This window comes from Primulina tabacum, chromosome 1 (genome assembly GCF_025594145.1).
Source record: "Primulina tabacum isolate GXHZ01 chromosome 1, ASM2559414v2, whole genome shotgun sequence".
In the NCBI taxonomy this organism is placed as follows: domain Eukaryota; kingdom Viridiplantae; phylum Streptophyta; class Magnoliopsida; order Lamiales; family Gesneriaceae; genus Primulina; species Primulina tabacum.
In genome coordinates this window covers 4,739,009-4,799,956 of record NC_134550.1, presented here as the reverse complement: position 1 = coordinate 4,799,956, position 60,948 = coordinate 4,739,009, and the positions used below count along the sequence as shown (strand labels likewise).

Here is a 60,948-nt window from a genome sequence, read left to right as displayed (position 1 = left end):
GGATATATGAGGGAGCAGTTAAGGGTGCTGCTGAAAACAATATAGTGAATAATCAACTGAACGCTCAAACCGGGTATTTATAGGAGAATACCTGGGTCCTTGGTGGGCCTGTCTTCCATTTGGGCTGGGGATGGGCCAAGGGTAGTGGGCTCATCCATGGGGTATCATCAGTCTCCCCCTCCCGAGTCGAACTGAATCGTAGGTTCAAAGTTCGATTAATTGGGTTGTCCTCGATTTATCAGCGACGAAGGCATACCGTGTTAGAGAAATTTACTTGGTTTATCGTCAACGAACTATGTTACCTGCGCGAAAATTACGGGGATCGACCTGCCCAGTCAGGTCGTGGGGGTTTGGGGGCAATGCCCCCAAAAGCTCTTCAGAAATAATCATTCGCAAGGGTGAGGACGTGCAAAAATTTGGAAACAAATCAAATCGTAATCTCCTCCTGAATGGTAAGATTTGGTCTCAACTCCCTTATATATAGAGGTCCTCCCCTACTTCAATTTCACTTCTCCCTAACATACTTTTCTCTTCAATTTCATTTACCAGCTCTCCCCAGCCCACGCCTCACCTGCGCGTTAACCCGAACACAGCTTCCCCCTCGCGTCGCACTAGCCCGCGTCGAGTCACGCCCACACGCCACCCCTGCCTGCCCACACATCGCCCTCGCCTGCCAGCGCCTGCACGTGCCAAGCGCGCCTCATCCCCGCGCTCGATCGCCCAGCCGCACACTCGCCCGGCACGCCTACAAGCGCCCAACGCTCGCCCAGCCGCGCAGACACAAGCGCCCAGCGCCCCTGCCTCACGCTCGCCCGAGCGCCCCGACAGCCACGCTCGCCCGAGCGCCTCGCCCCGCTGCGGGCACCCCCTGCCTCGAGCTCGCCCCGAGCCGCACGCTCGCCTTGCCCCGAGCTCGCCCCGCGCCGCACGCTCGCCCGGCGCGCCCACAAGCGCCCAGCGCTTGCCCAGCCGCGCAGACACAAGCGCCCAGCGCCCCTGCCGCACCCCTGCCTCACACTCGCCCGAGCGCCCCGATAGCCATGCTCGCCCGAGCGCCTCGGCCCGTTGCGCGCACCCCCTGTCCTGAGCTCGCCCCGAGCCGCACGCTCGCCCTGCCTCGAGCTCGCCCCGCGCCGCACGCTTGCCCTGCCACGCTTGCCCTGCCCCGAGCTCGCCCCTTCCGCGCACACACAAGCGCCCAGGGCCCCTGCCGCACGCTCGCCCGAGCGCCCCACAGCCACGCTCACCCAGCTGCGCGCACACCCCTGCCCCGAGCTCGCCCCAAGCCGCACGCTCGCCCTGCCCCGAGCTCGCCTACCACGCTCGCCCTGCCCCGAGCTCGCCTGCCACGCTCGCCCGACGCGCCCTCGCCCCGCACGAGCGTGCACCACACTTGTGCTTGTCACCAGTTCATCCTTGCGGCTTTTTGAGTATTCCTTCACATCTCTTCCGGGTCAGTTCTCTCTTTTTGCTGTTCGATTATCCATAACACTTATGTCTTCTTCCGATTCCGAGTTTAGTTACTCGAGTGGTTCCGAGAGGTCCAGCGGGTCTAGTGAATCTAGTGAGTCTAGCCAGAGTAGGATTTTCCTAGTTGATCCTGACTTTACCCTTGATTCCCATGAAGAGCAAGTCACCACTCATAGCCGTCCTGGTAAAGGAAGTTCGCCATGTGACCCAACAGATGAACATATCTGAAGTGGATAACTTATGGTACGGTCATTTGTCGTCTCATATCCCTCCTGGTAGCGAGTCAAAACTTAGGGCTTTGTGGCACATTCCTCCCTCCAATGAGATCATCATTCCTAGCCCAGAGGACCAGCCCTATTTAGCCCCTAAGGGCTGTTACACCTTCTTTCAGCACCACCTTGATGCCGGTCTCCGTTTTCTCTTGTGTGATTTCTTCCAAGAATTGAGTAAGTACTATCAGGTGCACCTAGGTCTGCTTACCCCCAATGCTCTCCGCTTGATAAGTTGTTTTGCTTTGCTATTCCGGGCCCTAAACCTCCCTTTGAATTGCACCACTTTCTCCTACTTCTTTGTCCTGTTCAGATCAAAAGAAGGACCATTTTATGTGACTTCTAGGTCTAGCCATAAGCTTTTCGAGGGGGCTCCCAGTCATGTTAAGGACTGGAAAAAATACTTCTTCATCCAGCCACCCGAAAAATTGACTTTGTTATATCTATTGGCACCCTACTTTCACCAAGCCTGAGTTTTCCAAGGGTTACAAGAAGGACAATGAGTATCTGAAGATAATGAGTGTACTAGGAGATCAATGCTTTAGCATTCCCCAACTACTATCTGAAGATCTCATGTGTCATGCCGGGTTAACTCCCGCAAAAATTAAGCTAAAAGAGGATGGCGGTAGATATTAGCATCTCTTCACCCTTTTTGTTTCTCTTTGGCTTATTGTATTCTTTGATAATATTCTCATTCGGTTCATTGTTTTTATTTGCAGGTGTTAGAATCATGAATGTCGCACTGCTTCGTGAGATTGCGAAAAAAAAAGTTGGGAGTTCATCATCTGCCCCACAGAAGTCAGTCGTTCCAGCAGTCACGACGGGCACAAGGGGAGATTGCAATGCTGCTGAGAAGAAGAAAACAGGTTCTGGCTCCACTACTGCGAAGAGGCCTGCTAGCTCCCCTACTGCTGCGAAGAAGAAGGCAGGCTCATCCTCCTCCGCCCCAAAGCGAGCCTCCTCTCCACCTCCTCCGCCTGGTAGGAAGAAGGCGTCCATTGATCCTAGCCCGTCAATCTCGCATTCTGATAAGCGCAAGATTTTTGAGATCTCAGTCGTGTCGGTCTCTTCTCCAGAAGGGTCAGGGTCGGATGAGGGGCCTCCCCCTGAATCGGGGGTACATCCTCTATACACATCAGATACGGCCATCGTGGGGCGGGGTCCTACTCGGCTAGCTCAGAAGATAATGTATCAGATTCCTTCCGACGCGGATGCAGCGTTCATGAATTCATTGGGGTGGTCAGACCTCACTCGCCGGACACGCAGCTCTTCTACTAGGCGAGGCCTTAGTAGGGAAATAAAAATTCAACACCCACATCCTCTAACTCCTCTGCTAGGTGATACATTAGCAGGAAAACAAAAATTCCACATCACCACCCTCTAACTCCTCTGCTAGGTGATACCTTAGCAGGAAAATAAAAATTCAACATCCCAACCCTCTAACTCCTCTGCGATGTGATACCTTAGCAGGAAAATAAAAATTCAACACTCTCACCCTCTAACTCCTCTGACAGGTGATACCTTAGCAGGAAAATAAAAATTCAACATCCACATCCTCTAACTCCTCTGCTAGGTAATACCTCAGCAGGAAAATAAAAATTCAACACTCCCACCCTCGAAATCCTCTGCTAGGTAATACCTTAGCAGGAAAATAGAAATTCAACACTTCCGCCCTCTAACTCCTCTGCTAGGTGATACCTTAGTAAGAAAATAAAAATTCAACACTCCCACCCTCTAACTCCTCTGCTAAGTGATACCTTAGCAGGAAAATAGAAATTCAACACTTCCGCCCTCTAACTCCTCTACTAGGTGATACCTTAGCAGGAAGATTTAATTTCTCTCGCTGCTCCTCTACTAGGCGATGCCTTAGTAAGAAAATAAAATTTCTCCGCGTCCCAACTCTGCTCCTCTACTAGGCGATGCCTTAGTAGGAAAATAAAATTTCTCCCCGCCCCCACTCTGCTCCTCTACGAGGCACAGCCTAAGTAGGAAAATAAAATTTTTTTCTCTTCTTCCAAACTCTGCTCCTCTACTAGGTGATGATTTAGTAGGAAAATAAAATTTCTCCCCACCCCCACTCTGCTCCTCTACTAGGCACAGCCTAAGTAGGAAAATAAAATTTCTCCCCGCCCCCACTCTGCTCCTCTACTAGACACAGCCTAAGTAGGAAAATAAAATTTTTTTCTCTTCTTCCAATACAACAACATTCATAAATTAAAAAGAACATAATTTTATTGAATTCCAAATGATTACATAGGAAAATTCGAAATGAAATACATCAGCAATCAAATCAAGGATAATATTTTCTAAGATGATAAGCGTTCTAGGGCCTCTTCAATGCCTTGCCTTGCGCATTCTCCAAATAATAGGCTCCAGAGCTCAGCCTTTCAATAACTTTGAAGGGACCCTCCCACTTTGGGTCCAATTTTCCTCTCTACTCTTTTTTCACCTTCCTCAGGACCAAGTCACCTACCTGGAAGTTTCTTTGAATGACCCTTCGATTGTAAGACTGTGCAATGCAATTTTTATAAGCTTCCATATGAATGCTGGCAGCCTCTCTTTTTTCTTCCAGAAGATCAAGGTCAGTGGCGCGTCTTGCATCGTTGTCCTCGTCGTAAAATATTATCCTTGCTGACTCCAGCCCAATCTCAGCCGGGAGCACTGCCTCATTACCGTAGACCAAACTGAAAGGAATTTCTTTGGTTCCTTACCTCGGAGTGGTTCGTTATGCCCATAAGACACTTGGTAGCTCATCCACCCAATTGCCCTTAGCTTTGCCAAGTCGAACCTTTAGACCCTGCACCAGTGTCCGATTAGTTACCTCTACCTGACCATTACTCTGTGGGTAAGCTACATAGGTAAAGACTTGTTGGATCTTCATCTCTTTACACCAAGCTTGGATCCTGGCCCCTTGGAACTGTCTCCCATTATCGGATATCAGTTTCCTAGGTACTCCGTATCTGTATACTATACTCTTCCACAAGAACTCCAGGACGTCATTCTCAGTGATTCTGGCTAGAGGCTCTGCTTCCACCTATTTTGAAAAATAGTCAACTGCTACCAATAGAAACTTCTTCTGAGCAGGAGCTATAGGAAAAGGCCCCACAATATCTATTCCCCACTGGTAAAAAAGGACAGGCAGCCGTTACAGCCTTCATTGCCGCGGCCGGTCGGTGATGTAACCGGGCATGGCGTTGACAACTATCACAAGACATGACTAACTCTTGAGCATCACGCAGCACGGAGGGCCAAGAATAACCGGCGAGCAGCACCTTCCTTGCCAACGCATAAGCCCCTAAATGATTTCCTTAACATCCCTCGTTAACTTCTCGGAGCACATAATCAGCCTCTTGATAACTCAAGCACCGAAGAAGCGGCCCTGCAAAAGACGTTCTATATAAAACTTCTCCGATCATCACATAACGCAAACACTGGGTCTTCAACTTACGAGCTTTGCGAGGGTTATCAGGAAGCTTTCCCTCTTTCAAGTAATCAACTATGCCAGTCCTCCAATCCTCCTCCTCCTGTTCAACTGCGGGTGAACTCGTGTGAGGTGTGAGTTCAACTTGAAATACCACATTTCTAGTCTTCCAACTTCCCATTGTTCCAGCCATTTTGGCTAGAGTGTCTGCCTTTTCATTTTATTTCCTGGGAATCTGTTCAAATGTAATCTCTGCGAATTTCTCTCTGACTCTGTCCACTTCTCGAGCATACTCAATAAGCTTCTCATCTTTCACATCATACATCCCCTTCATCTGTTGTGCTACCAACTTTGAGTCAGAAAAAATAAGTACCCGGGTAGCTCTCACATTTCTGGATGCTCGCAGTCCTGCCAACACAGCCTCATACTCTGCCTCATTGTTGGATGCTCGAAAATCCAATCTCACAGCCAACTTCACTTCCTCTCCAGCCGGTGAAATCAATACTACTCCCACCCCACTTCCATCCTTCGACGAGGAACCATCCACATACACCTTCCAAGGGTCTTCATTCTCCTGTGCATGGTCTCATCCAAAAAATCGGCTAAGGCTTGTGCTTTGATAGCTGTTCTAGGCTCATACTGGATGTCATACTCTCCCAGCTCAGTAGTCCATTTTACCAAACGGCCAGACATATCGGAATGAGTGAGGATTCTGCCCAATGGACTGTTAGTTAGCACCACAATTGGATGAGATAGGAAGTAGGGCCTCAAGCGCCTCGCTGTCATCACCAAAGCCAAAGCCAATTTTTCCAACCCTGAATACCTGATTTATGCCCCTTTGAGTGCATGCGAAACGTAGTAAACCGGCTACTGAACTGATCCTACTGACTTGACTAGGACCGAGCTCACAGCTCCTTCAGTGACAGATAAATATACCCACAAAGGCTCACCTGCTGCCGGTTTGGCCAGGACAGGAAGCTCAGCAAGATACTCCTTCAACTCGGTAAAATCCTTCTCGCAATCCGGACCCCATTCAAATTTTTTCGCCTTGCGCAAGGTCCGGAAGAATGGTAAACTTCTGAGAGCGGACCTCGAGATAAAACGTGCCAGAGCAGCAATCCTCCCTGTCAACTGTTGAACATCTTTGGGTCCCCGAGGAGAGACCATATCTTGGATAGCTTGGACTTTCTCGGGGTTGGCCTCGATCCCTCTTTCCGTCACCATATAACCCAAAAACTTTCCACTCCTCACCCCGAAGATACACTTCTGAGGATTCAACTTTAGCCCGTAGGATTTGAGGGTCGCAAAGGTTTCCACCAAATCAGGTACAAGCTGGGATGAGTCTTTTGATTTTACCATGATGTCGTCCACATACACTTCGACATTCCTTCCCATCTGCTCAGAAAATACCCTATCCATCAGTCTCTGATACGTGGCTCCGACATTTTTGAGTCCGAAGGGCATGACCACGTAGCATAAAGTTCCTTCAGAGATAATGAAACTCACTTTATTTTGGTCCTCCACGGCCAAAAGGATTTGGTGGTATCCCTGATAAGCATCCAACATACACAAATATTGATGTCCCGCTGTGGTGTCCACCAATTGATCTATCCGAGGCAGAGGATAACAATATTTAGGGCATGCTTTATTGAGGTCTCTGAAATCCACACACATCCTCCATTTCCCTGAACTTTTCGGAACAAGAACGACATTCGAGAGCCAAGTAGGAAACTGCACCTCTCGAATGTGCCCAGCATTGAGCAACTCCCTCACTTCTTTTTTTATAACTATATCTTTCTCAGGCCCGAAATGTCTCTTCTTCTGCTTTACGGGACGAGAATTCGGTAAGATGTTCAATCGGTGCTCTGCTACATCTGGGCTCGTCCCTGTGACCTCTTGGGCTGACCAAGCGAATCCGCTGAGATTAGCTTGTAAACAAATAATGAGTTCCTCCCTGACTTTTGGGTCAACGTCAGGGGCTATTCTGAGGGTCTTTTCATCGGGCCCCAATGTCACAATCTCCGGCTTTTCATCCATCACCTCATGAACCTCCCTCACTACAACGGGCAACCCGCTTCGCCCTCTTCTAATCATATTGACCTCCACACGAGCCCTCTTCTTTCACTATTCCTTCATAACATCGTCATGCAACTTTCTGGTCTCCACATAAGACTCCCACCTTCTTTCCCACAGCAAATTTCAACTTCTGATGATACGTGGAAGCTACGGCCCTGAAATCCTTTAAGACTGACCGCCCCAGGATTCCATTATACGATGAGGGGGTATCCACCACGGTAAATGTTATTATCTTTGTTACCCGCCGAGAGTCACGTCCCAAAGATAGGGGAAGAGTAATCTGACCCAGCGACGGAATGGCATGGCCCGCGAACCCATATAGAGGAGTGGAGACTGGATCAAACTCGAATCATTCTACCTTCATCTGATCCAACGTGCTCTTAAACAATATATTTACAGAGCTCCCATTATCAATGAAGATCCTTGCCACATCCTAATTGGCAATGGTGGCCGTCACCACCAAGGCATCGTTATGAGGAGCCACGATGCCTCGAAGGTCTTCCAGCCCGAAGCTGATGACAGGATCTTGGGGTAAGTCTGCACCCCTGGATATCTCAAAATTCTCCAACCTCCTTCCGTGCGCTTTCCGGGCTCGCCCAGAGTCTTCATCAGTAGCACCCCCTGGGATCATGTGAATCATTCCTCTCGTGTGGTGGTTATCTTCATCTGCTCTTCTCCTCGGTTCGACAGGTTCCCGAGGAGCATCCTGACCCCGCCCTTCTCTTCTCGACTCTCCGACCCTCTGTTTGATCCAAGGAGGACCTCGACCCCGCCTAGGAGACGGGCGAGGTTTTGGTCGATCCCCGGATGAGGATCTCTCTCATCTGTCCATCGGAGGCATCCTAACTCCGCCCTCCGCTCTCTGCGACTTCTCCCACCTTCCCTCTGGCTCCCTTACCTCCATCACTTTATCACGATTCCTATTGAGAGGAACATGTGACGAGAATTGTCCTCTACTTCTAGTTCTGTTGTCCTCTCTTTCCCCCGCACCCCTCTTCCTTCCCCCTTTCTCCACTCCATCAACTCTACTTCCTTCGGGCCGGTTCTCCATCCTTCTGTACCGTTGGACATCCTCCAAGTTTACATACTTCTCAGCTCGAGCCAACAGATCATCATAGTTCGACGGAGGCTTCTTGACCAGCGACTTAAAAAACTCCCCTCCTCTCAGGCCTTGGGTAAAGGCACTTATCATGATGTCCGAGGTAGCCGCTGGTATCTCCAGCGCTGCATTGTTAAAACGCTGGACAAATTCTCGCAAAGTCTCAGACTCTTGCTGTTTCATCACGAACATGCTCAAATAATTTTTCTGATGTCTCTTGCTACTGGCGAACCGGTGCAAGAAAGCGAATGAAAAGTCCTCAAAAGAACATATGTAGTTAGGCTGCAAGGTGTTAAACCACTGCTGGGCTGACCTCACCAACGTGCCCAAGAACACCCGGCATTTCACTCCATCTGTATACTGATGCAACAAAGCCGCATTCTCAAATCTCCCCAAATGCTCTTCAAGGTCGGAATGTCCATCATATTCTCCAACATTCGGTTGTCAGAAACTCGGGGGAAGTCCTTCTTCAAGAATGGCAAGCGAAAAAGGACTTCCTTTCTTGGGGGCCGGCGCTCTGCTTCCTACCTGCTCCCTCAACCTCCGTATCTCCTTCCACATCTCCCCCATCTCACTAATCTACCCACTTTGGAGGGGATGCGTCTCTTCAACCCTGCTCTGGTGGACTTCAACATTTTCCTCTCGCTCCTGGCGAGTGGCTGCTCTTCAACAAACGTAGATTCTTGGTTCCTCTTCATAGCCTCATCCACGGTCCGAGTGATAAACTGGCCCAACTGCTCCAGGGTCAAGTTCCCCACATTTTCATTAGGACGGGGTTGCTCGACCCTGTTCTCTTGACGAGATTGTTCTGTTCTCGCCTCCTGATGGGGTTGTTCCTGCCTTGCCTCAGCATGAGACTGTTCGGGCCCCCTCTGGGGACGCGATGATGCTGAGGTAGCTCTTCTACTCCCTCTCTTTCCTACCATCTCTATGTCTCAACTCAAATTTTCCCACAGACGGCACCAAGTGATACTCACGGGAAATTTAGGGTCCGATTCCAGCAAGTGTCACTAGTCCAGATGCAGGTTTGAAATTACCCTGAGCCTGAAATCACAAATAAGATCGTTAGGAGGGGGCCAGGAGGGTGTCCTGGCGTAACCCCTCCGACGCTCAAGTCAGAGACTGAGGATATATGGAGGAGCAGTTAAGGGTGCTGCTGAAAACAATATAATGAATAATCAACTGAACGCTCAAACCTGGTATTTATAGGAGAATACCTGGGTCCTTGGTGGGCATGTCTTCCATTTGGGCTGGAGATGGGCCAAGGGTAGTGGGCCCATCCATGAAGTATCAATATATATATTGAACATGTATTGAGTACATCAATGCAGTAGCCAATTTTCAATACATAAAAATATAATGTTAATAATAATTGTAATAATTTATTAAATCTATAAAAATCTTGGTTTAAGCATGAATTTACATGACAAAAAAACTCTTGTGAGACCGTCTCATGATTCAACTTCGTGAGACAAATTTCTGACCAAATCGATCTATGAAAAATATTATATTTCTACGTCCAAAATATTTTTTTACTGTACATTTCATTTTTTTGTTAGTTATGAGAAAGGTGTTTTAAATATAGTGCTCGTTCTTTGGAAATTATTATGAAATATTGAAAAATCTTGTATCATATATCTTCTAATTTTTAAGTAATTTCTTTTTGATAAATAACTTCTATTTTTAATTTTCATTGTATCATATATAACTTATTTTCAGAATCTAATTTTCTTAAAAATATTTATCAAATTACATAGTAAGTATGACTATTCATATGATGTTGTAAACAACCATGCAAATATTACATGTATATTTAATGATTAATTATTTGGAAAGTAAAATTTCGTCCCCCCTCCCCTGAAAAAATTCTCTATCTCCGTCCTTGCCAAGGGTAACATTTTTTAACTCAATATCAGCATAGCATCAGAAATATATGTAAAATATGTCTTCAATATAAGTAAACCATGGATTTTTGTTTGGGGTTTACATGTCATTATGTTGAATTTACTGGATGATCTAGCGTTATATGAAAGACAAATGTTGCAACGACACGAAAACCAAAATCCAATTACAGCTTTTTGTATGGTATTAATGGTGGAAAACGAGAGGTTATCACGAGATTAATGCATAGTTTGATACACATAATAAGATAAATATGTGATATATAATATAAGGATAAGTTAATGATAAGTAAGATGTAGAATATTATATTTAATATTTGGTATGATTTTAATAAGAGTTATTAAATTTACATATTAGATTGTAATGACAAAATTGATCTTGTCATAATAAATTTTATAATTTCAAAGTTGTTGCTTGAGTTCATATTTTGTATCCGTTCATTCGCCGATAGTGCTTGCATGATTTATTTATTTTTACCTAATTTTATATATTATATAATATGATAATTGAGCCATTGATTTTGTGAGTCAAGTCAAATATCAATTTTTAAGGTTAATCGAGTGATACTAATAATTTTATTGAGATTTATAAAAATTATTTATATAATTATCTCGAATTCATTTATATAATTATCATATTATATAATATATAAAAATAAATAAAAATATTTATTTGATTTTAATTTCTACCTACTAGCATAGATTTATAAAAATAATTTATAAAATGAGGGTAATTAAGTTATTTGTAGTGTATTTTATCATTAAATTAAAATAATCACACCTAATAGAATGGACATTTTATCCTTCTAAAAAATTATTTATCAAGAATAGCATGTGTTTTTTAAAAAGGTATCAAACATGGGATAAAGATGATTATTTATCAATCCTTCCTTTATCCCATGTACCAAACTATGCCTAAGTAGACAAATCATCAACCCAATGTTGTTTTTCATTACAGATATAGATCAGATCGACATTTCTCACTGTATCACAGAAGACTTATTCGATATCGGACTAACGATTAACTGGGTAGATTGCTGTTGCAACGACATCATCAACAACATGACCATCGGCACACCAATATCCTCCGAGCAACAACCATCATCGGCAGCAATGAAAACACTAGAATATTCGTATGTTCAGCAAGAATAAAAGTAACATTATATCGATCGAAAAAAACCCAGAAAGAGTGTAAGTGAGGTGACCAACTGGCATCATGAACTTGGGGGGGAGGACAGCATATGTCGTGTGATATTTTGGATTTCTTCCATCCTATGTTGTTTTAATATATTTATGTTGTTTTATATGAAAAATCAGATGCCGTTCATTGGAAGTCATTGAATCGGTCCTTAGATTAGGATCGAATCAACATGTATTAGGATTATTTGGCCAAGTTAGTGTAACATGATTGGTAGGTGTGAATAAGAAGTGCAAGTTTTTTTTTTTTTTTTTTTTTTTTAAAGACATGATTTTTAAAAGAAACGCTATTTATAAAATCAGATGTTCTATTTTTTAAAAATACTAAAAAGAATCATTATTGAACCAAATTTTTTTGAAAATATTTTAAAAATTATTTTTTTGATAATTTTTAATATTTATATGAGTTGTTGGGGGTGGATAATCAATCTTTTATTTTTTCTATTCAGATGTTCTATTTGTATTTTTGATATTTTATATTCTTTTTGTTATTTTGATTTTTTATTTTTATTAATTTCAATATTAGTTTGCTATATTTTTTATTACAAAATATGATCCTACCGTGTGTAATAATAATATCACATTAATTTATGGAGTGAGTCTCATCGGAGACCGTCTCACGGATCGTAATCTGTGAGACGGGTCAACCTTACTCATATTCACAATAAAAAATAATACTCTTAGCATAAAAATCAATAATTTTTCATGGATGATCCAAATAAGATATCTGTCTCACAAATACGATCCGTAAAACCGTCTCAAACAACATTTTATCTAATTTATGTCAGTCATTGGTCACGATTTTCTTGATTTTTGATATTTTATATATATATATATATATATATATATCACTACCAATCATGCTACGCTGACTTGGCAAACAAAAAAGGCTAAAAATCATACGCTACCGTAGGAGGTTGGCACACTCTTCTTTGTGCTCTCCCACACGCTATAACTCCTTCCCAGTTCCTTTCTCCCTCTTTCTCTTCAAACAACGAAAAAAGGAAAAGAGAGAGGCGCGAGAAAGAAAGGGCTGAAACCGTGGTGTTGTTTCTTGTTTGATCCGCCCAGATCTCCGTTCGGGATACACAAGGTGAGGAACGATGGCTGTTGTTTGGTTTTATTCCTTTTTTTTTTGTTTTACAGAAATGATTGTATCTCTGCCTGGTCTAAAATTTCTGGCTGAAGTGGTGGATTGGGGCAGCACACCACACACAATTGAATTCATTCAATGGATTTCTACATTATTTGCGAAAATAAAAATTTGGGGCTGTTTTGTTGGCCAATTTGAATTCATTGACTGGGATGGCTCGAATTCTGCATTTAATTTACGACGAATTTATATTCATCTCTTGAGCGTATAATGATGATGATTATTATGTATTTTATTACTTGAATAAATAGATTGATGAGAATGGATAGTTCACTGGATTGTGCTAGTGCTATTTAGAATTTGAAGGTTTAGGAGGCTAGTTCAGTGAAACTTTGGATAGTCTTTGTTTCTATCGATTACATTTTGGTTTGAGCTGTTGAATATATTTTTGAGTGGCGTAAGTTCTCAGAAACGAAATCAGCTCGATAATTCTTTGGTAACATGGTGAGGTTTAAGTTGAATTTAGCAATGGAATGGGATTTCGGCTTCTTGACAGAAATTTTGTGCTGCCGTTTTAGCTGGTTCTGGAATATGTCATAGCTTAAGAAATTCAGTGGAGAATACTGCGTTCAAGTTTAATGAAATATGAAGAAGTGAAAAAAAATGGAACTGATTTGGAGTTATATGCTATTTGTTGTGAGTTTTTGAACTTTGCTGCTCTGTTTTGCATACTAGGTCTGCGGCCCATTTTAAGCATGGAATATGACCAAAACACTTAAAAGTGTTGAAAATGTTCTCCGCTGAGTTAGTGTTATGATCCAATTGTGGTCGAGTATTAAGGTAGTTATAGATAAAATAACGAAGAGTGGTGAAGTTGAAATTGAATAGAATTCACGTCAAAATGTCAATTTGTTTAGTATTATAGTTTTGAACCTCTTGAGCTAATTTTTAGCAACAAAACGAGATTCGATATACTTTATAAATGAATTAGTAAGGTATAAAGTGAGCTTTAGAGATTCACACGTATCTGAAAATGATGTTATTGATCATTTAATGGTGTAAGGAGACTGGTTGTAGTAGAGTTCTAATGTCGTTAAGGTTCATGCAACATCAGGCTTTGAGTGAGGAACTGCCTGCCTCTGAACGGAGAGCTGAAGAAGAGCATGCCGCGTATAACGCTTTCAAGCTGGTTAGTGCATGGAAATTCATCTGCTCTTCTTCCTTGTATGTGTTTCTTCTGCATTCATTTTTGTGCTCTGACTTCTTTCTCATTGCTTCCAAATATCAGTTGCCTTGTATTATCTTTGAAATATTGATTTTCAATAATTATTTAGACTGCTAGTAAAAGAGAATTTGAATCGGAACAGAAAGCAATTGAGGCATCCACGGCATTTGCTAGAATCCAGGTAAAAATGGACTAATGAATATTAGCTATAGTCATTATAAAGTAAAATCTTTATGATTTAATACTCGATAAAATAATCATCTATCTGATTTCTTTATCCAGACTTTGGCCAAAATACTAAATTAATAAGAAAATAAATTTTCAGAAAACCCTTGTATAAAACTATGGTCTCGTAAATATTATAAATTAATAATTTTATAAAATTATAAAACACAACTAGGACAATTTAGTAAAAATATGATTATATTGTTGTTTTTTTAATCAAATTTAACTTTATTATTGTTTTTGTTTTTACTGTGAATTTGATTTGATTTGTCAATGCAATGAATATTATTTAATTATTAAAAACAATGAATATCACTTATTTATTTTTATAAATATATATTATAATCAATTTTTTATATATTCATTCAGAGAATACGATGCATGTATCGGTGAAATTTAATGACTTTTTATGTGATTAAATTTATGTTCGTTGAATAAAAAACATTTTAAAATAATAAATTATTAATTTATCGATTAATTAATATAATTAATAATTCTCTGAATCAATGAAATTTTATGGTCTTAATATTATTAATTTATAGAAATTTTTCTGTAACCTATTAAAAGGAGAGTGAATAGTCAAGATAAATCATTTTTAATTAAAAATAGAATTTCCACACATGATGATAATGCTAGATATGACCCCAACTGTCATTGAAGTTTAAACCATGGTTTTTAAAATATCATGTTTTGGTCGTCTTTTCCGTTTTGGTTTCCATTACGAAAAACTAGACCAGGTACAATGTACTCGCGTCCTGCCCTGACTTTACCAAAAAAAAAAAAAGCAAGTGGGTGTCTTAGAATTTGTGATTTGCCACGACGTCTATTTTGGAGGGAAGAAAAAGAAAGAAAGAAAGACAGAGGAGATTGAACAACTAAATCAGATACCCAATTGTCAGAAATATTGAAAAAATTCGTAATTGGAGGGAAGAAAAAGAAAGAAAGACAGAGAGGAGATTGAACAATCAACAACTAATAAAACTTTCTGGAATATTTACCACATTTTCAAAATTTTCTGTCTAATAACGAATTTTTTCAGTATTTCTGACAATTGAGTGTCTGATTTTACCCTTTATAAATACCGTTTCTTTTAAAAAATAAAAATATTTTTTAAAACAATTTACTTGACTTTTTATTCCCACGCATTATTTGGCCAAAGAATCCAAATACGGTACGCTAGGCCCCAAAGGAAGATGACAGACACACTTCTTGTTCTACACTCCATAACTCGTAATCACAAAATATACTGCCTTTCTTTTCCTCTGTCTCACCTAACTGTACACAAACAGACGAAAGAAGAAAAGAGAGACGCAAAAAAAGTATATTCCATGGGGCAGCAGGACTTCCAGGCTTCGCTTCTGAATCACAGCAGAAATAGGAACAACTCAGCTTTATGTGTCGTTCTTGTTCTTTTAGCCATAGCATGTGAGTTCTTTTTTCTTTCATTTTTTCCCTTGAAATTAGATCGATACGATGTAATTCTTATTCTTGTTGAATAAACGATAAGTTGACTGAGTAATATTCTAATGTTTCACCCGTCAGTCATTGAATTTTAGTTATGAGATAAACGCATGCTATTTATCCTTTGTCTTACAGCTGAGACCAATTATTTGATCTACATGAGCAAAATTGTGTTGAATGCTGGTTCTTGTATGTATTTATTTCTTCTACGTGCAATTTGGAAAAAAAGCAGGGGATGAGGCCCATTAATCTAGATCATAGTCAGATGAATTACCAAGTTGATTTGCTGTATATTCGATTCCAGGCATTGCTCTTAGAGGAGAGTTGAGCCTTTGGTCTGGAAAAGATGATCGCAAGTTGAATGGGAGACTGCAGTTCAACAAAAGTGACGTCTTTGAGTCTCAGCTAGCAGTCGTCGCTGCTGATGATGGTCGTTGCTCGGAAATTGGTGTGTCGATGCTCGAAAAAGGTGGTCATGCGGTCGATGCTGCTGTTGCAACAGCAATCTGCCTTGGAGTTGTTAGTCCAATGTCTAGTGGAATCGGAGGCGGCGGTTTTATGGTTGTTCGATCCTCGTCATCATCTGGTGCCCTTGCAATTGACATGAGAGAAACTGCTCCAGAAGCTGCCTCACAGGTAGGGGTCTAATGTGCTGCTGACCCAGCACGTGATTATTCATAAGCTTATGAATTGAAATTTTAATGGTAATTATTATCTGTTATGCATGGAATATATATAGTATATTTTATATCAATTAAATGCTAAAAGAATGAAAAATTAAATCAAATTTGTCACCGTTTGTGAATTTTTTTTTATTTAACGTTCTATTTCATAACATAATGTGTGATGCCATTATTTTCCCAGTATTTTCAATCAAATCAACTATAAACTAGCACAATGAGCGCCTCAAGTTCGAGATCTAAATTTTATTAGCACACATATGACGTTGAAAATTTTCTAAAGCTCTGACTAGTTTGAACCCCTCCCCCTTCACTGGTTCTGTTTTTCCTTATTTTCTACATTACGAAAAGTTGACGACTATAAAGAAAGTTATTTTAGTACATCTTTAATGGGAACTACTGTGAATTGGTATATAGTGTGTAAGGTTTCATCCATGGCAGCTTGATACTGATGACTTTCATTTACATTGCATAGGACATGTATGAGAACAATGCAGTAGCAAAGTATCAAGGAGCTCTGTCCATGGGTGTTCCCGGCGAGTTAGCAGGGCTTCACGTAGCTTGGTTGAAATTTGGCCGGTTGCCTTGGAGGATTTTGTTCGAACCTGCGATTAAACTTGCGAGAAATGGGTTTACAGTTGGACCATACCTTGGTGCAAGCATTGCTAAAAATGTGGACAAGATAATGGTTGATCCTGGCTTACGAAAAGTCTATGCACCAAGTGGTGAACTATTAAAAGTTGGCCAAATCTGCTACAATGTAGAGCTTGGTAACAGCTTAGAGGCAATAGCCAAACAAGGGCCCAAGGTTTTCTATAACGGAACGGTTGGTGAACAATTGATTGAAGATGTGAGGAATGCTGGTGGGATTTTGACGATGGAAGACTTGAGAAACTACCAAGTAAATGTCATTGATGCGGTGGCTGTAAATGTTATGGGATACAAGATATTTGGAATGGCTCCTCCATCGAGTGGAACAGTTGGCCTTTCTTTGGTGGGTGTTATGCTCTATTTGAACCTTATAACTGGATCTGAAGATGTCTATATTTGATTACTATTTGATGATTGATGAATTATAGGTTCTGTATATCTTAGATAGTTATGGAACTCGTCGAGATGCTATGAAGGGTGCTCTGGGCTTGCATCGTCTTATTGAAGCATTGAAACACATGTTTGCTATTCGAATGAATCTTGGAGATCCCAAATTTGTCAGTATCGGTGATATCGTGTCCGACATGCTTTCTCCTTCTTTCGCAAAGATAATTAAAGAAAAGATATTGGACAATACCACATTCCCTCCTGAGTATTATATGCACAGGTTTTTCCTTTTTGCATCCTCCACTCAATCGGACATCATTTTTTTGATATTAAAATGATTCTAAAATTATTTGTTACTTTAGGTGGAGCCAACTCAGGGATCATGGAACAAGCCACTTCTGTGTGGTGGATTCAGATCGAAATGCCGTGTCCATGACCACCACAGTGAATTATGCATTTGGAGGCGGTGTGCTCTCTCCTCGTACTGGCATCATTTTCAACAATGAAATGGATGATTTCTCTATACCGACTGACATATCCCCTGACAAGCTGCCTCCGGCTCCAACTAATTTTATTGCACCAAACAAGAGGCCCTTATCTTCCATGACACCCATCATTGTCCTCAAGGTAAGGTGTATTAGACCATGTTTTCGAACTATTTTTCAGCCATGATCAGGAGTGGACCCAAAAATTTGTTGTTGGTTGATTTTATGTAATTTAGCTGCTTGAAATTAGTACTTTCACCAAATAAATTTTCAAATTTTGGCAATTCATGGTAGATTTTGTATGTAAGATTAGATGAAGCACTTTAATGTGATGAGACTCTGTTGTATGTGCTAATGCCATTTATTCCTAAACATTTATAGGATGATCAGTTGGTAGGGGTCCTTGGCGGCAGCGGTGGCTTGGACATAATACCTGCAGTTGTGCAGGTTTTCATCAACCATTTTATCTTAGGAATGGAACCTTTAGCGGCTGTGCAGAGTGCAAGAGTTTACCACAGGGTACCGCCGTATTCCAAATTTTAATCCTAAATTTTAGGAAGCATTTATCAAATTAAGAATTTAGTTAAATATTTTTCATCCAGCTGATTCCAAACATAGTGTCTTACGAGAATTGGACCGTTGTGGATGGCGAACACATCGAACTTTCTGAAGAGAACAAGCATTTCTTGAGAGACAGAGGTCATCAACTGAAGGCAAAAACAGGAGGGGCAATCTGTCAGCTTGTGGTTCAAAATCTAAACAAAACAGCGAACTCGGGTCGGAAAATGAGAAGCGACAATGTCATTCGTGGAGTACTAACGGCTGTCAGTGATCCAAGGAAAGGTGGATGGCCTGCAGGGATCTGATCCATGCTCCCATGAAATGCAGTATTTTTATTGTTTAATTCATAAGAGTGTTGCAATAATTGTGTTTTCTTTGTAAATATCATTAAATTTCCTGCGAGTGGGAGTAATATTTATGTAGCATGGGCTTAAGAATTGGTTATATATTTTTGTTTTTCATGAACATGAGTGTATAGCTCTTGGTGGCGCATATGATCGTAACTTTGTAATATATTCTTGGAACCATGATCCTAAATCGAGAATCAGATATGGTTTTCATATTGTGTAGATGATTTTTGGTTTCGTTTATGTTATTTTAGCTTCTGTTTATTGGAGAAATAAATGTTTTATTAGTTAACAAACCAAAGAACATGTGTGTTTTGGAGTAAAAAATAGAAAAAAGTGTGTTTGGAAAAAAATAGTCAAATTTGGTTTTTGATTTTATTTATGTATTCTGTAAATTACATTGAATAAAAGAAATAAATGTTTTATTTGTTAAGAAACCTCAGAACATGTGTGTTGGAGTAAAAATATTTTTGATTAAAAATAGAAAACGTGTGTGTTTGGGAAAAAATAGTAAAATTTGGTTTTTGATTGCTTTTACGTATTTCTGTAAATTACATTGAATCAAATAAATAAATGTTTTGTTTTTTGAGAAACCAAAGAACGTGTCTGTTTTGCAAATGTTTTTTCTTCTCTAATTTCTAAATTTTGTAACCTTCAATGCCCGAACTATTTTGTTCCAAATTTGGTATTAATATATTTATAAGGTAAAAATTAGACATGTAAAAAAAATTAAAATTATTCGATCGATCTATGGGTGTTCAAACTTTATTTTAAACTGAAAAAACCGTAAATCAAATGCGAAGAAACCGAAAATTAAACCGAATCGAAAATCAAATTTTAAAATTCAGATATAAATATTAAGATCGAAGTTTATATGGTTTGATTTCAAATTAAATTTGAAAAACGAACCGACCAAAAAACATACATTTAATTTAATTAATAATTTTATTTTATTTAGATTATATATTTTATGAGATGATATTTACTAATTAAGAATATTTTTGTTAAGTTTTAGTATTGTTATTTTTTAAGTTATTTAAGCTTATATTTTAAAGTTTAATTAAAAAATAATATATTATATTTTAGTTATCAATTTAATTAATTTTCAAAATGGAATAAATCCAAATGAAATAATCGAATTTGGGTACAATTAGGGTTCAACCCTACCCATAACCCATTCAAATGGATGTTTGGGTAAACTGGTTTGCTTTTAGCAAGAATTAGTATTCGAATGGTTCATGAATTTTCATGAGTTTCGTTCTGTTTTCTCCCTACTGTGTACTATTGTGAGTTCATCGGTTTTGTTTTTCAGTTTTATGCTGTATTAAAGGTCTACGACGGCAGATTTCATTTTTAAGGTTGCTCTGTTACCTCTAGTTCAAGTAGAATTGCAATTGATTCAGAGCGGATGTGGATTGATTGGTTTTAGGATGCTTTGGGCAGCATAATGTTTTATTGCCTTGATTACAATTGTATTGAGGTGCTGTGATGTTAAAGTGAGTTAAAACAAAGCCAAAAATTCTGCTGAAACATTAATATGGGCTGTCCTTTGTTTACTTCCATGTTTGTTTTGATGTTGGTTTATGACTATGAATATATCATAATGTTGTCAAAAATATTGTTATGAATTGTCCTCCGGTAATGTGATAAGTTTGGGATTGTTTTAGGTGTAATATTACAGTCTACTTGTTTAGAGTAGTAGAAACTATAACGTAAAAATATTGAGTTTGTATTATGACATTTGAATGTTGGAAAAATGATAATATAGAGAAATGAGTGAAAAATATCTTTCAAGATAGCTGATGGTTATAGTGCTCGAGGATTTCAAAGTGAAAATTGATGCTACAAATTGGTACGATAAAAATCAAGATTAATAACATTTGTGACATTTATTACTGAAATGTGATTTTTAGGAGAGCCTTTTTGGTTTTTCACTGATTGAGAGATCAATTATTGGAAGATTTTGAGGAAGGATATCAGATGTTTATTTTTTTGTAAATTAAATCATCAACTTTTTTGTTAAAGGAAGTGAATGTCTTCTCATTGTCTAAAATGGCACCTTTTTCATTTGATTAACATTTACAATTTGTTATTTCCTGTGTCACTCTCACTAACACTTATATAGATCATGTATCTTGGACAAATAAAGCTGATGGCATTGTCTTGTGATTAGGTTTAAGTTAACGAGGATAAGGATGCTGTGATTGGACAAAAGAAAGCTTCCAATTGAATTGTATTTATCTTGCAATAGTATTGTTTTGCTCATTTACTATCATAATTTTGACTTGCAATTTTATTCTTCCATACAACTATGCATTAGTCTAGTTTTTTTAATAACTTTTTGTTTCATTCTCAAGTTATGTACTTTGTAATGCTTCGTATCTAATGCGGCTGCAAAGACATCAATTTCAGAAACTGGACTTGGCATTTCCTGATGAAGTTGAACCTTATAGAGAAATACGTGCATCATCTATAATTGTGAATTAAATTTATACTTTGGTTCATTTCTTTTCTTACATGATGCTAAGTATGAAATTGTTAAATTATTATACGTTGTTTAGTCTTTTCCTCGATTTTAATTTTTTTGGGTAGTTGTTTTGGTGGAAAGTGGAAAGCGGAAACATGATTATGAGGGTAACTATCTTGATCTTATCTTCTTGGTTAAATTTTTATTTGTCTCCGACACTATTCTTTTGTTTGAAGTATAATTCCTTATTTCTGTATCAGAATGATTTGGAATGATGGTTTAAAGCATAAATCATGGTGTATTTCAGTAGTAATTAAAAAAAAATTATTTTACTTTATGTGTTATTGCATCATTCTGTAATCATTGTTTTCCTTTAAATTCTGCATATTTCAATTATTCAACGTAGTCGTATTATTAGCTTCCTTTCGTTTAAATGGTACATTGATATGCTTGATGAATTTGATTGATTATTTAAAATGTTATGGTATTACTCTTGCATGAATGTTCAGGTTCCATGTTTAAGTGTCTATTATTTGTTTCAATATTAAAAAAGATGATGCTACTAAATCTTGTGTTATTTGTTATGTTTCATGAATGTTATTACTCTTGCATGAATGTTCAGGTTCCATGTTTAAGTGTCTATTATTTGTTTCAATATTAAAAAAGATGATGCTACTAAATCTCGTGTTATTTGTTATGTTTCACGTAAAAATCATCAGGAACCAAATAATGTCTTTCTTTCTTCTTTTTTTTTTTTAAATGTGAGACTTTATTCTTATTAAACTTTATTATATAGATTATTAACTTACTCCAATTTTGATTTCACCTCTTAATAGGATGTTGCGACATCTAATATTTTGGATATATTGGAAAGTAAAAGAATAATCTTAAATCCAGGTTTTTATTCATGAGCTTAATAACATCCAAGATCATATCTTAACTTAGTTTCTTATAATTGTTTCGAATGATCCTATGCTATGAAAAGGCCGATTTCCAAATGTGTACTTCGTGAATTGTTTCTATTTCTATAAATTACGGCTACTTCTTTAGTATTGTGAACTGATTCAAAGAGTACAAGTGACGAGAACTTTTTGTATCATATCTAACTTCAGTTAGTGTTTTCAAGCACATCTGTTCTTCAATGTTTTAGTCCTGTTATTATCAGACTTGCATAAGCTACTTTTTGGACTATATTCCAATAGTGATGTAGCTGGGAAAAAAAATACAAATCATACTGCGATTACAAAATTCGCCTGTCACTTGGATTTTACATAAACCCACAAAATTTAATCATACATTATTTTTTTAGTACTTTTACATCATTATGACATAATTTTTAGTCACAAGTCCTTAAGTAGGATAAGAATGACTGAATTTGGTGTTTTTTTTTTATCAAAAACATTATACCGCAGTCTAATTATATTGTTTTACTTGAAAATTTTAGTTCATGTGTGCTGTGATCATTATTTTGTCACAAGGTGCGGGGAGAAAGGGATTTTCCTAGAGAAATACCTAGTTCTATCATTGATCGCATGGACAGCAGGGATGACAGGTCCACTATTGATCTGAGACGGGATGGGAAGATTGTGATGGACCTGACGGGGAAGATGCATCAGCTGCCCTGCTGCATCAAGTACAATGGCGCCACATCTGTTTCTCACTACTTCAAGCCCAAACCCTCTGGAGGTATACTCTAGACACTGATGCACTGCGCACAACACCTGCCTTGTTTCCTGATTTTGAGATTGGATGACTTGCAGAAATGGAGGTGGATGGTCTAAGAGTGGAAGAGGCGTATTTTAGAGGAAGGAAATTGCATGGCACCACCATTTCCCTTCCCCAGGGCTATTCTGGTACTTATATAATCACTCATTTTGGATTTCATTCTATGGTTTTTTGGTCAAGCAGCAAATGCTGATCCTCCATCTGCAGGGACACTAAACAATGATGACCAAAGCAATATTACTTTTTTTATATTTAAGCGCCGAGCCTGTTGAACCGTACTGTTTTTATGCGATTTGATTTAATTTAATTTACTCAATTTTTAGGGTCTATCTTGGGGAAGAAGAGTTCTGATAAGAATGCAAACAGTTCAAGTTCAAACTGCTGGAAGACATGTGCTACGTTTGAAAATTTAACAATCTGGAATCATGATGCCGTTCCCTCAAAAGAAGACGCTTTTTTGCGTGCCCTACACTGGTTTCCCATTGCACAAGCGGTAAGTTCCCTGTTGATTCGTTGACGATATTCTTCTTCTCCTGGGCAGTACTTTTCTGCTAGTTGAGTCATGATGTAAAACGGTCATCTTCGTGAATGTAGCTGCATCAACCAGTCAGCGTCGAAGATGTTGAATCCACATGCACCAATTAGGAGCTGCTGCTGCTTGACCAGAACCTTTTACCAACCGAATTGTAACACATTCCTGTCGTGCTAAAGCATTGAAAGTTGTCTCATTTTGCTTGGAGAATTTATTGTTTGCACAGGATGGAATTTATTTATTAATTTTCTGTTGTTAGCTCATAGCTGTTGATTGAAGCAATTGATCTCTATGAATAGATCGTTTCATGTTTCCTTGTTTCATTTCATATTACCTTAGATCACACTCGGATTGAAAGATTTGAATGGATTTACTTGTCCATGCATTGCATAAACATATCATACATTACATGTTATTTCGGTCTTATCAGATTGAGTTATTAGTATTGCTCATCCTCTCGGGACGATTATTGTTTTGTGTGTGCGTGATAATCAGGTGAACATGACGTTAATAGTTTTGGTTAGTGAGAATGAAAACGAAACATCTACTTACATGTTTATGTACTCGGATGAGATTCTTATTCTTGTGGATGAAGTTGCATATGAATTTCCAAGATCTCTAATGGAGTAGGGAGGGCCATCTGCAATGTCTATCTCAGTAAGTGTGACCTAGATTCTACAAATATATATATCGAAATTCTGTTCTCGAATTGTTTGTTATTTTATCATTCAATATATTTTTTCTTATATATTATAATATATTGTAAATACATGTACATATAGTTGTATGTATGTATATGTATTTATATATAAAAAAGTATACATACTAATTTCTTTACGATTATTTTCGAAGCCTAGGTATATATTTTTTATTCGAAGAAATACTCGAAATAATTTTTACTATTAAGATTACTATGAAAATTAAATTAACTTTTATTATATTATTTTGAAGTATATTATTAATTGAATGAATTAAATAATGAAAAATTATTTTAATTATTAAAAAGTGCAATTATCATCATGCTCAAGGTATGAACAAATTGAATAAAATCGAATATATTATTAACTGAATGAATTAAATAATGAAAACATACTTTTAATTATTATAAAAGTGCAATTATCATCGGCTCAAGGTATAAACAAATTGAATAAAATCGAATATGGAGAAAAATTTGAAGCTAGACTTACATTCCAACTCAAGCTCGAATTTCACTCGAATCAAAGCTTGGTTTGAAATATTCTAATATAATTGCAAATTATTCAAATTATTAGTAAAAAATAAATGCTTAGAATATAATCATATGATATATTAATAATTCATTAAAATTCATATATTATTTAATAAAATAATTTACATTCGAATTCGAGTCGAAATAAATTTAAACATATTTAAATTTGGTTCAAAATTTGCATAAAAAAAATAGTGGTGGAAAAAAATATCGAAATACCGAAAAATCGTACCGAAAAAATATCGAACTTATCGAAAAAATCGATATACCGAACATGAAAATTTCGGTACGGTAGTAACTTACCGTACCCACCCCTAAAAAACACCACCTACGTCGACGTTGAACTTCATCTAACATCAACATTTATCATTTAAGCCGTCGAAGTCGAGCTCCTCACAGGCGCGAGAAATTCAGCTCAGAGCTATGGGTTTTGGAGCCCTAAGAGCCATGATCCGACCCGTAACCCGAATCCTCTCACCCGCCTCACGCATCTCCCAATCAGAATTCTCCACCACCTCATCGCCGGAGCTCCGCCTCATCTTCTTCCCCCTCCGCCGCAGTCTCCCATGGATTCCACCGTCCTCCGCTTTCCACAGCCTCACCGATACCCGATACCCCAAGCGCAGATCCATGGATAAACCTCGACGCAAAAGAGCGAGCTTGAAGCCCCCAGGTTCGAAATTAACGAAGCTTTTAACCTCCCTTTATGTTCTTAGTCTTTTCCGACGGGAACAAATGTGAATTAATATTAAAATGCAATCGATAATTTGTTACTGGGGAAAATTTGTTAGGGCCATATGCGTGGGTGAAATGCGTGCCTGGAGAACCGATACTTCCCAACCAACCGAATCAGGGAAGTGTGAAGAGAAGGAACGAGAAGAAGAGAATCAAACAACGTCGTGCATTTATAATGGTATTTCTGTGTATAAATTCTTGTTCTTCTTACGCTTCCTTCATTTCGTTTCTGTTGATTTTTCTAAGTAGGTTTTAGGATTAAACTTCTGGCTATCGAAATGCAATGCATTGTATCCTAAAAAATATTGGGATGTCCTTATCTAGGTTCTGGAGTTGACACAATATCAAGAAGATAATGGGTGGGTTTGTTGTCTTATCTAAACCCCTTTGAATAGTTAAACTAATTTAAAACTCATCGAAATCGAATTGCATGGCTCAGGCACTTGTACTAACTACAAAAGAGTGTGTGTCCCTGGAACAAAAGTTAGAGGGTGATTGTAATGTTGCTCTTATGTAGTGGTTCAAGTGTTGGAATTGGATTGTCTTGTCATATAGTACATTAGAGACAATTGTTGCTTGCCAACAAACACCGGCTGTAGCACGGAAAACTTTTGTTTCATTAGAAAATATCATGTAGAACTGATATCAATTTTGTTTGTGTCTGCATTATGTTCGGCAATTAAAGAATCATGTGAGTTTGGTTTGCGATCATCTTGAAACAACTCTGAACCTATGCATGATTCAGGGTCTCTTGTTGAGTTGAGGTGCCTTGCAAGTTGACCTCGAGTAAGAATTGACTTGATCATTAGTTTTTGCATGTTTGACTTGAAACGAAGCAGCACATGAGCTAAATATGATGGTGTAAATCAATTTACAATTCTGAACATGTATGATATATTCTAGTACACATACTATATAAAAAATGCAAAATGTTTCGGACTTGCCTTCATCGAGTAGGTGTGCATAGTGCAATTTGTCGTATGCTTATCAAGCTGGAGTCGAGAATGGTCGTAAAAGAGCCAAATGGAAGCCCCATGTTTAAACATTTTAACTTGAGTTTGAGTACAAAGTGTTGACTTATATATGAGATACTATCAAGAGTTGCACATTTGAATTTCTTGTCCTTCTCCGGACGCACAAAAACTTATCTTACTTTCCCGTCTCTTTTTCGGAACTAGTAATTTACTATCAGATTGTATAAAACTTTTTGTATTCTTCGAGATTCTAATTGCTGCTGCTATGCTGTCCTTAGATTTTATAGAACTTTTTGTATTCTTCGAGATTCTCATTGCAGCTACTATACTGTCCTTGGTTTATTCTGGTATAAAGTGTGCCAAATTCTTCACTGTTCTAGTGGTCTTGACTGGTTGTGTCCAGTTCGGATGAAAATCTGTATCTTGTCCCCATGCAGTCTGAAAAAAGGAAACGCAAAGCTCAGTTGCAAGAGGCTACCAAGAAAAAACTCATGAAACGGGTGGAGCGGAAGATGGCTGCAGTAGCGAGAGACAGAGCTTGGGCAGAAAGATTGATCGAGTTGCAACGAATTGAAGAGGAAAAGAAGGAAGCTGCAACTGCTTGATACATCTCTATAATTTCCTACACATTTTAAGATGGGAAGAGGATTTGAATTTCTTAGTAGTAGTCACTCTGCTTGTTTGAGAAATCTTCAAATCTATGGCTTTTGAAAATTTCCATCTTTTTATTTAAGTTTTTTTCGGCTGTGCTTGGATGGATGAATTTCATTTAATTGGAAAATTTTGATTTGAAAATGATTATTAAACATGTATTTGCAATATCATCTGTCTCGGATACATTTCATAAATTATTGAAGATGCAGATTTGAAATTGTCGTTTAACAAGGGAAATATAGAAGGGATTTTCTCATGCATCGACATACATCAAATGCTCTACATAAATGTCATGTAAATCAAATTCATAGCACATATCAAACTCCACTTTTCAACATTTTAACAAGTAGTGAGATATTTGAGTCGATGTTTTGACCGAGGATCACACTAGATTTACTCAATCAATCGTAAACTTCAAACAAACACTAGAATTTATTTTGTTTTGCTTTAATTAACCTAAATCTGAATCACTAAGCTGTTTTTCATGATTTGAACCATACGTCTTGATACACATTCATATTTTTATTAGTTATCATATTGTTGTGACCAAATCATAGTATAAATGCCAAATAATCCTTGACTTAGTGATGACTTAGTGACAAGTGTAAGATCTTAAAGAACACTTGTTCTTTGTTTTTTTTAGTATATACATGCGGAGGGGAATCGAACTAAGAATGCCAGTTAATCTGAGCAGAGAGTAAGACCAAATGAGTTACAAGCTCGGCCTCGTGTTGACTTGGGTTCCAACCCCCCTAATGCGTGGGCTGCATTGATAGTTTATTAATTTGTGATGGTTGTAATAGTTTAAATCATATTGATTCAGTCACAACTATTAAGTCATTAGGCAAAGCTCGGTCGAGCCATGCCACTAACTTTGGGGATGTGTTCTTATTTCCTTTAACAACATATAATCGAATCTTTAATTTGTGGCTATTAATTATTATGTAATAATTAATTAATGACTTAAAATAATACGGCGGGAATTTTTTCATTCATAATATTAACACATGAATCTATCAAGTTTGATTTCTTTATTTTTTTCCCCTACAAAATCTGACATTTGCAAAAAGGTGCTCCAATGTTTACTACATAACAAAACACTTGATTTCGTTGGAACCCAAAAGTACGGTTCCATACATATTGGGATCATTTCCATCCTCAAGACCCGAACAATCATATGAAAAGATGCTATTACTAGTCTCCTTGCCTTGTTCTCCATGATCACTATTAGTGGCATCCTTCTCTGATTATCATCTGCACAAAACAATAACCGTCTCCAAGGGGTGAACAATAGCCGAGTATGATAAAAATCGAAATAAAAACATGCATGTATCGATAAATGCAACACAATATCGGCTCGAGCAAGACAAGGCTCGGGTACACTGCCATAATGACTAATTCTCCACCAGTCTAATATAGTGTGCCGACCAGCTTGCTACGGACTACCGGCTAGTCACAGCTCTGTACTGTCCCGAGAGTCACTTGAATCTACACACTATGTCAAAGGAGTAACTACTGGGATCGAAACAATATAGAATGCAAAAAATATGATGGTACCACTAGAACTAATTTATAATTGATTAGAGCCTAAAGCATGATGGTACTTTTGGCATGAGAAACTTAGCATAATAGGAAGAATCGGTTGCATTTCTCACTCAAGAAAAGTGAAGAATTATTTGTTGGGGAAAACCCATAAACCACAGAATCTATCATGATAAATCATCAAGAATTTGACTAAAATCTTAAGCGGAAGCGTACCTGAAGCCATAATCCTGAATTCTTTAAAACGTGTCTTGATCTTCCAGATCTACGCGCTCTTTCCTTGAGAGAATCCTTTAGTTTCTCTTCAGAACTATTTTCTTAATGGGGGAGAGAATAGTGAAAGTGACAACGCGAGATCTGGGGATCATGACCCATATTTATAGATAATGTTTATCAATATGTTCTGATATTTCTGTTTTAGCCCATCATAAAAACAGAAATTACACTTATGTCTCTACACATTAAAGGCCCACAGCCCATTAGATACATTAAAGCCCAATAACCCGAAACATTAATTGATCACTTTATTTTGGGCTTAACTTAATAGACAACCCACAATGCATAATTATTCACATATAAGCCCATATAAATAAATTGATCCAACAATCTCTCACTTGGGCTATATGTGCAACTTTATAATTATGTTTGTGAAAATAACCTTATGAGCTCAAATTGTTGTCATTCCGAAATGTATCTATAACCAATCCGGTCCATCAATCACATCAACATAGGATCAAAGCAGTCTTCGCTACACTCAAGGTAACTAGACCCATCAATGGTCACATATGCCAACACAACTGAATGACATGGATCGTGAAGTGGATGTGTAGCATGGAAATTTCATGCAATGTGACCGTAACATGCCTTTTTCCAACTGGTCCTCCCTTTAACCTTATCGAGATCAAATTTTAAATCATAATTAGAGTGTGACTTAACTTGAAATTTATTTCTGCAGAAAATAAATTTACATAACTGTAACTGAAAATGTCTACAATTGAAAAGCATTTAAAATAACAAACTCCCACTAAAACTGGATTTCCTCAATTGACATAACACTCATACTAGCAGTATGCTCATGAAACTGTTTGGGTGGTAGTCCCTTAGTAAGCGGATCCGCAACCATGGAGTTTGTACCGATAAGCTCAATAGATAACTTTCCACTCTGAATTCTTTCTTTAACAACCAGAAACTTGATGTCAATGTGTTTTGACTTCGTCGAGCTCCTGTTGTTATTGGAATACATAACTGCTGATTTATTGTCACAATGTAATCTTAGTGGCCTTTCAATGCCATCAACAATGCGCAGTCACGTGACAAAATTTTGCAGCCATATTCCATGATTGGATGCCTCATAACACGCTACAAACTCAGCTGCCATGGTGGAAGAGGCTATAAATGACTGTTTAACACTCTTCCAGGAAATGGCACCTCCAGCAAGGAGATAGATGTAGCCCGACGTAGATTTCATACTATCTTGGCATCCAGCAAAATCGGAGTCAGTATACCCAATGATCTCAAGCTGATCCAACCTCCGATATATGAGCATGTAATCTTTTGTTCTCTGTAGGTACCGTAAAACCCTTTTGACCGCTTTCCAATGTTCCACTCCTGGATTACTTAAATATCGTCCCAACATTCCTGTCACGTACGCAATATCTGGACGTGTACAAACCTGAGTATACATTAGACTCCCCACTGCAGATGCATAGGGAACCTTCTGCATTTCTTTTTCCTCAAAATCATTCTTTGGGCATTGTTTGAGACTAAATTTGTCTCCCTTAGCCACAGGGGTATCTGTTGGTTTACAATCTTGCATCCCGTATCGCTTGAGAACTTTCTCGATATAGCCTTTCTGAGATAATCCAAGAATACCCCGAGAACGATCCCGATGTATCTGAATACCCAGTACAAAAGATGCATCACCAAGATCCTTCATCTCTAAATTCTTAGCTAGAAATCTCTTAGTTTCATGCAACAACTCTATATCGTTGCTAGCGAGCAGAATGTCATCAACATATAAAACCAGAAAAATATGCTTACTCCCACTGAACTTATGGTACACACAATCATCGACCAAATTCATCTCAAAACCAAACGAGATGATCGCTTGATGAAATTTGAAATACCATTGTCGAGATGCTTGCTTGAGCCCATAGATGGATTTCTTTAATTTGCAAACCATATTATTTGTGTCTTTGGACACAAAATTTTCTGGCTGCACCATATAAATCGTTTCATCAATGTCACCATTTAGAAACGCAGTCTTTACATCTATCTGATGAAGCTCAAGATCGAAATGCGCCACCAAAGCCATTATAATCCTTAAAGAGTCTTTCGAAAAAATCGGAGAGAAAGTCTCTTTATAATCAATGCCTTCTTTCTGTGTAAAGCCTTTAGCGACAAGACAAGCCTTATATCTTTCCACATTGCCTTTCGAATCCCTCTTGGTTTTAAATATCCATTTGCAACCAATGGGCTTCATACCTTTAGGCAATGGGACAAGATCCCATACGTCATTGTCCTTCATGGACTTTATCTCCTCATTCATGACATCATTCCACTTTTAAGAGTTAGAACTTTCCATGGCTTGACGGAAGTTAATAGGATCATCCTCCATCAATCCAATGTCTGCCTCATGTTCTTGAAGAAATACAATGTAATCATCTGACACTGCATTTCTCCGCTCTCTAGTGGATCTCCTTAATGGCATAGGTTCTGGAGGTGCTTGAGTTTGTTCATCTGGAATGAGAGGATATCTAATATTGTCTTCCTGTATTGTGTCTTGGTCAAAGTGAGGAATATGATCCTGACCAATGTCCAAGAAACCTGTGGGGATATTTACATATTCCTCTTCAAAGACAATATCCCTTACTTTATCTCCCCCCGCAAACTCAACATCCTCAAAGAACCTGGCATTTCCTGACTCAAAAATCGACTTACTCGTGGGATCATAAAACTTGTACCCCCTGGATCTTTCAGAGTATCCAATAAAATAACAACTAACCGTCCTTGAGTCCAGTTTCTTTTCATTAGGCTTGTAAGGCCTTGCCTCAGCTGGACATCCCCAAACGTGCAGATGCTTAAGACCGGGCTTTTTACCCGTCCAAAGTTCATAAGGGGTTTTGGTCGCTGCCTTAGTTGGAACCCTGTTAAGGATATATGCTGCGGTCTTTAGTGCTTCTCCCCAGAGTGATTCTGGTAAGGTAGAATGACTGATCATACTCCTCACCATGTCCTTAAGCGTTCTGTTTCGTCTTTCAGCAACACCATTCATAGTGGGCGAACCCGGCATAGTGTACTGTGGGACGATACCGCATTCCTTCAGGAATCTAGCAAAAGGTCCTGGACGTTGTTCACTGAACCGTCATATCTAACGCTTTTAATCTTTAAGCCAAGTTGATTTTCAACTTCAGCTTTATAGTTTTTGAACACATCCAATGACTATGCCTTTTCATGAATGAGATAAATGAAGCCATATCTTGAAAAATCGTCTGTAAACGTTATAAAATACTGTTGACCATTCCAAGAAGCCGAAGGAAATGATCCACAAATATCAGTATGTATAAGTTCTAAGACGCCTGAACACATGTTGGCTTCAAATCTCCTTTTGTTGGTTTGTTTTCCCTTTATACAATTAACACAATTATTAAAATCTGTGTAATCTAAAGGTTCGAGAATTTCGTCTGACACAAGTCTCCTTATTCTCTTTTCAGATATATGACCCAATCTTTTGTGCCATAACGCAGCTGAATTCTCACTGGTTAATTTTCTTTTAGTGCCTCTATTTGTTTGCAGGGATTCATTAAATGAAGCAATAACATCCAAAGAATAGAAATTATCGTATCCTGATAAAGAACCAGAACCAACCAATTTTGAATCGAGAAACAAACTGAATATTCCATTTCCAAAAGAACAAGAATAACCAAATGTGTCCAATGCAGAAATGGAAATCAAATTCCGTCTAAAAGACGGCACAACAAATGTTTCATAAAGATCCAAATATATTCCAGTCTTTAACAATAACCTAAATTTTCCTATTGCCTCAACTTCAACTTTGTTGCCGTCACCAACATAGATGAATCTTTCAGCATCACTTGGTTTTCGGCAATCCAGGCAACCCTGCATAGACACACTGATGTGAGTTGTTGCACCAGGAATCTATCCACCACGTGTGTCTAGGCACTGAAGTTAAATTAACCTCAGAACAAACCATATTCAGAAGCATACCTTTCTTAGCACGCCAAGCGTGATAATTACTGCACTGCTTCTTCATATGCCCATCACTGCCACAGAAAAAACAACCAGAACTTTGAGAATCACTAGGATTCTTCTGTTGTTTCTTCGTAGGATGTATATCCGCAACTTCCTTATACTTTCGTTTCTTTCCTTTATCCTTCGAGGTAGAGGCATAATGAGCACTTTCTGTCTTGTCTTGCTTCAACCTTTCCTCTTCCTGGACACAGTGCGAGATGAGCTCATTCAGAGACCAAGTCTCTTTCTGACAGTTATAGCTCACCTTGAACTGGTTAAACTGAGGAGGAAGAGATATCAAAACCAGATGCATCAGCAAGTCCTCAGAGAGGTCAAGCTTCAGTGCTTTCAACCTTGAAGCAAGATGAGACATTTCCATAATGTACTCCCTGATATTGCCCTTACCTCTGTACCTCATTGAAACTAGGCTTTGAAGGAAAGCCTTAGTCGTAGCAATGTCGTTGGACATTGTGCCCCTGAATGAAAGCCTCTTTTCGAGGTCTTGAAGGAAAGCCTTAGCCGTAGCAACGTCGTTGGACATTGTACCTCTGAATGTTTCTGGAATGGCCCTCTTCATGATCATCATACACATGCGATTCGATCTCTCCCACCTTTCACACTCCTTCTTTTCATCAGAGGTACTCTTATCCGTAACGGCAGAAGGAGAGTCAACCCTTATCGCAAGGTCCAAATCCATGACTCCGAGAACTATCAATAAATTCTCTTGCCATGATTTCAAATTAGAGCCATTTAACATAGGAATAGAATTTATGTTGGAGTGAATATTTGCAGGAGTCAAATCTGAACAGAGAACAAAAAACCAAATATACATGCTCAACCAAATATCCAAATAAAATAATCAATAAATTCAAATAATGTAAACCTCATAAACAGAATATCGAGCACTCCATTAATGTTTCATCTTTGGACAAAAGATTAACTTGTAAGTGATATCCTGGCGCAGCAGTCAAACACTGATAGTAACTATCATGTCAAATAACAACCTTCCTTTGGGCCGATTTATTATTCACATGAAACCGAACAACTATCACATGTTTACCACCACAAGTGCATATGTAATTATATTAAATATTAACCTTCCTTTGGGCCGATCAGTATTCATATAAATCACATATACCCAAAATCCTTTTGTATTTCAAAATAAAATTAATTTCCATAAAAGATGTCACTTTGGCGACATTTTATTTCAATTAATCAATTTTTAAAATACATATAACCTTATCATTATTTGAATTAATGAAAATTCAATCTTAACCGAATAAACCTGAACTGAAATTTTTTTTTTTCCGGAAATTCCGTACGGGTCGGGTCGGGTTGGCCCGGATCCGTACGACCCGACCCGTATCCGTACGACCCGACCCAGATCCGTACGGTTCGGGTCGACCCGAATCCGTACGACCCGACCCGAATCCGTACTTTTTTTTTTAAAAAAAAATTAATCCGAATTTTCGATTTTCCTCTAAAATATTTTGTTGAACAAAAACCGGAAGGAAAATCGAAATTTTATACCAAATCTTTAAGTTTTACAACCAAATATTTTTTTACCAAAACTGAAACTTTAAAAGATTTGATTTTCAACCAAAATATTTTCCAGATCTGAAACCATATCAAAAAATTTTCAGATCTAAAGCAAAATAATTTTCAGATCTGAAACCATATCAAAATATTTTCAGATCTGAACATATCAATATATTTTTTCAGATCTGGAGCCATATCAAAAATTTTTAAACAAAATTTTCTTTTCCAGATCTGGATCCAAATAATATGCAAAACTTTAAACAAATCTCAATGATTCAAACATGAATGGCTCTGATACCACTTGTTGGGGAAAACCCATAAACCGCAGAATCCATCATGATAAATCATCAAGAATTTGACTGAAATCTTAAGCGGAAGCGTACCTGAAGCCATAATCCTGAATTCTTTAAAACGTGTCTTGATCTTCCAGATCTACGCGCTCTTTCCTTGAGAGAATCGTTTAGTTTCTCTTCAGAACTATTTTCTTAATGGGGGAGAGAATAGTGAAAGTGACAACGCGAGATCTGGGGACCATGACCCATATTTATAGATAATGTTTATCAATATCTTCTGATATTTCTGTTTTAGCCTATCATAAAAATAGAAATTACGCTTATGTCTCTACACATTAAAGGCTCACAGCCCATTAGATACATTAAAGTCCAATAACCCGAAACATTAATTGATCACTTTATTTTGGGCTTAACTTAATAGACAACCCACAATACATAATTATTCACATATAAGCCCATATAAATAAATTGATCCAACATTATTAGCAAACATTGATGAAGACACCTATGTGAAATGGAAAGTCTATATCCATACCGCATATATACTAGTTTATTTCCTTATTGAATGCATGATATATGTATAAATAGAACTGTGTATGACGTTATACCAGACATTAAAAGCTAACTATTCCTTCGTCGTATGTTTGAAGGTTTAATTTGAGGAGGAATGACTAAGAGGAAACTAATTCCTTCGGGTTGTTCATTATATATATATATATATAAACACACACACACGAGATATATCAAATAAATGTGAAAACCATGTTAAATGGTGAAGAAAAATATTGAGACAATGGAAAGCAAAATGCAAGGCTTTGAATCTTCGAAAATAACCTAAGATTGATCCTCGTTTTTAAAAAAAATTAAAAGTATCATCTTAGCATGACATAGATAATTTGTTAGCATACCTTGAAGTAGCGTTTGATAGGTATATATGATTAGATAATTGATGATTTATTATTGTGTGATAGAAATGAAATATAGAGATAATTAATGGAATGTAAAAATATATATTTTGTTTAGTGTAAGTGATTAAAATAGTGTGATTGTATATATTGTGATAGGTGTGATGTTTATTGGAAGAATTAATTTTATGTTTTAATAGAAATTTTCATAAATTGAACAAAATTATTTTCCTATTGAATATTAAGATGTTCTTATTATTGAATTTAAAAAAAAAATTATAAGTTAATAGATTATGGAATAATATAATTGTTATAAATAAAATAATAAGCATATTTAAAGTATATTTTTTTCAAACTTTAGTGTAGAGGATGATCTGATTGTTATTTTTCATTTTTGAAATAAAATTAATAATATTAAAAATAATATAATAAATTTTCTTAAAAAACTGAATTAAATTTAATACATGGCATTGATGCATAATTTAATTTTAGTTGAAATGTGCACATAATTTACTTTTGTGTATAGTAATATATAAATAGATTATTAATAGAATATAAAAAGTATTTAAATAAATTATAAAAATTAATTAAATACAAATTGGATACAGCAGTGCATGTAAATTCGTGAAATTTTCGAGGAAAAAACTATTGTCGTAAATGAAATAGTGGTGAATATTTTAAAAAAAATGTTAATTTAATTGTAAAATTTAAAATAGATGGATAGAAAAGGAGTTGTCTTTGGTGCAAAAACAATGTTTACTAACAATGTCGTATCCACGTTATAGAACAAAATATTCCCCAAATCGTTACACCAAAATATTTTCCCAAAATCTTTCCCCAAAGAATCCCAAAATAAAATTGAACATTGTGGCGGCTAACAGGATTTTGTTTAATATTTTTCTTATTTTTTCCCTTTTGATAACATAACCAAATACTAAAAATATTTTGATTTTCAAATTTTTTTTAAAAAATTTGAGTTTATTAAAGTGATTTTTGATCTATGACTTGTGAATTCAGACTGCCCTTAATATATACATAATGATTATGCAAAGAATGAATGACCACATAACTTTGAAGAAAAGGGTTACCCACAGAATCACTTGATAGAAGAAACTGAAAAAAATTCTTACCACAAACCACAGTTCAGGTTCTCTCAGCACAGGCAACAGATTCTTCTTGTCTGCTGACATAAAATGAGCTTAATTTAGTGATCGCAAGCGCCTCTCCGTGAAGAGATGCTCTTGTAGATTTCAGTATGCGAACTTCCACAAAGTCACCAATTTCAGGATTTCGCTTCCCATCATTCTTGATCATATCTGGGATAGGGATATTAGAAAACGATACTCTGTGGCCTCTGTCGCTTTTGCCAATGAGCTCTGTATCAGGCGCTCTCTTGTTGGTCCCTTCGACTAATACAAGTTGGACGGATCCTATCTTAGAATCGTAGTGTTGACCTGTGCTCTCTCGGAAAGCATCAATAAGTTCGGTTAGCCTCCTCTGCTTAACAGAATCTGGAATATCATCAACATAGTTCCTGTGGGCATGGGTCTTTTCCCTCATGCTGTAAGCAAACATGTATGCCATGTCATAGACAACACTTCGAACTAAGCTTAGAGTATCTTGGTGATCCTCCTCTGTTTCCCCACAGAAACCTGTAATATCATTAGAAGCAAAGTGAGCAAATTCTTTAGAAGATATGGCAACCGCCAAAAAGGGAGTAGTCCTCACTTTGTTTCGCATTGCAACAAAGTAAAAACTAAATTAACATGGCTTCATGTATTTCAAGGATGATCTAAATATCTCCAAGTACTATGTCAGTTTAAGCATGCACGTCGACAAAAAAAACGGGCCTTCCTCGGATTAAATTTTTAGAAAGAGGGTGGCAGCAGGGGACAGCAAATCACATCCTGATAAGGCAACCTTATTTGAGTGGAATTATCCTAGGTATGCAACAAGCACATGATTAAAAAAATTTAGTATTTTATAGCTTGGATTTAATTAGGAAATTTCACAGAACATTATAGGCCAACGACCAACAAAAGGATCAAACTCTATGTGATTGTAATTTGTATAATGAGTGATGTTGTCAGTAAAACAATTTTGAAAAAAAAAAAAAAAGCCCACAAACAAAAATGTGTAGCATAAACGAGGGTGGTGATTCATTTGGACACATCCAAACTCAGAGGCAACCTTCTAATTTTAAGGGTGACCTGTGGTAATTCAAATGACAAGTCAGTATGAAATAAACTCAAACATAAAACAAAACAAAATGGATAGATGACATATGGTGTTCCAATCACAGGATTTGAGAGATAGAGAAGTAGCAGCAAGAAGAAATTCAAACAGGAAAGGCTAAAAGCAATGACAAGAACATATTGCACATCCAAACTCAGAGCAACCTTCAAATATTTAGGAAGACTAATGGTAATTCAAAGACATGTGATACGATTCAAGGGGATATCAACAAGTCAACATGAAATAAACTCAAATGTGAGGCAAAATAAATAGGATAGATGAAATGACACATAATTACAGAATCTGAGAGATGCAACCGTAGAAGCAATAGGATATTCAAGCGGGAAAGGACAAAAGCAATGATAAGAACATGTTTTAACTAAGCAGGTGGATCAGGTAGGTTGAAAGACAGTTAATAGGCTAGAAACAAATATATGAATGATTTGCAAAGCAAATAGACATGTTCAGAAACTGCTATACTTACTGTGCTAAACAATATAGAACAAAGACTGGTAACTCAGACAAGTACAGATTCTTAAATAGAGTAAAACTTGAAGCGGGAATAACAAAGCTCAGTCTGACAAAAATCAATGATCACATCCACCATAAAAAAAAGATAAAGTTTCACGGAAAATTTCCAAATTGTGCACAACAATCAGATAACTCCATCAAGGGCAATAGTTATTTAGTATTCGGTAAATCCTCCACAAAGCAACAAAGGGATTGAGCAAAATGAATGTGATCGTGACGAAACTTACCACATATGAAATCACTGCTTATCCCAATATCAGGGATTATGGTTTTTATCTTTTTTACCAGATCAATGTATGCTTCCTGGGTATATCCTCTTCGCATCCTCTCTAATACAGTACTACTCCCAGATTGTGCAGGTAAGTGGATGCTTTTGCAGATATTATATCTGTCTCGCATAACATACAACAACTCATCAGGGAAATCTTTGGGGTGGGGGGAAGTGAATCTGAATCGCATCTCTGGAAATTCTACTGCAAGTCTTTCTAGCAGATCAGCGAAGCGCAAACCCATAATCTTGACTTTGCATGTGCTAGCAAATCCATCACTATACTTCCAGTTGATCCCAGATTCAACCTCTTCAACAGCAGATGTGTCATTATAACTATTCACATTTTGCCCAAGAAGTGTTACTTCTTTCACACCTTCCTTCCAAAGCTCTGCCACCTCTCTAACAATGGACTCCACAGGGCGCGATCGCTCTCTGCCTCTGGTGAAAGGAACAATACAAAATGAGCACATATTATTGCAACCCCTCATTATAGAGACAAATGCACTTATTGCATTCTTTGATATACGCACAGGATTGATATCAGCATAAGTTTCTTCTAGCGAAAGAAGAGTGTTTATTCCTTTCTGGCCTGAGTCGACCTCCTCTAACAGACGTGGCAAGTCCCGATAAGCATCAGGCCCGCAGACAACATCGACCATCTTATCTGCATCCAATATTTTATCCTTCAACCTTTCAGCCATACATCCTAGCACAACCACCTTTGGAGGACGCAGGGACTCTGACCTCCCAGTGGCAACATTACTCTTCCATTGTCTTTTAAGAAACCAAAAGTAATTAAGTCTCTGCCACACCTTTTGTTCTGCATTATCCCTGATCGCGCAAGTATTTATAAATATTATTTCTGCACTCTCAGGGACTTCCACAATTTCACCGTATCCAGCATTCTTCATGATGGATAAGACAATTTCCATATCATTGACATTCATTTGGCATCCATAAGTTTCATGGTATATCCGATCTCTTTGAAGAACATCAGACACAGTTTCAGAGCTAGAGAAACATAGATAAACCAAAAGTTGTAAGTGCCATTATCTGTATGACATATCACCACCAAACTTGTGTAAGATGTAACGTAAATATTCAAATTAATATGGCCACTTAGAAACTTTTAAAAGAAATAGGGACAAGCACTAGAATTGGCACACAGATTCTATTGATAATCTGTAAATCTCACCAACCATAGATAAGATTTCAAACCATTATTTAGCTGATCCACATCCTTCTTTTTCCATTTTCCTAATTCTTTTTCCGTTAATTCAATCCAGGGGAAACGAAAAACCTTCATCTTAGTTATGAAATATAATAGTCTTTTATTATGTACAGGTGAATCAAAATTCTTACACGTCAAAATAAGTAATACGAGTGTATCTTAGATGGAAATGCTGGCTGCAACCTTGGCCTTTCATTGTTTGCTAAAAACACAATTTTGTTCGTTTCTTTGCATTTTCAGCACTCCTTGTTTCACACGGCCACTAAATTAATTTAATTTCAAAATTCGGTTTCATTGTTTTTTGCGTCTATATTAAGCTAAATCAAGCCAAATCACATAAAAATAGATTCGCGCTTACTTACTCAAGCTGAGTATCGGAAGCACCAACGTCTACAACAGCTGCAGCAGCATTTGGCATAAAATGGTGCAGACTTGAAATTTCTGAATGCTTGCGCCCTCCGGGTACCGTAGTTTTCAAGAAACTTCCGGCGAATCTGATAGATAATGCACAGGGGTCCCGTCGGCTACGGAAAAACCGGTCGCCGGAGACAACCGGCGAACAACTTCGTGGGCTGGAAGTGAGAAACCTGAGGGTGATAATTGAGCATCGCTTCTGAAGATTTATACAGTGGTGTTGACTCAAAACCGAAGACATAGTAGACGTTAGCGAAGAAGAAGACGCCATGAATGAAAGGAGAAATCTTGACAGGTTGCTTGATTGGATTAGGCTTTAGCCCGAATGGGAAACGGGCGCCGCGGCTGTGTTCTTGAATGAATCCAATCCGCCTAGATGTTGCATCATATTCTTTAAATTAATATAAAAATAAATAAATTGCATATTTATATTATAAAAATAAATAAGTGATATTTATTGTGTCTAATAATTAAATATTATTCATTATATTAACTAAATTGACTTTGTTATGCTTGTAATTTTATAGAAGTATTAATTTATGATATCGATGAATCATAGATTTAAATAAGAGTTTTCTAAAAAAATATCATCTATATATTTTGAGTGTTTCGACTCAAAAAATATCTGAGGCGAGTTAGAAATTAAGCTCTAATTCGAGCTTTGACCGGATTCGATTCATCGGTAAATGTACAACCTAAATATTGACATCAATATGAGTTAAGAACGTAATTAATTATTTTGAGTACAATAATCAAATTTTTAACTCAAACAAGACCAATACCATCATCCTATAAATAAATTACAAACATATATATTTAATATAATTGCTAAATTATTATACAAAATTCAGAAATTTACAAACTTATCTAGAAAAATCATAAATATTTTTTTATAATTACATAACCATTTTCATGAATGACAGATAAAACCCAATAATTTTACAAATTTTAACAAAATAATTAATTACAAATATTTTCAATACAAAATGTTGGTAATCTCCGACAATGTCACAATGATTATTGTGTACTGAGTGAATCGCCGGGATATTGCTTATTAAATCGCCAACTCCCCTCCCCGACCACTGAGCCAGTGAGGAATTTTTGGCAATGGAGAAGTGGAGATCGAGTTACCGTTTTCTCAGGCACTCTTCAGCCAACTTGTTCGATCGTCGAACGAACCGTAAATTCTTCAATTCGACTCATTCATCCTACTCAGGTGCCAAATTCTCATCTCATTGTTACTCGTATTTCTTGCATTATTGCCCAGGGCGACAATGGTTTCATCAATAAAATTAGATTTTTTTTTACATTATTGTGATATAATAGCTTTAAACATGTCGAGTCGATTCACTGTTTTTCCACCCATTGGTTTTCTTGCGTCTGCGTTGTGTTTGTGCTCAAATTTATTTATAGAATTGTGACATAGTTAAAAGGGTTTGCCTACATTTATAATCTGTGGGGTTGCTTAAGGTGATCAACAGTTCAGATGGTTTCCTACTGCCCTGTGTAGAAACATATCAAAACCAGAGTATGCTATCATTAGCATGGTTTTTTGAAAAAAAGGTATTTCTGATTCATTTTTGTTAGGCCAATTACGCCTTGATTGATTGCAGGTCTTGTTAGTAATTTGACTTGGACCAGCGCCTATCACGTGTTCAAGCGAGATGCTTGCAATCACGAACCGTATTTTTTGATGGGTCATAGCATCTTCGGAGTTTCTGTTAATGATGTTCCCATACATTTGCAAAGATCTAATGGTACTGGTTGCAGAATTGAAAATCGCAAGTTTTCTTCCAAGGCCTCGATACCTCAAAGAAACAAGTCCTTTTCAGTTATTAATAGTGATGATATAAATTATTTCAAGAAGATAGTAGGGGATAGAGGTGTGGTTCAGGAAGAGGAGAAGTTGGATGAGGCAAACACAGATTGGATGCGGAAATACAAAGGCTCAAGTAAGCTAATGCTCAAACCTAAAAGCACGGAGGAGGTTGTTGTCAATTCTTCAATCAAGTGATATTCCTTATTATATTCAGTTCAAAAGTTCTGAGCCTGAATTTTTTGAGTTTTGCTTCACCCTCCTGGATTATCTGCTTATTATTTCTGTGTAATTTGAATGCATGATTTAAGTTTCATTGTATGACAAAGACTGATTATGTTATTAGTTGAAACTACAGCACACATGATAGGTCACAGTTAAATGTGTGTAGTTTTAATTTGTATTAGAGAAGCGTGGATTCTTGATTGATTGTTTTTCTGGGAAATTAGGTGCTAGAGCCACTGTGTGGGTACTTTGGTTTATGGATTGTTGATATACTTATATTGTCATAATTTATGAATAAATTCTCTTTTTGTCATTTTTTCTTGGTTTCAAACTACAGTTTGACGATATTCTATTCCTTGTTGAGGAAGGAGGAAGAATAACTCTTTAATTAAAGATGAAGTATTTTCCTCCGATGCTGAATGCCATATAAGCAATTCCTTGCGCTTTGATGGAGTCACTTTCTTATACATATCTCTGATGAATTATTTTTCTTTTTTCTTCTTATTTATTTCTTGTGAATTTACTGAATATCTATGTAGTTGGCGAAATTGGTTTACTTTCTTGAGGATGTTCTCCTCTTCCAGTGATTGTTGTCCATCTTCCTCTGTATAGGTTTCTCAGATTCTTAAATACTGTAATTCCAGATGCTTGGCTGTTGTACCACAAGGAGGAAATACAGGTCTAGTGGGAGGAAGTGTACCTGTTTTTGATGAGGTATTAGCATATTCCTTTTTCTCCGTTTGATAAAAGACCATTCGAGTGGACTGTTATCTTTCTTTTATAGGTCGAAGCTTAAGTCACTCTCAAAGAAGAAAATCAAACCAATTGCTTATTATTAAGATTATCAGCCCAAGGGATGATGAATGTTAGGAGGAAGATATTGACATGTAGCGAGAATTAGTATATTAGTAGTAGATAAATTGATCAAACTAATGTTTGCAAAATTAGAAGCTAACATGACTCAGCAAAAATGGTTGGAAATTCAATTTGTGAAAAGAAACATTGAAGAAACCAACCAAAAACAAGATCAGAATAGAAGTCACTATCTCATCCATAATTTTATTCAGTGTCAACGCAATTCCAATATTTTAAACATACATGATCAAACACCATGTTTTGATCGTTCTCCTACTAAGGGTAATTATTGCTTCCAAAAATCTATTTTCAATAATTGCTCACCTTGCAATCACGCGAATCAGATACGTGACCCCATCCCCGATTTTTTAAACCGTACAATAGTCCAAAGATAAATGTTTTTAGCAGGGCAATTATTGCTTTGAGACAGTAGTTGATTCAAGCTTTTTAAACTGTAGTCTGTACAACATTCCAAAGCGACATGTTGGGTACAAAATCTGATATCTTTGGCTAATGTGTGTTGGTGTGAAGTTTTATTGTTAGCATTTTTGTTGTTAGAATTATTTCTATGCTGTAATGACTTTATTTAATTGTGTATCCTATTTATGCTCAGGTGATTGTCAATGTCGGTTTCATGAATAATATCCTTTCATTTGACAAGGTAATGTTTGCCACGGCTAAGAGATTATTCCTTTCGAAAATAAAAGAACCATCGAGTTTTTGATTAATACATTTTTGTGCCTATCACATTCCTAGATGAGTAGGCATTTATGCTTAGCACTTTTAGTGCATTTGACAACAAAGCTCCTAATTTTTATAAATTTAATGATCCCGTGGATTGATTTATCCTTTGTGCGTAGTCAGTCCTATCATCATCGCCCCATCTTTTTGTTTGGGAAACTTTAATCGGTGCCTCTTCTTCTTGAAATGATAAAATTTAAAGAAACTTTGGTTACTTTCATAGTACATTTTTTATTTTCAGTAAATTGCTTATGAAGTTTTGACTCGGTTTCATTAATGCTGAAGACTAGTGGTATACTGGTCTGTGAAGCTGGATGCATTCTGGAAAACCTGATATCTTTTCTGGATAATCAAGGGTACTTTTCTATTCTTTGTTCTACTTCTCAAAATGTAACACTCCCAACTCTTAATGGACATATTTATGCATTAATGTCATAATATTTGATAAAAAAATAAATTTAATCTCCCTGAAAATGAGCCTCCCAATAAAACAACAAACTCAATATACTTACAACCTACATACTCCCATAGATTTCAACGTAATCTCCCCCCATGAGTTCAGACGCCTTGTTAATACAATAGTTAATTAAATCTACCTTTTAATTTCTTGACTGATTATTCGACTTTGAAGAACTAACTATTCTCGCAACCTATACAAAAACATGCTACTAATAATATATCAAAATCCGCTCATTACTATTTACTATCACTTTTTGATAAGTGTTGAGGGATTATATCATTCTAATGTGGAATATATAATATTTTGATTTAGTTAGATAATTTAAGATAGAAGACGCATATATCTAAGATAGAAGACGCATGTTTATCATTTACGTATCATGTTCGAAGTGATAATAAACACTTGTTGTTATACTAATATATTTTTCTACATGGTATCAAAGCTTTAGGGTATTGATGAGAGAAAAAAAATAGGGATGATCCTTAGGATGCTGCACCACCTCCTTAAGTTTCAGCAGTGGCCACCAAAAAAAGTTCGTGTTTTTTAGATTTATGTGTTGCGTTAACCATCTAGCCTTCATTTAGTATTTCCAAAAAATATCAAAGAAACTGTGTTGGTAACCCAGTAACAGGTTTGAAATCATCATTAGATAGTGATGTTCTAATTCAAAATTGAAGTGGTGTTTTTACCGTGCAATGTTGCAGTGTCCAGATTGTCTTGAACATAGCTTAAGTCAGATCTGAAGTTCGCTGCTGCTCAGATCTGTGGAGTGACAGAAACTTTAATATGTAGTCTCCGAGGAGGACTTCCTATCATAAAGGCTAAACAGGTTTACAATATAGTTGGGAAAATGCTTTGAGATGCAGCAAATTTGCCTTTGTATTTGTTGTCGGCCATTGTTACCTCCAGGGAAAAGAGTAGAAAACGTTGATTGCAGTTGATTAACCATATCTACATGTTGGTCCTGTGATTGTATTGTCCAATCAATGATCCATAGTTGACACGTCAAATTTGTCTTTTAAAAATTCTTGTTTTTTTGGTAGGATAGTTGGGACACTTGACCACCTTGCATCTTCTTAACTCCTATTTTCGGTTCTCCTTTCTCCAATGTTTCGTGTCACAATTATTTTACCCTCATATGCATCTCAACGCACAGGATGAGCAATACAAAGTTGCAGCAACGTTCAAGATGAGCAATACGAAGTTGCAGTACACGGTGTATAGTAAATAGTAATTACTTTCAAAGTAGACGAGCAACATATAATACTGATTCATAGTTCTATTACTAATATATGATGAATAGCACAAAGGACTAATCTCCAGTGGATAGTGTTGTCTTTTTCAGTATCGAGCAGCAAGGAGCACTGGTTAACATTTTTAAGCATAATACTGCAAAAAATAATTATGTGGTGAATTTCAATATTCTTGGGCTGGAAGTGGCTTAGAAGTAATGTAGCATCTTGTGGGGCCTGTTCTTACTAGAGAAATAGAGAATGACCGAAGCATATATCATTCTTCCTATTTTCCTTGAAAACGTTAAACTCATACATATGAGTTTTTTTACAGTCATTATTTTTTCTGATAAATGCTCGATTGCAATTCCTAATTTCCTATAATTTATGCTTTTGTTTCAGATTTATTATGCCACTGGATTTAGGTGCCAAAGGAAGCTGCCAAATTGGAGGGAATATTGCAACGAATGCTGGAGGACTGAGGCTTATCCGGTTTGGTTCACTTCATGGAAGTGTTCTTGGTGAGTTTTTTCCATCTTTTTTGTCAATATCCTGCAATCTGTTTAATAATAATTGTTGTGGATGGGTGGTTTGGTATTTTGATAACTGTAGAATCTTCTGAGATAAGACATGAATTGGGTCGAGTTATGTTTCTTTAATTCCAAATGGATTTTTACAGTCGACTTTCGTAGTTTCTATTTACAAGAAGAAATTCTGAAATTAGGGATGGTGCTTCCATATAAATTCTTCTAAGAACCAATTCGAGACATGTACTCAGTTTGAATAAATTTACAAAGAGTAATTAATTATGGACTGGATTTGGACTTGACGAACTGGATCTTTTGAATTGGAAAGGCAATGAACTTGGACTGGTTTAATTTAAACAACCTTTAACCCCATTAGATTTTCAGGAATTTGACTTCATAATTTATTAATTTTGCTTTTAAATGTTCAAGCTCAAACAAGATCCATTTTGTTGTTCCTTCTCCACTCCACTCGCCTCAGTCGTCTTGGGTTGCAATAGTAATGAAGGGATTTTTTTAAAGAGAAGAATAACAGTGCCAAAATAACGCTAGGCGCTTAAATGGAAAGGGATGCCTTCCTGTGGAAAAGTAAATTGAACGGGATGCCCTCCAGTTGCATCCATGATTGAATATTTATCGAATAAAGGCATTATTTGGGTGTTCAAGAAATGAGTTCTAGGACTCTCATATGTCGGAGGTGGAGGAACTATTGGTTATTATCTCCCTCTTTCCATGTTCATTTCTTCTTTCTTTTATATATAACCTATTGAAATGAATGTTGTTAAGAGAATAGATGAGTCCTGTGAACTTGACTTAACTCTTGGTTTTCTTATTATTAGTCAGTTAGTCCAGTGCTAGTTATTTTTCTTATTATTCTTCAAGTTGTAGATTTGGCAATGTACTTCAACTACTTTAGCCTCACATCCAACTGTCATTCTAAAAAGCCGGGACTTTAAAGAAACTTTCATATCTGATGAGTATGATACCATGTGGTTAATAGAGAAATATGGCAAAAAAAAGAGAAGGAAACACAAATCTTATTCCTTATCAAATGAAGAATATACAATGCAAATATATATAAAATTATCCTACCAAACCTTCCTAAATAAACTGATCTAATCTATTCTAATTAAACTTTAAAAGACAAGAGAATGATAAATATTCCTATTGTAACTACTAATAAGATAATACAATCAATATTCAACACTTTATATTAAATCCTGCCCTAATCCATTTTTTCTAATTTATTCATTGAAAAACCTGCCAAATTCCAGCGTATCCCCCATTGCGACTTTTGAAGCCTTTTAGCCGTGTTGTACAATTCTAGCTGGTGAGTATGCTGCCTAGTCATTTTCATCTCCATGCACATGCATCTGGTATGACTCAGGCCTAACACTGAAATTACAGAAAACCAACTGCCTCACATCAAAGAAATTGGTTTGCCACAACTTTAATTTCGTCATCTTCTTCTTGGCCATCTTTTATTGACTTACTCTTTTCTTCACCTTTTGGATTGTGCTCAAAACTGCTTTTATATTTATTTTTAAGCCTGTTTACATTCAAAGTTGCTGCTATGTAGAGACTTCTTGTCCGGTTTGGAGCTTGTATAGATCTATTTCTGTTTTTCTGCAGTCATGAACTCTACATTTTGCTGAATTTACAGGCCTTGAAGCTGTTTTAGCAAATGGTACTGTGCTCGATATGCTTGGAACTTTACGCAAAGACAACACTGGCTATGACTTGAAGCATTTATTCATCGGTGAATGCACTCTGAAAGAGTTGTTTTTTTTATGTCATATTGACATGCATGAACTATTTTTGGCTAACTGTGGCTGCTACTTGTTTTTCATAGGGTGTGAGGGGTCTTTGGGAATTGTAACAAAGGTTTCTATACTTACCCCAGCAAAGTTGTCATCAGTAAATGTTGCATTCCTTGCTTGCAAAGATTACGCTAGCTGTCTGGTAAATTCTGTTTGCTTTGGAACCTTAGTAATCTGAGGTCTCTAAGCTTCCATAAATTCGATAGGAATTTCTTTGCATACTTGTTTTCTTCTCGGTGATTTGTGATTTCAGATATATGCTGATTGCCATGTATATTTACTTCGTGTTTGTTCATTTTAAATCAGCATTTTTATCCACACCTTCATCCACTTTTAGATGATTGGTTTCTGAAATTATAATTTTTTCCCAATTTGTGTTTTGGTCCTTGAGTATTTGGATTTGGTCCTTAATATAGGTATGTTTTGGTTTATAGTCTTTTTTTGTCGGAGTCCTGACGCGACGCCGAGTAATGCTGAAATGACACTAGAAAATGCTGACATGTCACCGAGAAATGAGAGACGTGTCCGGAAGCAAATCAACATTCCATAAAAATTTGATAAAACTAAAACACAATCTAATTACCGGACCAAAACGCAAAATTGAATACTTACAGGACCAAACACAAAATGAACAAACTTACACGACCATTTTGGCCATTTTTCCCCACTATTATCCTCTAACACATGTGGCACTTCAGCAAATCCTTATTTGTGATGATATTGTGAGGAGTTTACACCGAATGGTTTGGTTATTTTCTGTTCCTTCAGATCCTTTTGTCCGAAGCCAAGAGGAAGCTTGGGGAAATTCTATCTGCATTTGAATTTTTGGATATAAATGCTATGAATCTGGTAAGGCTCCTTTTTGCGTAGACTAATATATTTCAATTTAATTTAAATTTGTGGATATTTTGTTGTCAGACTGTAGTTAAACCGGCTTTGCGCTTGGTTGATTGGATAAAAAAAATTCATAATAAATAGACCTTTTATTGCAAAGAAAAACTCTGTATAAGTTCTTAGAAGCCCTATGTTGATCAACTGGCTCTTTTCCCTTCCATCTCGTCTCCTCATGCATTACAAAGTGCACATAACACCAATCCATAGTGGAAAAACAACTTGTTACCGCACGAGTGATGAGAATATGCCGGAAGAAACAATCAATGCTGGAAGAATGAATTAGATAGTGATAGACCATGAGAAGATCCTATTTTAATGGACGAGTGGCTTATCTTCAGGCCGTTCGACATGGATCAGTGGCTAATCATTTTTAAGCTTATTAAGAATAAATATTGTTGGTTGTGAATTTAAACGTTCTTCAGTTGAAACATGTGAACATTTTTTTTGTCAAAATTACATGAAGCACACAATATTATGAACCGAATATACAGCTCTAATTGGTTACAAAGATTCAATTTTGTTAGTTTACAGCTCTAATGGTTGTGATGATGTTTGTAAGTTTTGCTTGGTGTCATCGTTGACTTTATTCCTGGCTACCAACAAATCTGTTTTGGAAAAAGCGGTAGTTCCTAATGTTGCATAGCTTACACTGGGGCTCTGGCTGACAGGTTTTGAAGCATTTAGACGGTCTACGTGACCCACTGCCTTCCTCAGCTCACAACTTTTATATTCTGATTGAAACCACAGGCAGCACGGAATCTCATGACAAGTAACTTCTATCTACTTGCAAGTATCAATCTTTCATGTTGTGACATAATATAATTTTTTTATTACAAAATCAAATCTTGATTACCATAGATGGGCCCTTGGGAACTATTAGCTTGATTTCTTTTTTAGTTATGCAAATTTTCCCATAGGTAGATATTATCGTGGTTACTGTTCATGTGAATAGTAACTGCTTTTTATTTTTTTTCCCGATAGATTTTAAACAACCATTTAGAATGTTTGTGAAGCGACAAAAAATATAGCAATCAAGAACAATAAAAGATATGAATCAAACACAGCAAGAATTCTGGAATATAAAAGAATTCTGGAATATAAGCTGTAATAAGGGTATTGATAGTTTTCGGAAATAAGAAAAAGAATATACTCTCCTCTCTCACTCTAGAAGGAAGATCCTCCTTGCCCCCTTAGCAAAGCTAGAAAAACACTCAACAAAATTCTGATATATCCCTCTACCCACATCTTCCCCTCCTTTTTTATTCCCACTCCCATCCATAATGAATTACTCCCCCTGCCTCGCGTGTTTCTTGGCTCTTCTTTGATAAACTTAGTAAAAAATGTGGGCCTCTTCTCTCGGGTTTCCATTTTTGGCCCAACAGTATTAGTGCTTGGGCATGAAATAATTCCTCCCGTATCAGTTTGAATATAGGAAAAATAGTGAAGACTGCTGCAAAACAAGAAAGGATTCATGGTAGATTGCAATCCATAACATATTTTTATACAGACGAAATATAATAAGAAAATATGGAAACACTTCTATAACAGTTAAATAATATCAAAGATATACCATAGTCTTCATAATATCAGATCTGATTTTATAATACACGCCCTTGATCGCTGGTAATTGTAAAAGATAGTGAGGCTCATTGTCAGCTTTAAGGTACCACCATCATATACTTGTGCCACTTTATATTGTGATACCACTCAGTTTTTTTGTTTTTTTTTTCTCTGTTGATGAACCACTCTTTCTTGTATTTGTACCATTTTGCCCTGCATGATCAGAGAGAAGCTAGAAGCATTCCTTCTTCATTCCATGGAAAGTGAATTGATAATAGATGGCGCCCTAGCACAAGATATAAATCAAACATTGTCATTTTGGGCTATTCGTGAGGTAGTTCTTTTTCTTTCCCTTTTGTGGTGGTCCTGAACGTAGGCCTAATATCTGAACTAAATATTTAAAGTCAGTAGCGATCAGTTTAAAAACAGCACCAAATAACCATATTATTTCTTTTCTTAAAGAATAATCACATCAAATCCTTTAAGTTTAAGTTTACAGGGAGTACCCGAAGCTTTGATGAAGGCTGGGGCTGTATATAAATATGATTTGTCTCTGCCTCCAGAAAAGATGTACGCTCTTGTTGAGGAAATGCGGGTGTGTCTTGGTAATCACACGATCTTAAATCATTCAGAATTTTTCACGCATTTCTCGCAAACTGGACTGAAATACCTTTTTGTGATGATGAACACAAAAATACACTATCATAGCAGCTGTCAGTTGGAGAATCTTAAAATAATCTTTGTGCTTTCACCAAGTCGCATGTTCTGTTTTCCAGGTTCTGCAGCAAATGTTGTAGCTTATGGCCACCTTGGGGATGGCAACTTACATCTTAATATTTCAGCCGAACAATACACTGAGACTGTAATGACCTTTTCCCTGGTACATTTTGCCATTTGAAATAACTCGCTTTAATGGGCAGTTATCACAGATATTATCAAAAATCGAACCCTTTGTGTACGAATGGACATCTAAGCACCATGGTAGCATAAGTGCTGAACATGGCCTTGGATTGATGAAAGCGAGTAAAATTCATTACAGCAAGTCTGCTGAAACTGTAAGCATATATCTCTCCTCCGCATTTGTTGCATCGGTTTATTTATATTGGTTTCATTATATTAGTGCGAGTTTTAAACTTCTGTCTGCTCGATTTTTAACCCCCTAGTGATATTTGAAATGAATTTTTCCATCTGCAGGTGCAGCTAATGTGTGCCATCAAGAAACTACTTGATCCGAATGGGATACTTAACCCATACAAAGTTCTTCCGGAATCCGTACGTGTTACATGACGGCACGTAAGATTATTTTTAATCAAGATCTGGTGTGTTCACTGTACCAAGATTTTTGCTGACTAATATGAAAAAAAGCCATCTTCGGTAGGATCAGCCAGCTCGGCTAGGGGCTCGCCTAATATGTGTCATCAAGAAACTACTTGATCCGAATGGGATACCTTAACTCATCCAAAGTTTAGGTTGCAAACTAAATGTGAACTTGACAACCAATGGCACGTAATAATTTTTAGTCCATTTTTGTTTACTGGAAATCCTTTGGGTATGAAAAATGCCATCTTCGGCTCGGGTAGGGCCAGAAATTCAAATTATAAAACCCCCAATATCCAAAGTAAAGCATAATTCACATTCAGATATTATAATATTAAATATTTCAAAAATCATTCGTTCCCACCAAATAAACCGATGACATCACTTTCTGCCTTTTTAGAACGATCCGTCTAGTGAAACGTTAATTTTTAAATTATTTTAAGTTGAGAACAAACCATCAATCGTCCCGGTCTGCCCGGAAATCTGTTTTCCGTTGAAACTAAATGGATAGACAAAATGGACAATGGATAGAAGATGGATAATCTTATTTCAATTTTTTTTGAATCTAAATTTGAGGTAGATTCACTACATAGTTTGCATTACATCTATACTATCTTATTATAGATCAGAGTTATGTTACTAGAAGTGAATATAAAGTATGCATTTAATATGTTATTCTGAATTACAGTCCATTTTTTCTTATGTTGAAATCATATGTCCCTAGTTGCTGTGTGACCATCTCGTACAATTTATTAATAAAAAAAAGTTTCATTATGAATATTATTAAAGTAACCGATCTATGTATACTTTTAAGCCATCTAAATAAAAAGTATAGTTTTTTTTCAACGCAATAAATTTTTATAAATCATCTACGAATTAACTAATTTCCAGTGTACATATATATATATATATACATATATATATATATATATATCCTTGGCTCGAGATCCTACCTATATGGGCACTACCCTCACTTCAATTTCAACGGGTAAGATCTTGCCACACATATAATTTCAAAAAAAAAAGTGGGTCCTATATATGCATGTGCAAATCTTGGCCATCCATCCTATCATAGGGGGCAATGCCCACATGGGTAGGATGAAATAAACCGAGAATCACTCCTCAGTGTGGCGATTGTGGAGGAGTTCAACACGGCATGTCCGAACAGCTGACCTAAGTGGATCCGGATTTAAACTCACGGCAATAAGGCGATGGGCAAAGTCCTCTGCCATAGTACCAAAAAAATAGAGATATCATTCAAACTACAAATTACCAAAGATGAGATAAGATCAGACCAAATCCCTTATTTAAGTTAATTTACTCTACTCAGAGTTTTCCCCACTTGCCTTTCCCTGCTCTAGAAATACCAAGTACCATCATTCACCATTTCATTCACTCATAGCTTTACACAAACACTAATATATTTTCACTACTTAAGTTTACTTTTTGGACTGGTTTAAGCATTGGAGGGGCCCCGTCGTAAACACTCCTGACGCCATCTAACGTTTGTTCATCCACGCAGGATTCAGTTCGACTACTTCCCGACAAGGGGATTTCTACACGGTCAGATACTATTATTTGGTGAATTTGGCTCGCCAGACCGAACCCTAGATACGAAAATTTTTTAGCATCGTCAGTTTTAGATTCATTCCCTCTCTCAATAAAAAAGTTGATTTCGCTTTTCATGGGAGAAAAAACTAGATAAATCCATTAAAACTAATTCTTTATTGGAGCTTTGATGCGAATCGCTTGATTAATTGAGATGACATGATGTCTCTATTGCATCTAGATATTATGTTTGAGATCTCAATTTAATTTAGTTAATTCATTACTTCGTCACACCTTGTATCATGCTCCGGGCTTCGGGTCCAGATCCACACAAACACGACTGCACAATGAACCTTTATAACAACTATTTCGAATCCGTCATTATTTTACGAAAATAATTAATCTAAATTGATTTATGAGTCAATTTATCTTATTATAAACTTATTTAAATATTCATTTTTTTTTAATATAGGACAAGAGTATTGCACTTGATTAAAGTATTTTCCTCCCATATAATCTGTGAGGCTCGGGGCCGAAGAGGACGGGGGGTGATCGCCGGTGTCATCAGTTGCACGGACAATGAGCGGCTCCTGACAGGCTTCTAGGTGGAGGGAACATGAATGAACCGACCCACACGGGAATGAGAGGGATTCCGAGACTGTTCAATGTAATGGACTGTACAGTTAAAGAGGGCTTAAAAGATTTGTTTGGTACTACTCATATTACGAAGGTGCATCTTCTTTTCGGTAGCTCATCACATAAGAACTCCAAAGTTAAGCGTGCTTGACTTGGAGCAATTTTGGGATGTGTGACCTCCTGGGAAGTTTCCTATGGTGCGTGTGAGTGAGGACATAAGCACGCTGGAAAGACTCGTCTTGGTACAGTGAGGACAGTCGTCAAATCTGGGGCATTACATAATCTCAAATTCCACCTAGATCTAATGTTTGTTTCAACAACGAACATAATTATAAGTGTGAGGTGTTAATCAATCCAGTGTGCTAAAGTGACATCAAAACCAATCATCACCAATATATGTGATCGAGGTGTTTTCTGGCTGACTGTAAATCAAAACAAAAAAACATATGCATGTGTATAACCGACTGAGCTGAGCAGTTAAAGTCAAGATTATCTCTCATTAGGCTCACCAAGAAAGAATCAATCCACAGGAAAAATAGATCGAACCACATAATTCCTTGTGTTGTTATCTTGTGATGCATGTTATTTGATTTCGCATTTCTTGAATCTGTGATAATCCAACTAGTTTATAATCCCTCTGCACTTTTTGCACTCAATTCTGTGGTAGTATAGAGTCTAAGTTGTGGTAATATTCACAACAATAAGTGAGCGGATCATTGAGATAAAACATTTTGTAACAGTCCTATATTTCATAGTTCAATCAAATAAATTAGTGGAAGCCATAATTAGGACACATTTAAGATGCTTCATTCATTTATTATGACTCAATCTTGATGGCCTCTTTATACACTAGTCTCAATGTTGGCCAATAATCAATAAAGTTAAGAGTGAGTCTCGTGTGAGATCGTCTTACGGATCTTAATCTGTGAGACGGGTCAACCCTACCCATATTCACGATAAAAAGTAGTACTCTTAGCATAAAAAATAATACTTTTTAATGGATGACTCAAATAAGAGATCCGTCTCACAAATACGACCCGTGAGACGGTATCACACAAGTTTTTGTCTAAAGTTAATACTCGAAACCTAAAAAAACAAAGTAGGATTATTCATATACCAAAGCACTCGAAGTATCATATACATCACCAAATGCATGTGTTTAGTTGACATAAAAAACGATTTAAAGACTCATTTGAAATGACGACAACTGTTTTATATATATATATATATATATATATATATATATATTCAAAATCATATCAATGACTATGATATTTATCAAAATTATTCAAAAAAAAATTTTTTAAAAAAAAGAAGGTAGATTTTGATATTCACTCAAAAAATCAAATGGATTTGAAATTATTTCAAATACCTCAAACGTCATGTAGAAATATTCATAGATTCATGAACTCTAGAGGTATACTGTTTTCAAATGACATGACAAGAGGAAAGACCATATTTCCAACATATCTTAATATTCAACCAAATCAAAGACTACTACGTGTTACATTCTTGAATGTTTACAAGTTGATGCTTTTTACGAAGAAAGTACCAAGAAGTTCGCTTTCGTAGGAATCGTCTAACCAATTTTCGGAGTCATCTACTAGCATATATATATTGTGGGTATATAAATAAATTCATGTTTCATTTTTTACCATCTGAAATAAATTGGAAAAAAAGACACAAAAACATATATATATATATATAATGAAATACAATAATAAATTATATGGATTATCTTGAATAATTTTAAAATAATTATTAATTTTTACTCTTTTAAAATAAGAGAAGAAGTTCAAGTACCGATAGATTTATCATCCACATCAAAATTAATTGCTCCGTAAAACTCGGTCTCACTCGTTAAATAGTAACAGATAATGGTCGAGTCTTGTATCCATCAAATAACATAAATGAATAGTCTCCTATTAACATTTTCTCAAACGAGTATCTCGCACAAGACTTGTCCAGTGTAGTTTACATGGTTAGCGTAATTTGCAGACTGTTGTGTTATCTCGGGAGTTTACGTAGTATACATTGAAAAATAGTAGCTAAAAATTCTCATGTCATAAAAAAAACGAACAAAGTAATATCGAATATTACAGGCTGGGGTGCACCAAGGTGTAGTGAACAATTTGTGTAGGTACACGTTATTGTCGTTAATTAAACGAAATTAGAAGCATACAAAGCTAATTAAAGACATTTTCCCAACAGCCAAATAAACAAGGGCCATATCAAAATTTTGAATCTATAAATATAAATCAGAGGCTTGAATATGCCTACATTAATTCTTATTGAAAATCAAACCGAATATGTGGTTGAAGGGACTTCTACCTCTTGGCATTTTAATTGCCACATTTCTTCTCTTTTCCTCCGAAGTAGCCGCAAGGGAATTGGCTGAGACTCCCATTACCAAGGATAAAGGTAAGAATATTTACTTTGAATGTGTATACTATTTTGTTAGGATATTTGACAACTCCAACTATTTGATATAATCATTTCGGTAAGTTCTACAATTAAATTATTTTTTGGCACATTTTGTAATTATTTTGCACCTTTTGTAATTATTATTTTCAAATGAAATCTTTCCCCAAATTATCAAAATCAAACGGCCAATTTTTTCAATTTAAATTAACCATTAAACGAATTGTGTATTTTCATTGTATAAAGCATAACTTATTTGTGATCAATTATTTAAAAATTAAAAGGATAATCAGTTTTAAAAAAGAAATTTAATTTTCAATATTGTATCCAAAAATCAAAAATAGTTTACGCGGAATTATAGTCATTATTCTAAAAAAATCTATACTATCAAATTAATATATTATCTTTTTCAGTTTTTAATAATTGATCACAAATAAATTATATGTTAGCATCTGAAAATAATTTAATTACTAATCTATTCTTTTAATTTACTTTTAAATTATTTATTGATATTATGTCTGTATTTTCTATTGTCGCATCAATATTTTTCGATGTCATATCTTCATTAATAAAAATAAAAAATACACAAAGTTTAGGGATTAATACACAATTTTGGCGAGTTAGAAGATCAAAAAACAAACATGACACCGTAGGTGATTAAATTAGCTATTTTTTCTTTTTTATTTTACAAATTTGTTGGCCAAAATATAAAGACTGATATTATTTTTATCGGCTAATTATTGGATTAATACGACAGTTTGCCAAGTAATCGGATCAATATCACAATTAGATTTACTCCAGGATCAATTTAGTTATTTTTCCCTATTTTAAAAAACAAAAATACATGTCATTTTTTTTAAAAAAAAATAAAAAATTGTTCTAAAAACACGTCAAATTCTATGCTCACAACTATTTTTTTTTTCTTTTTACAAATGCACGTGCTGTTCATATGTCGAATTGGAGGTGCTTGGTTTGGTGGCTGTGGTTATGGCTGCTGTGGTTATGGCAATTACGGATGCTGGTGCTGTTCCCATGCCGGCCAGGAAGCTCGGCAGGCCAAGCCTTGAAATCAATGAAAATCTACACTTAAATCCAACTACTGAATAGATAAATTCATATATGTATTACGCATTAAGTATATGTTTCACATATCTTTTGATAAGATATACATAATTCATTCAACGAAATATGTAAAAGATTCGGAACAAGATATATTCGAAGTTCGCTCAAAAAAAAAAAGGAGGTTCAAGTTTCTGTAATATTTACTGTCGATGAACACAAATTGATTCTTAAAAAATATATTCTTATTGTTATTATTTTTGTTATAATAATTATGAACAGCACAAAATTGTTATTACTCTTATAGTTAACATTAATATTACTATTATTATGATTTTTGTTAGCATTAGGGTATTATCTTAAGATTTATCCAACTATCATTATTTTCGTATGCACGGAAAAAACAATGAAACTCACATATATAAGAATAAATGTGGCGAAACCACTTTAAACCACATTCGACGCACGGCGAACACTGTTGCAGATTCACTAGCGTCTTTTGCTATTTCTCACTCTACTTCCTTTGTTTGGAAGCCCGGAGATTTTTCTTATTGGTTTATAAATTTTGTAACTAATGATATTTCTTAATCTCAATAATATTACAAGTTTTGCGATAAAAAAAGAATAAATGTGTATCGCCGGATAAATGCAATGCCCTAAGGGTAGTTGAACTCAACTTACCAATGTTTGGATGCATATATATAAATATAAGTGGAGGTAAATAGACCATTACAAACTTTTTCTCATCGCTTGGTTTATTTTATATTTAATTTTTGCCTGTACTTGTGTGTTCTTATCTTGAAATCCAAGACATTTATCATGTTTGTATTTTCATTGAATTACTTACCGATATTTCATTCTTATTTTGAAAATTTTATATAGCATTTGATCATCCTCATTAAAACCATTTCCCTTTTGAAAACTATTCAATTTCAGCAGGGAAAAATAACTATTCGCATTCAACAAAAAAAAAAAAGAAGAAGAATTTATTCAATTGCTCTTGCTTGATCCACGTATGCTCTTCTATGGCTTAGCTGCTATTTGTTGCTTCAACCCTGTCTCGATTGCTCTTGCTTGATCCACAAACTCAACAAGTATCACTGATATGATTGCAATTATTGATATATATATATATGGAGCCTAATTATTTTATCAAGGAAATTTTAGACATTTGACATATATTGATTGTGATCTTGATATTATTTATATTGGTTGATAACAATTATTGTATCATTATCGTACTCAGATAGAGCAGAAAAATATTTCTCAGAGGAGAGACTCTTGCAATTCTCATTGCATTATTGATTTCAATATAGTGAAAATTTGCATTTGTGTCAAGTGGACGTAACTCTCGGTGAAAAACTATCAAATCTTGTGTATTCTTGTGCATATATTTTATTTTTACAAATTTTTATCTATTTAGATAATTAAAATCGAGACTTTATTCAAACAACTAGTATCATAGCGATAGGTTGAATTTAAAAATGATACATGAAATTGCGAAATTTGATGGAAAAAATTTCTCTTTCCAGATAATACTGATCGACAACTATATGTACGATTAAAATTGTATCTACCACTTGAGTGGAAGAAACTGGAGGATATGTCAGATGTCGATTGAAATATCTTTCATAGACAAGTATTAGTGGTTATTCGAGTTAAAATGTCGAAGAATGTGGCTCATAACATTGGAAAGAAGAAATTGATTGTGGAAATATAAAGGTTCTGTCAAATTTATATGAAAAGTCTTCAACGTACAACTTATGCCCCCCGTTGTCAATTATTTTTTCTCTCCCGTGTCTTCACCCTTGGTCCCTTCGTATCCTTTTCCTCAATGTACAAGGCTCTATTTTTTTTTTCCCTTAGCTAAAAAAGTTGAAACGCACGGCCCAAGAGTGAATTGAAAGATTGCACAAGTCTCCTTGCAAAATAAAATAGATATTTTCCTCTAAATCATGTTCATAAAATATTGGCCGCAAACTGTTCCTAGGTTGTGTTTGGGTTGATAAATTTTGACGCATAAGATGATTTCAAATCAAAGTATTTGAAATCTATACATATGATGTAATGCCCGAGATTTATTTGCTGATAATTTGCGATTATTGATTTATGATTTGATATGATTATGAATGATCATTCGGAGACACGAATTGAGGTAACATGTAAGATTCAATGTGCGAGGACAGTACCCCTCGTGCATATGCACGCATATGCGTGAGGCAGACAGAGGACCTCGCGCATATGCGCGAGCTGTGTGGGAAGCCAACTGCCGAGTCCAGAGAGTATCGCGCATGTGCGCGGAAGTAGTGCGCGCATATGCGCGAGCTGCCGAGGAGATTATTGACGAGACCAATAGGTCTCGCGCATATGCGCCGAGGAGGGTCGCGCATATGCGCGAGACATGCAGCAAGAACATTGAGCCACATGGTCTCTCTCATGCATTGACATATATAGAAGTTTTAATTTCCTTCAGAACAACACAGCAAAAAAAAGAAACCGAGAGGAAGTGCTGAAAGAATTTCAATTCTTTGAATCATAGATTTGCGATTGTGCAAATTCCAACCGTCTGATTTTGAATCCGAGTGCAGTACCGTGTTTCTAGCGACGAGAGATTCAATTAGATGTAAGTTTTATTGCGTTTGGTTATATTTTGAACTTATGATATTGCCAGAATCATATATGATTCATTTATGATGTTTTCGATATGTTAGACATCGTATAATCGAAACTGGATCGAAGAACAGATACCGTATGAAATTTTTTGATTTTTCGAATGGATTTGATTGAGATTTGATATCAGAATTGTGTTATTATCGATTATGAGATGTTGGAATCGATATCTGATAGATATTGTATCGCTGGTATATTGAGATTGTACAGTTATGCCGCTTGAACAGAATTTGATTTAGTTCTGATTATATCCAGTATTGATTTGAGCGGTGTATTGATATTATACTCCTCGATATTGTCATTGCCAGATTGAGTATTGACAGGCTTTGAATCTGAGACTTTGACAGAGTCAGATTTACAGAAAGAAAGGTATAAATAAATATTAACCAGGAGATTGACTCGAGTCAGATTAGACTTGAGTTTCCCAAAAACCACATACTTTATTTTATTGCATTGAAGTTTGCAATTCATGAGATTGATATGCGTAGTCTATTGATTTATAGCAAAGCGTGTATTGAGTCATGGGCGGAGATGCCTAGTCATTGGCGGATATGCCTAGTCTGTGGTGGATATGCCAAGATACTGGATGTGTGAATTATATCGATGTCGCTTAGGAGTTGATTCATTCTTATCGCTGAGATTCGATATATGTGCCAATGTCCAGAAACTGGGATCTCTAGATTAGAGATGAGTCGAGTCTGAGATGGCGAGTCATTAGTTGATTTACAGTCTTATATCGATTCAGTTTTCAGATTTGATACATGTTACTGATGACTGTTTATGTTTTTATATATGTTTTTATATGATTGCATTTATTCATTGTTTATACTGGGATTATATTCTCACCGGAGTTATCCGGCTGTTGTCGTGTTTGTATGTGTGCATGACAACAGGTGGGACATGATCAGGATCAAGAAGAGGATGAGAGAGGACAAGTTAGCGTGGAGATCCGGATCAGAAGTAGATATGCTTCAGGACTTGATATATAGTAGTTGAGCCCTAGTTTGATTTTAATGTATTGAGTACGAGACATGTACTTTACTTTTGATATGTATATCAAAATGATTCCATTATGTTCCGCACTTCTATTTAAAA

At 36.5% G+C, this 60,948-nt stretch overlaps 5 protein-coding genes and 1 long non-coding RNA gene across 19 annotated transcripts; 5 read left to right on the top strand and 1 right to left on the bottom strand.

Moving 5' to 3' along the window:
* Positions 1 to 12,332: 12,332 nt before the first annotated feature.
* On the top strand, positions 12,333 to 18,770 carry LOC142533074 (glutathione hydrolase 3). Of its 6 annotated transcripts, none has more exons than XM_075639729.1 (10): positions 12,333 to 12,526; positions 13,609 to 13,715; positions 13,861 to 13,932; positions 15,266 to 15,401; positions 15,742 to 16,073; positions 16,593 to 17,111; positions 17,197 to 17,435; positions 17,518 to 17,782; positions 18,022 to 18,159; positions 18,243 to 18,770. In XM_075639729.1, exons 2-10 carry the CDS (start codon positions 13,614 to 13,616, stop codon positions 18,504 to 18,506), a joined length of 2,067 nt encoding a protein of 688 aa, XP_075495844.1. In that variant the 5' UTR covers positions 12,333 to 12,526; positions 13,609 to 13,613; the 3' UTR covers positions 18,507 to 18,770. The 6 variants fall into 6 exon arrangements, with proteins under 6 accessions (XP_075495844.1, XP_075496146.1, XP_075495924.1 ...); XM_075640031.1 differs by having other exon boundaries at positions 12,334 to 12,526; positions 13,641 to 13,715; positions 15,276 to 15,401; XM_075639809.1 differs by having other exon boundaries at positions 12,334 to 12,526; positions 13,641 to 13,715.
* A 977-nt stretch (positions 18,771 to 19,747) lies between these two features.
* LOC142533420 (uncharacterized protein C12B10.15c) lies at positions 19,748 to 23,645 on the top strand. Of its 2 annotated transcripts, none has more exons than XM_075640290.1 (5): positions 19,748 to 19,834; positions 22,494 to 22,701; positions 22,776 to 22,868; positions 23,064 to 23,233; positions 23,335 to 23,645. In XM_075640290.1, exons 1-5 carry the CDS (start codon positions 19,787 to 19,789, stop codon positions 23,383 to 23,385), a joined length of 570 nt encoding a protein of 189 aa, XP_075496405.1. In that variant the 5' UTR covers positions 19,748 to 19,786; the 3' UTR covers positions 23,386 to 23,645. The 2 variants fall into 2 exon arrangements, with proteins under 2 accessions (XP_075496405.1, XP_075496322.1); XM_075640207.1 differs by lacking the exon at positions 19,748 to 19,834 and adding an exon at positions 20,075 to 21,026.
* Positions 23,646 to 24,824: 1,179 nt separating this feature from the next.
* Positions 24,825 to 27,030, top strand: LOC142532998 (uncharacterized). The gene is made up of 3 exons (XM_075639614.1): positions 24,825 to 25,173; positions 25,292 to 25,413; positions 26,647 to 27,030. Exons 1-3 carry the CDS (start codon positions 24,924 to 24,926, stop codon positions 26,812 to 26,814), a joined length of 540 nt encoding a protein of 179 aa, XP_075495729.1. The 5' UTR covers positions 24,825 to 24,923; the 3' UTR covers positions 26,815 to 27,030.
* Positions 27,031 to 27,888: 858 nt separating this feature from the next.
* On the bottom strand, positions 27,889 to 40,454 carry LOC142532866 (CDK5RAP1-like protein). 2 transcript variants are annotated; one of them, XM_075639503.1, is made up of 4 exons: positions 40,024 to 40,454; positions 38,387 to 39,441; positions 36,524 to 37,045; positions 27,889 to 28,117 (listed from the first exon to the last, which is right to left on the bottom strand). In XM_075639503.1, the coding sequence occupies exons 1-3, from the start codon at positions 40,344 to 40,346 to the stop codon at positions 36,537 to 36,539; spliced, it is 1,887 nt and encodes a 628-aa protein (XP_075495618.1). In that variant the 5' UTR covers positions 40,347 to 40,454; the 3' UTR covers positions 27,889 to 28,117; positions 36,524 to 36,536. The 2 variants fall into 2 exon arrangements, with proteins under 2 accessions (XP_075495618.1, XP_075495544.1); XM_075639429.1 differs by lacking the exon at positions 27,889 to 28,117 and having other exon boundaries at positions 36,436 to 37,045.
* Positions 40,455 to 41,066: 612 nt separating this feature from the next.
* On the top strand, positions 41,067 to 51,726 carry LOC142532601 (D-2-hydroxyglutarate dehydrogenase, mitochondrial). Of its 6 annotated transcripts, none has more exons than XR_012816618.1 (15): positions 41,067 to 41,291; positions 41,689 to 42,062; positions 42,729 to 42,830; positions 43,585 to 43,632; positions 43,998 to 44,068; positions 45,807 to 45,925; positions 47,592 to 47,687; positions 47,781 to 47,890; positions 48,517 to 48,597; positions 49,311 to 49,411; positions 50,428 to 50,536; positions 50,702 to 50,797; positions 50,979 to 51,064; positions 51,132 to 51,257; positions 51,397 to 51,726. XR_012816618.1 is itself a non-coding variant. In XM_075638954.1 (15 exons), the coding sequence occupies exons 1-15, from the start codon at positions 41,183 to 41,185 to the stop codon at positions 51,487 to 51,489; spliced, it is 1,731 nt and encodes a 576-aa protein (XP_075495069.1). In that variant the 5' UTR covers positions 41,067 to 41,182; the 3' UTR covers positions 51,490 to 51,726. The 6 variants fall into 6 exon arrangements, 5 of the variants coding, with proteins under 5 accessions (XP_075495069.1, XP_075495137.1, XP_075495223.1 ...); XM_075638954.1 differs by having other exon boundaries at positions 50,702 to 50,807; XM_075639022.1 differs by having other exon boundaries at positions 41,689 to 42,085; positions 42,761 to 42,830; positions 50,702 to 50,807.
* A 4,036-nt stretch (positions 51,727 to 55,762) lies between these two features.
* LOC142532437 (uncharacterized) lies at positions 55,763 to 57,969 on the top strand. Of its 2 annotated transcripts, XR_012816553.1 has the most exons (3): positions 55,837 to 56,124; positions 57,088 to 57,571; positions 57,610 to 57,969. It is a non-coding gene; the product is annotated as an uncharacterized LOC142532437 (long non-coding RNA). The 2 variants fall into 2 exon arrangements; XR_012816552.1 differs by lacking the exon at positions 57,610 to 57,969 and having other exon boundaries at positions 55,763 to 56,124; positions 57,088 to 57,383.
* Positions 57,970 to 60,948: the final 2,979 nt, after the last annotated feature.

Excerpts from the sequence above, each read along its gene's own strand:
- LOC142533074 (XM_075639729.1), top strand. The coding sequence starts at position 13,614 with ATGTCGTTAAGGTTCATGCAACATCAGGCTTTGAGTGAGGAACTGCCT. Across the intron at positions 17,112-17,196 it reads GAACAGTTGGCCTTTCTTTG|GTTCTGTATATCTTAGATAG; the intron begins GTGGGTGTTATG and ends GATGAATTATAG. Across the intron at positions 17,783-18,021 it reads CACCCATCATTGTCCTCAAG|GATGATCAGTTGGTAGGGGT; the intron begins GTAAGGTGTATT and ends AAACATTTATAG.
- LOC142533420 (XM_075640207.1), top strand. The coding sequence starts at position 20,934 with ATGCGGCTGCAAAGACATCAATTTCAGAAACTGGACTTGGCATTTCCT. Across the intron at positions 22,702-22,775 it reads CAAGCCCAAACCCTCTGGAG|AAATGGAGGTGGATGGTCTA; the intron begins GTATACTCTAGA and ends GATGACTTGCAG. Across the intron at positions 23,234-23,334 it reads GGTTTCCCATTGCACAAGCG|CTGCATCAACCAGTCAGCGT; the intron begins GTAAGTTCCCTG and ends TCGTGAATGTAG.
- LOC142532998 (XM_075639614.1), top strand. The coding sequence starts at position 24,924 with ATGGGTTTTGGAGCCCTAAGAGCCATGATCCGACCCGTAACCCGAATC. Across the intron at positions 25,174-25,291 it reads AGCGAGCTTGAAGCCCCCAG|GGCCATATGCGTGGGTGAAA; the intron begins GTTCGAAATTAA and ends AAAATTTGTTAG. Across the intron at positions 25,414-26,646 it reads AACGTCGTGCATTTATAATG|TCTGAAAAAAGGAAACGCAA; the intron begins GTATTTCTGTGT and ends GTCCCCATGCAG.
- LOC142532866 (XM_075639503.1), bottom strand. The coding sequence starts at position 40,346 with ATGGCGTCTTCTTCTTCGCTAACGTCTACTATGTCTTCGGTTTTGAGT. Across the intron at positions 39,442-40,023 it reads GCTTCCGATACTCAGCTTGA|CTCTGAAACTGTGTCTGATG; the intron begins GTAAGTAAGCGC and ends ATGTTTCTCTAG. Across the intron at positions 37,046-38,386 it reads AAGCAGTGATTTCATATGTG|GTTTCTGTGGGGAAACAGAG; the intron begins GTAAGTTTCGTC and ends ATGATATTACAG.
- LOC142532601 (XM_075638954.1), top strand. The coding sequence starts at position 41,183 with ATGGAGAAGTGGAGATCGAGTTACCGTTTTCTCAGGCACTCTTCAGCC. Across the intron at positions 49,412-50,427 it reads AGCACGGAATCTCATGACAA|AGAGAAGCTAGAAGCATTCC; the intron begins GTAACTTCTATC and ends CTGCATGATCAG. Across the intron at positions 50,537-50,701 it reads CATTTTGGGCTATTCGTGAG|GGAGTACCCGAAGCTTTGAT; the intron begins GTAGTTCTTTTT and ends TTAAGTTTACAG.